Genomic DNA, 72089 nt, shown 5'->3' with positions numbered 1-72089 from the left:
TACCCGTAGATCAGGGCATGGCCCTATTGTTTGTATTTTAGGGAGCGACCCTATTATTTATGTTTAATATATGTGTAAGTTTCTGTGAATTTTATGTATGTTTACGAATGAACGATGAAGGCCGCGAACGACAAAGGCTAAGAATGGCGAAGGCCGAGAATGGCAAAGGGTTGAGATCAGCGTTGAGCATGCTGAGTGCAGGCTGCTAGGGTTAGACTCTCCAAGGGTGTTGTATCCACCCGCTCGGTGAAGACCGTGAACCCAGGGCCTGGGAAAGCACTTGGGTCGGCGTAGACCGTTACATGTTTAGTCTGTCGACTATTTTGTTGTATATTGTTGGATTGATATGTGATATGTTATATGTTGAGTTTTCTTGCTGGGATTTGGCTCATGGGTGCTCTATGGTGCAGGTAAGGGCAAAGGAAAGGTCAACCAACCATGAGTACAGATAACGTGGAGCGACGGGTACATGTTCGGCCTACCTCACTGCCATGGCCAGGGTTATTTTGAGAAATGTACTGTAATGAACTATTTTGTCGCCTAGGTCAACCGTAATTATAGTTTTGAGTTGTAATATAATATCTAAATAGTATTTTGGGATCCCAACTGTATAACTTTTTATGATTTCAATTAATGTCCAAATCTTTATAATTTACGTCACTAAACAAGTTTTATTTCAATTTAGTCACATTTTTAACCTAAAGTCTCAATTAGCGAGCAAATGGCACATTTCTAACTCTCCTTGTAATGACTCTAAGGCAGTAGGTCTTTACAACTTGGTATCAAAGCATGCCAAGGTTTATGATTCCTGAGATCTACCGAACATGTATACTCGCTGCTAGTGACAAGCTCGACTTAGGGTTGGTTGTTGTTTAATGAACTATATGCTTAATTGCTTGCTTAAGTTTCCCTATTTGCCTGAATGTGTTGTTATATGCATGATGCTAGGGCATGGCCCCTTGACTGTTATATGTTATGTGTGATATGTGAATTTATTGATTGTAGCCGGTTGATGAGATTGGGAGGTGGTTTTGGATGTTGTTATCATGCCTGATGTGCGGCGTCATTTATTGAAGGCATATTGTACTAATGCCTTAGCAATCAATCAGACTCTGCGGAAATATGATCGAGGATGCCAACCAGGGTCAGGACAATCCACCTGCCCCACCGAATTGGAAACAATTATTGCTGAAATGGAAGCTGGACTTCATCGAATAGAAGAAGAGCTTCAATAGTTGAGGCAACAAGCCCCTTCTCGGGGTACTGGGTATAGGTTCCACAGGCAGTGGCCCCAGCACCAGCCTAGCTTGCTATGGAGGTTAGGTGGGAACCTTTGTATGAGAGGTTCAGGAAGAACCATCCTACCACCTTTGAGGGTGGCCCAGACCCACTACAGATAGAGCGAGGGATGAATATGATTTCTTCCATCTGAAATTTCATGAGGGTGGAAGGGAATGAGTGAGTGGCCTGCGCTAGTTATACGTTGAGGGAAGATGCCCGCATCTAATGGGATGTAGTGTACCAGAGAAGGAATGTGGCAGTTATGACTTGGGAAGAATTCAAAAACATCTTCAATGAGAAATACTACAGTGTTGTAGTCCAAGTTACAAAGTTCGTGCCAGACTTGGAATCAGATGATAGTCATAGAATATGCCTTGAGATTTGAACAGATAGCAAAGTTCGCACAATACTTGGTGCCTACTGACATGGCACGGATGGATCGATTTTTGTGGGGATTGAACGTTATGATCGCTCGTGATGTTAAGATAACTTTGGATCTGGGAACTACCACTTATGCACAAGTAGTGGAGAAGGCCCTTATTGCTGAGGGGGCCGAGGAGCAGATAAGGAGAGAAGGGGCCGCTAGGCGCGATGCTCGAAGGACAGTGCCTCCTTTTACTAGATCTAGCCGGGGTAGTGGCCCTTGTGAGCAGAAGAGAAGGGCCCCATATTCATTTGTTCCTCCTAGCTCAGATAGGAGGGCACGTGGTGCTTTCAATGGCCGTGAGGGCGGGGGAGACAACTGGAGGAGTTTCCCAGGGTGTCCTCGGTGCAGACGACGACATCAAAGAGCATGCAGGATTAGGGCCTGCTTTACTTGTGGGAGCGTTAGTAACCTAAGAAAGGAATGCCCACAATCCAGGAAAGAAAAACCAAAATCTAGTGACAACCTCACTCTTGCCAGAGTATTTACCTTGACCCAGACTGAGGCTAAGGCTAATCCCTCAGTCGTGACAGGTCAGATTTCTAGTGCTGGTTATTCTTTTACTGCATTGATTGACTCAGGGGATACTCATTCATTTGTATCTTCTAGAGTGATAGATCAGTTGTGTAGACCTAGTGATTTGTATGCTAGAGGATTCAGGACTTTTTTGCTGACCGAGGAACTGGTAGTCTCTTAGAGATGGGTTAGAGCATTACCAGTAGAGATAGACAGTAGAGAGTTACCTGTAGACTTGATTGAGTTAGCGATGGATGACTTTGATATGATCCTGGGGATGGATTGGCTATCAAAGTACGGGGTGATGATTGACTACGAGCGCAGGATGGTGACCTTTGAACCGGAAGGGGAGGTACCCTTTGTATTTGTGGGGAAGTGAGTGGACCGCGAGTACCTATGATTTCGGCAGTAAAGGCTAGAGACCTAATGCAAGAAGGTTGCATAGGATTCATAGCAAACATTGTGCATACTTCTAGAGTTGTTTCGGTTAGACCGGATGAGACCAGATTAGTATGTGAATTTCCTAATGTGTTCCCAATAGATTTTCCATTGTGGCCACCACACTGAGAGATCAAGTTTGTCATAGAATTGGCTCTTGGGGCAGAGCCACTATCTAGCACACCTTATAGAATGTCTCTAGCAAAGTTGAAGGAACTGAAGATTCAGTTGCAGGAGTTATTGGATTTGGGATTCATCAAACTGAGTTTTTCGCCATGGGGTGCTCCAATGTTGTTCATCATGATGAAGGGTGGATCCTTAAGGATGTGTATTGATTATAGAGAGTTGAAGAAGTTGACCATCAAGAATAAGTACCCACTGCATAGGATCGACGACTTGTTTGATCAACTACAGGGGAAGATAGTGTTCTCCAAGATTGACCTCCGGTCAGGTGACCATTAGTTAAGGATTAAAGAGGAGGACATACCAAAGACCACTTTCTGCACAAGGTATGGACACTATGAATTTCTGGTCATGTCCTTCGGATTAAACAATGCCCCAGCAACCTTTATGGACTTGATGAATAGGGTCTTCAGGAATTCTCTAGACAAGTTTATGATCGTATTCATTGATGAGATATAGGTGTACTCTCAGTCAGAGTCAAAGCATGAGAAACATTTTCACTTGGTATTACAACGGTTGAGAGAGCACAAGTTATATGCTAAGTTCAACAAGTGTGAGTTCTGTCTACCACAAGTAACATTTCTAGGCCATATTTTCGGTAAGGAGGGGATCTTGGTGGACCCAAGTAAGATTGAGGTAGTGAGAGAATGGGCCAGCCCGAGCAGTGTACCAGAGGTTAGGAGTTTCTTGGGATTAGCAGGGTACTATCGACTGTTTGTTGAGGCATTCTCCAAGAAAGCCACACTGTTGACTGAATTGACACGTAAGAAGACTAAGTATGTGTGGACAGACATGTGTGAGAACAGTTTCAAGGAGTTGAAGCGGTAACCGATCACCGCTCTAGTATTGAGTGTTTTGTCAGACAATGAGAAGTTTGAAGTCTATTGCTATACTTCCAGATAAGGTTTGTGGTGTGTATTAATGCAAGCTGGAAAGGTGACAGCCTATGCGTAGAGACAACTGAAGTAGTATGAGAAGAGGTATCCCACACATGATTTGGAATTGGTGGCGATGGTATTTGCACTAAATATTTGGAGGCATTATTTGTATGGAGAGAAGTGCGAAATATACACCGACCATAAGAGTTTGAAGTACTTCTTTACTAAGAAGGATTTGAATATAAGCTAGAGGCATTGGCTGGAATTGGTAAAGGATTATGACTGTGATATTCTATAGCATCCTAGGAAGGCCAATGTGGTAGCCGACGCGTTGAGTTGGAAGGGCCTGGGATAATTACACAGTGCAAGGTAGATATCAGACAGGTTAGCTAAAGAGATGACTAGAGCAAGTATTGAGTTGGTAGTTAGTTAGCTAGTCAACATCCCTCTTCAGTCCACACTCCTTGAGAGGATTAAGGAGGCACAGGAGGAGGATCCCTAGTTGAGGGAGAACACAGAGGGTGTCTTAGCCAGAGCGGCTAAGGACTTTTCTATTTTAGAGATGGGTTTATTGAGGTACAAAGGTCGGATTTGCGTTCCGATGGATTCCGGTATCCGACGAGAGATTCTAGATGAGTCTCATACCACTCCCTATTCCTTACATCCAGGTACGACAAAGAAGATTTGAGAACCTTGTATTGGTGGACAGGAATGAAGAAGGGTGTTAAAGATTATGTGGCCAAGTGTTTGACTTGTCAGCAGGTAAAGGCTGAACATTAGAGGCCAGCAGAGTTGCTGCAGCCTTCACAGATTTCAAATTGGAAATTGGAGGATATCACCATAGACTTCATGGTTGGATTACTGAAGACCGTGGAACATCATGATTCAGTGTAGGTAATTGTGGATAGGTACACCAAACTAGCCCACCTTTTGCTTGTTAGGACAACTTTTACGGTAAAGCAGTATGCTGAATTATATGTGAAGGAAATTCTGCAACTTCATGGGGCTCCAAGGCCGATAGTATCCGATGGGGACACCCATCTTCTCCTCCAAGTTTTGGGAGAGCCTACAGAAGGCTATGCACACACAATTGCGGTTCAGTACCGTTTATAATCCTCAGACGGAAGGACACCCTAAGAGGATGATTCAGATACTGGAGGATATGTTGCGAGCCTTTGTGATGGATTTTGGGGGATCTTGGAGTGAGTATCACCCCTTGATTAAGTTTTCGTACAACAACAATTATCAGGCGAATTTCATAGTGGCACCGTATGAGATTCTTTATGGGAGGAAGTGCAGATCACCCATCCATTGGGATAAGATGGGTGAGATAAGGTATTTAGGTCCTGAGGTTGTTCAGAGGACCAATGAGGCGATTGAGAAGATTAGAGCTCGAATGCTCGCCTCTCGGAGTCGACAGAAGAGTTACTTAGACTTGAAACACACGGACGTAGTGTTTCAAGTCGGCGATCACATATTTCTCAAAGTTTCTCCCACGAGAGGGGTGAAACGATTTGGAGTGAGGGGCAAGTAAAGCCCTATGTTTGTTGGCCCCTTTAATATTCTAGAACGGGTTGGATAGGTAGCCTACATATTGGCAATGCCTCTAGCTATATCAGGGATTCACAACGTATTTCATGTATCCATGCTCCAGAAGTATGTATCAGATTCTACACATGTGATGAGTTACGAGATCTTGGAGTTGGATCATGTTTTATCGTATGAAGATAAGCCGATTCAGATTCTAGATTGAAAGGATAAATTCTTCCAGAACAAGACCATTGCCATGGTGAAAGTGTTGTGGAGGAGTATCAAAATGGAAGAGGCGACTTGGGAGCTTGTGAGGGATATGCAGTATCGGTATCCCGAGTTATTCATGTAAATTTTGAGGATGAAATTTCTGTAAGGAGGGGATAGTTGTAGCGTCCCATATTTTCTAGTAGGGCTTAGGGCCTTGATTAGTGTGTCGTGAGGGCAATAACTAATTTAATAAGGTTAATATGTGAATTAAATGATTATATGAATATAAATACATGTTTAGGTGAATTAAATATGCATGTGGGTCCCATTTGGTTATTAAGGGCATATTTGTAATTTTAGCCCGTTGAGGGCATACTTGTGACATATGTGTGCATTGTGATTGATACCACGAGTTTGTTGTGATATATTTATCATGTACGACCCGAGACGGTCCTGGGGAGTGGAATACCTAAATAGTCAAAACAGGGTCGAATACTCGGCTTGGGAGAAGCCTAGGAATATTTTGGGAATATAGTATGTGTTTGGAAATTACCAGGTAACGGGTAGTAATTTAATCATTATTTAGGCATGTCGGAATTAAATGGGGATTTATAGGAACACTCGAGGGTTTAGCGGGATGTGGCAATTAACGGGATTGCCTTTGGTGGCATTGAAGGATTTAGGATAGTCTTGGGGGAATTTTGGACTTTTAGCTAGAAGACAAGCATGGACTTATCTCAAAATCTAGAACCTAGTTAGAAGGAAAAGAAGAAAGGGAACATCAATCTCAGCTCTAAGTCTCTCTCCCTCTCTCTCTCTCTCTATCTCACTGTTCTCTCTTCCTCTCTTGGGGCTTGGAGGTTTTGATCAACTTTGAGGATTTTAAACTAAGATCTTTGAAGAATTGAAAGTTTTTCATGGGTGGGATTAGCTTAAGGGTGAAGATATCACAGAGGTGAGGAGTTTTAACCATAGTTTTCGTGTAACTCTGTGAAGTTCTGTTATTATAGGGAGTGCATGTGAAAGATTAGAAGATTTGGTTTTGGGTGTTTGATGGATCTATGGAATTGTTTAAGGGATTATTAAGATGTTTAGGCTATGTGAATAAGGAATCTAGGCTTAATTCTGGGTTTAATTGATGTTTGGGGGTGTGAATTAATGGTTTAGGCTCAGGGAAAAACCCTAGGAAAATGGTGGAATTTCTGGGTTTAGGGGCTCGGGTCGCGGTCCTATTCTTTAGGCGCTGCAACCCGTGTGTTCGAAGAGGCTGGAGAAGCCTTCGAGTTTCCCAGGCGTCGCAGTGCATGCATGGCGAGCCGCGACCCAAATGGAAAGAAATGGAAAATTGAGGTTTTAAGCTCGGGAACTCGAATGTTAAGGCTCCAAGAAGGATTCTACTACCCGATTTAGTAGAATTCAAGGTCCCAGAGGCTAGATTATTATCCCAAAGTTATTTATTGGTTTAAGGCCTGATGGATGGTTATTATGAATGCGTTGTGACTAGGTTTTCAACGAGGCTTGTGTTAGAGAACTGTGCTCGGGATCGCGGTACTCAGACAGCTCGGGACACATGTAAGAAAATTGTTGTACCCGTAGAGCAGGGCATGGCCCTATTGTTTGTTTTTTAGGGCGCAACCCTATTGTTTATGTTTAATATATGTGCAAATGTCTATGAATGTTATCTATGTTTATGAATGAATGAGGAAGGCCAAGAATGGAAAAGGACGGGAATGGCAAAGGCCGAGAACGGCAAGGGGCCGAGATCAACGTTGAGCACGCTAAGTGCAGGCTGCCAGGGCAAGACCCTTCAAGGATGCTGTATCCACCCACTTAGTGAAGACTACAAACCCAGGGCCTGGTAAAGCACCTGGGTCAGCATAGGCCATTGTATGTTTAGTGATTCGACTGTTTTGTTGTATATTGTTGGATTGATATGTGATATGTTATATGTTATATGCTGAGTTTTCTTGCTGGACTTTGGCTCAGGAGTGCTCTATGGTGTAGGTAAGGGAAAAGGAAAGGTCGACCAACCATGAGTACGGAGAGCGTGGAGCGACGGGTACATGTTTGGCCTACCTAGCTTCCACGGTCAGGGTTATTTTGGGAAATGTAGTGTAATGAACATTTTTGTCACCTAGGTCGACCGTAATTATATTTTTGAGTTGTAATATAATTTCCAAAGAGTATATTGGGATCTCAACTGTATAACCTTTTATGATTTCAATAAATGTACAAATCTTTATAATTTACGTCGTTAAACGAGTTTTATTTCAATTTAGTCACTGTTTTAATCTAAAACCCCGATTAGCTAGCGAATGGCATATTTATAACTCACCCAGTAATGACTCTAAGGTAGTAGGGTGTTATAACTTAGCATGCGAGTGAGGACAAAGCACGCTGGAAAGACTCGTGCTGGTTTGTAGGGCAAGTCATCATTCCAGGAAAGCAACCATAGTGACGTGGGGCATTACAAATGGTATCAAAGCCTTGACCCAGCTGGATGTGTGGCCGATGGGGACGTCGGACCCCTTAGGGTGGGTGATTGTGACAGTCAGAATCCTGTGATCCGCAGGGGGAAAGACCGGGTAAAAAAGTTGTGCAATCCCACATCGCCTGGGGAAGGTCATGTGTGATGATTCTAAGACTGTGTAGGTATAGGACTACACAGTTGAAGAAGTTTCAAATGGATTGATGGGTACTACCTATGCCAACATGATGAATCTTCTTGTCGGTAGCCCATCACTTGAGAACTCCAAAGTTAAGCATGCTTGACCTGGAGTAATCTCATGATGGGTGACCTCTTGAGAAGTTTTCCCAAGAAGCATGCGAGTGAGGATAAAACACGTTGGAAAGACTCGTGTTGGTTTGTAGGGCTAGTTGTCATTCCAAGAAAGTAGCCATAGTGACATGGGGCATTACAAGTACCATCAAAGGGCTATGCAGCAGAAACTTCTAAAATGTTGAAGCATAAACAACAACAATAACACATGTAGAGTTATAATGCTCGGGAACGTCCTGGGATAAGTGTAAACCTTGGAAATCCTCCACAGTTAGGTCTCAAGAACTCTCACTGGGCATCAAGTGAAGGAAACTTGGAGTGCTGAACAGAGTTGAATTCAGATGTTGCTTGAGAGCACTACAAGGGGTAGAGCATTCGACCAAAATGGAAAGACAGGGTTGGCAAGTAATCAAATTCTCAGCGGTGGCAATAGGAGTAGCAGACCCAGGAAGTTGAATAGTTGCAGTTTGTGGAGAAAGTGTCTAGGCAACAGTAGAACTAACATATGAATTGGATAGAGAGGATGCTGGGGGCAATTCAGATGGGAGAGGAATTGAAATGGTTGAGGCAGGTTTGGTGACAAGAGGTAAACATACTAGCTTAGTAGATGAAGTGCCAGTCTTGATGGATGATGTTGCAGATTGGGGAACGACTGTTGCGGAGAAAACAATAAAGTACAACACAGTAACTAAACTTGGACTAAGAAGTGAATTTGGAGCTGAGCTTGTCAGAAGTGGTTGAGGAAAACTCGAACTAGTATGAGAAACAATGATGCTTCTGGCTTTACCCAACTTGTTGAAGAACTTGGGATTGACCTGTCTTTCCTCATCGGAACTTGGAAAAAGGGAAGCTGGGAGCTGTAATTTAGGTGATGGGGAATTTAGAGGGCTGGGTGGCAAAGAACCTGTTGAAGACACGGAAGGAGAAGAGCCAAAAATAGTTTCTGGAATTGTGGAAAACTTTGAGCACTTGGGGGCAGGTGGAATCTTAGAAGCATTAGTTTTGTCTGATGATCTAGCTAGGTATTTACCTATGGTTGCACCTGAGCTCAAGGACCGAGGACATTTTTCCTTGTTTGTAGTCATTTTTCTCTTGGACCTATGAGTAGAAGGAGAAGGGGCAATAGTAAAGTCCTCAACTTTGGGGTGTGAAGTTGCACTGGAAACAATGACGAGATTAAGATCATTGGTTGAAGGAGTAATGACAACAATGTTAAGAGTGCCAGAGGCTTCTACAAGGCCAGCATTGCCACTCAAGGTGTGAGATTGAGAAGGGGAATGGAGGGTTTGAGCAAACCCATTATCAAAACCCTACTCAGAATCAAAAGTTTTTTCTAGAGCCTCGCTAGACTACGCAGAACTTTGGGAAATCATGTTTTGAAGCATACTTAAGTCTCTCAATGGTAAGGGAACATGATGGACACAGCATGGATTGGTTTTGTAAGACGACATGCACGCAAGATAATGATTGTAGAATTGTTGCTCACTTTTATTATCACGGCCAGCTAAGAGGAACGTTGTGTGGCGATCGATAGAGTGATGGAAAATTTTTTAGGAATGAATTTCCTAAAACGCAGCGGAATGGTGGTGGGGTTGGCCCAGTGTACAACAAAATTTTTGAAACATATTTAAACTACCTTTAAATATGCGGATCCATTAATATACATACATTAATCATTAGCAAGTTACAGATACAATTCATACCTCTTGAAGCCTATCAAGTGACCTTGCTATCTTTTCGTATTTAGAACGATCTTCCTATCCAAGCCGCTCCTAGGTACTCACACTAAGATCTTCCAAAGCATTCTCTACACCACAAGAAGTGTGTGGGAACTTAGAGAATGAATGATAGTTTATTTGTGATTCTACTTGATGTACTCAACACATGAGATCAAGAGAATAGGCCTGAGAATTGGTTCTTTATTTTTCAGGGAGAGAAAACTATCGTTCTATTTTTCACAGAGCGAATATTCTGAGTTGTCTCAGATGTCTTAATATTTTCTGATTAGTCATACTTAAAAGAAAATATTCAAATTTAAAAAATAAATCTGTAACCAACTTACAATTTACTTTTTAATTAATTAATTACTTTATTAATGAAAAAAATCAAAAACTAATTTTTTGAATTATCATTAATTAATTAATTAATTAAATAAAAATGAAAATGAAAATCCTATCCCTGAAAAATAGCCCTACACGCCACACACAGTCCATGGACTGTGTGTGCACGTGTAGCATCCCTATTTTTAGGGATGTTAGTTTTTTCAATTTTTATTTAATTATTTATTCAAACTATTTGTCAGATAAGATCTAACAACCTCATACCTAATTCAAATTTGAATTCAAATTTAAATTAATTATCCTTTTAACTAATTATCAAATATAATTAATTATTTAAATATATATTAATCTTTTAAATTCAAATCCAATTTGAACTTATCAGATTATTATCTCCCACTCAAATAAAGATATTTAATTAATTCTACCAATTAATTAAATACAATATTTTCGAAAATAAATATTTAATTTATTATAATTTGGAAAATTATAATTAATTAATTATTTAATTAAATTTCAAAATTAATTTAATTATTTAATATAATTTCAAAAATTATAAAATAATTAAATATTAATTAATTTTGTTAACTAAAACTAATTTGTAATTAATTAATTAATCACTATTATCATATAATTGCATATTTGGCCTGAAGAACAAATTTCTTCTTAAATAAGTCTTTAAACTACTTTTCCCTTCATATCAACTCTTACCTCGAATAATGTTGATAGAGCTGCTATGGGGACCTATGGACCTATACTTCCAATCTCCAATAAATTTGAGATTATTAATTAAGCTCTTAATTAAATAATCTTAATTTATTAATCTCATGATTTTTCCACTATAAATATGAGACTGCACTCTTGTAATTATAGACATTTCATTTACTGAGTACTTTATAATTATAAAGCGTCCATTGATATAATCATTACATACAACTTGACCCTCTAATAATGGTTCATAATTAATCGGGAATAAAATTACCATTTTACCCCTTCAATTATCTCTTGTTTCCTTAAGTACCATTGACTTTACTAGTGAAGGTTATTTCATAACTAAATTATGAATTTGAGCTCAATAACCTTTTAGTCCGAAAAGTCAACCCTTAAGAGAACCATCATTCAATCTCTTGCGAGAAGGCATAGATTCCATATCTGTATACTATGTCCCCAGCCATCTACATTAATGAGTTCCCAAAACAAAAGCTTCTAGCCTGATCATTCTGATAGACCCTAACAAGTGAATCAAAGAACTTATATAACATAAACTGGAGTTTATAGTAACTTCAGGATTAAGATCTATTTATATATGATCATCAGTTGATATATTTTATTAATACTTCGAAATGACATTTAACTAAGTATTAATAAACATATCTGGTCCAGTTCTATATATTCTCTAATATATAAAGCACGTCCACTAAAGTTTCCTACCACACTAGTGATCCAGATCTAGATCAAATGTATTCATAATACTAGTGGACCGTACTTGCAGTAATTAATCTAAAGATTCCATAACTTGATTTTACTGCGAACTATTCAAGTTCATTTATCTCAAACACAATCCTCCCGTACCAATACTTGTTTGAGATCACATATATGAACTTAGGAATTTTCCTGATATTTACATAATATTATCACAGAATAATATAGTCCATAAAATATATGCATAACAAATTCAATTCATTTATTTATTTCATAAAACAATGTCTACTACATATGCTTTCAGGGCACAATTTCCAACAATCTCCCACTTGCCCTAAAACAAATGAAGCATCTCTCTCATTCCCATGTTTCTTACATGCTCCTTAAAAGATTTTATGGATAAAGTCTTTGTGAAAGGATCTGCAAGAATATGCTCTGAAGCTATCTTCATAACTACAACATCTCCTCGATGAACTATCTCTCTTAGCAAGTGATATTTCCTCTCGATGTGCTTTCCCCTCTTGTGACTCCGTGGTTTCTTTGAGTTAGCTACTGCCCCACTGTTGTCACTACAGGACTAGTGGCTTATCCACATCTGGTACAATTTCCAGATCGGAATAGAACTTTTTGAGCCACACAGCCTCTTTAGCTGCTTCATAAGCCGCTATATACTCGGCTTCCATGGTGGAGTCTGCAATGCTGGTTTGTTTAATACTTCGCAGACTACCGCTCCTCCTCCAAGAGTAAACACTGATCCAGAAGTTGATTTCCGACTATCTCTGTCTGATTGAAAATCAGAATCTGTAACGCCCTGGATAGCCAAGACCGTTACACTGTGTGTTTATAAAGTGCCAGACTTGCTAATCAAGTCATTAAAGTAAAATCGTGTTACTGAAACTGTAGGGGAACTAGGGTTAAAAGCATTTTGGTCTCAAAAGTTACATTTTCATTACTAAACATTGCTTATACACACGGAATCCCAAAAATGACAGTTTAAAAGCCGTTTACAGAAGTTACGAAATTTAAATACATTGACTAGCCATACTAAGGCAAAATGAGCAGTTAGGTAATCCTTGTCCTGACACGCTCCTCGACCATGGTGATCGAACAGCTGGCTATGTACATTTCACCTCGGAGCTCTCCACCTCAGGCTTGGTCCAGCTTGCTCTTGCCTTTACCTGCACCACGAAGCACCCGTGAGCCAAGGCCTAGCAAGAAAACACAGCATTAACAGAGCATGAACAACTAGTGACAAGTCAACTACACATATAGCATCAAGTCAATTACACATATAGCATCTCATAAACTCAAGTATATCATCAATCAAGTATCTCACATACTAAGCATCTCAGCTCATAATACACAATGCACAGACGATAACCAGGGCTAGCGCTCACAGGCTGCTCCCTCTGTCATCTTATTGTTTCTGGCTCCCAGTGGCCAATTCGCGCCCCGTGCGCTAAAGTCATGAACGGTACTCTTAGACCGCTTATACATGTCCCTTGGCATAATACCAACGATGACACGATACAACACTCGGGAGCACTTAGTCCCACTCAAAACCATACACTCGGGTGCAGTTTTCTTACCTTTAGTCTGAACGGTTATTGAATTATGAGCAACGCCCCTCAAGCACGATTCGTTCCCGAGCCCAAGCTTTTATCACCTAACCACAATCAAAGTATAGGGTTTCATAATTATCCAAATATAGGTTTCCAATTTACAAAACTAACTCCCAGGACTCATAATTCCACCAAGCACGGTGGTGAAACCAAACCCGAGCACCCAAGACCACTCTCCATGCCTAAAACCCTCAAAATCCCAAGTGTGCAACCAAGGGCTGCGGCCCCCAAAGCCTAGCCGCGACCCTTCCTCAAACAGAAACTAACCCCAATTTGAACCACACACGCGCCGCGGCCCTTGCCTTGGGCGCCGCGGCGCGCCCCCTTGGCCGAACCTCCCTGCCTTCTTTGCATGCTAGGGCCGCGGTGCTCTAGAACAGAGCCGCGACCCTCCCCTTCGAACCCAGTTTTTCCACCATTCAAGAGCTTAGAACCTTACCTTAAACCATCCCAAAACTCCCCAACTCTTAACCACCTAATTCCCAACCTCTTAGCATGATCTAAATAGCATAATCTCCCAAGAAAACATAGCCTAACCTACTCAATCACTTCCCTTCAATTTCTGCAACCCAAATGCTTAAACACACATAAACCAACCACCAAACTCAATCTAAGACCTTCAAACCAGAAATTAAAACTCACCTCTGTTGTAGAACCTCTTCACCAAACTGTAGCCAAGCCAAGTCTCCAAAATCTCCTCCTTAATTCAGCCTTAAACACCATAACCAAACTTGTTTCAGCACCCAACTAAACCCAGCAAAAATTCATAATTCAACCACAGAAAACAGAGTTAAATACTCACCTTAATCCCTGTTCTAAAGCTTGATAATTCTCTGAGCTAGACCTTCAATTCCTCACCCCCAAATCTCAGAAATCCCAGCTTGTTTCCCCTTTGATTCACTTTATTTTTCCTTCAATGTTTTCCTTGAACGTGAGCAAGAGAGAGAGAAAGAGCCTAAGTGCTAAATTAAGGTCGGTTTATATTTCTTCTAAAGGCTTCCGTAAGTCTGACTCGCGTGTTAAGCTAACCCCGAGGCTCAGGGTATCGGAACCGTCCCCGAGGCCAAAATGGTAAAATCCCCCATTATTCCCGCCTAGACATCCTAACCTCGAATATATCTCCATAAATTTATTTTCATGTCCCGGTAACCCAATTCACTATCCGCTTTCTAATAACATTCCTGACTTCTCTAAAGTCATAACTTTAAACCCCATTATGACTTTCCCGCTATCTGACCCTAGAATCGTCTTGAGTCGTGATCAATGAACCTGTCCACATAATAATGTGGTTCTCACATTTATCACATATTCATATACCACATTTTATAATCATATAAACAATATTAAACACATAATTATTCATTAGATCACAATTATTCCAATAATGCCCTCCTGGCACACTAATCAAGGCCCTTAAGCCTTATTAGTGAATTTGGTTCGTTACAGAATCAGTGTAACCAGTAGGGTTTAGGTCTCCACCTGAATATACAAGCATATAATCTCTAGTATTTCTAAGATACTTGAGAATATTCTTTACTGCAGTCCAATGACTCAATCCAGGATTGGATTGATAACGACTGAGTATCCCTACTGCATAACGAATGCCAGGTCTTGTACACAACATGGCGTACATTAGACTGCCTACTGCTGAGGCATAGGGATATTGTCTCATATCTTCCTCTTTCTGAGGTGTTTTAGAACACTGCTCCTTGGAAAGGAATACTTCAGAACGGGTTGGCATATCACCCTTTTTGGAGTTTTGCATATTAAAGCGTTCTAGCACCTTATCAATATAAGTTGCTTGAGACAATGCCAAAGTTTTGTTCTGTCTATCTCTAAGAATCTTAATGCCCAGAACATACTTGGCTTCTGTCAAATCTTTCATTTGGAATTGTTCAGCTAACCAGCTCTTTACTTTTGATAATAATGTTACGTCATTTCTAATCAGTAATATATCATCAACATAAAGAATGAGGAATACTACTACACCATCTTTGATTTGTTTATAGACACAAGGTTCGTCAACGTTTTGTTCAAAACCAAACGTTTTAATTGTGTCATCAAATCTAAGATTCCAACATCTAGATGCTTGTTTGAGTCCATAAATGGACCTAAGAAGATTGCAAACTTTTTGCTCTTGATCTTTTAACACGAACCCTTCTGGTTGAGACATGTAAATGGTTTCGTCAAGGTAGCCATTTAGAAAAGTTGTTTTGACATCCATTTTCCAAATCTCATAATCCATGCACGCAACTATGGACAAGAGTATACGAATGGATTTTAGCATGGCTACAGGAGAAAAAATTTCTTCATAGTCAACCCCTTCTTTCTGTGTGTAACCTTTGGCTTCAAGCCTTGCTTTGAAAGTCTCTACAAACCTTTGGCTAGAAGACCGTCTCCTCTAGAATAACCTTACTACGAGGTTTGTGGTTATTGACATAGTCATGTTCAAGAAAAGTTGCATTTGTCGATACAAATGTTTTATTTTCTTTTGGACTATAGAAAATTCCACCTCTGGTCTCTTCGGAATATCCCACAAACATGCACACTTTAGAGTGTGATTCCAACTTTCCGGTCTTTCCTTTAAGCACGTGTGCAGGACACCCCCAAATTCGAAAATGGTGTAAACTGGGTTTACAACAATTCCATAATTCTATGGGTGTCTTTTGGATAGACTTAGATGGAACAACATTTAATATGTATAGAGACCATTGAATCGCATAGCCCCAGAATGACAGTGATAATGATGAGAAACTCATCATTGATCTAACCATATCTAATAACGTTATGTTCCGTCTTTCTAAAACACCATTTTGCTGTGGTGTACCAGGTGCTGTGAGTTGGGATTGAATGCCATACTCACGCAGATGGTCCTTGAATTCAAAATCCAAGTAGTCTCCTCCTCGATCAGATTGAAGAGCTTTTAGTGATTTACCTAATTGCTTTTCAGCTCCTGCTTGAAATTCTTTGAACTTTCCAAAAGTTTCAGATTTTCTTTGCATTAAGTATAAGTAACCATATCTTGAATAATCATAAATAAAAGTGACGAAGTATTCATAACCTCATCTTGCTTGTACATTAAGTGGACCGCAAGCATCCGTATGTACTAGCTGAAGTGGTTCTGTGGCTCTTGAAATTTTTGCAGAGAAAGGTCTCTCAGTCATTTTTCCTTCTAGACAGGATTCACAAACAGGGAGAGATCCAATAGATAGTTCTCTTAAAGGACCATCCTTTACAGACCTATTTATTCTGTCTAGACAATTATGGCCCAATCTCAAATGCCACTGATATATATCACTATCGGAATCAGTCTTTTGTCATTTAATAGATCTAGGATTAGTTGTTTTAAATAATTCAGAATTATTAACAGATTTCTCTTTAGCTTGCAGTTTATAAAGCCTATCGATAGATTTTGTAGAACATATCATAAAACCATATCTTGAAATAACAATCGAATTATTATTAAAAGAGATTTTAAAATTTTGTTCATGCAACATAGAAACAAAAATTAAGTTTCTAGAAAATCCAGGAATATAATAAACGTTCTCTAAAACACTGCCTACCCTCATAGTCACCTCTCCATCAGCAAGCCTCCTCGTTGAACTAAGAATGCGAAGAGAAAAGCAAACATGGTTAGTGGCTCCTGAATCAACTATCTAGGATGAGGAATTTTCTTCTACTAAACAAGCTTTAGCACAAGTAAATAAAATTTACTCCTTTTTCTCTTTGAGGTCAGCGAGATACTTTGGACAGTTTCTCTTCCAGTGACCATCTTCTCCACAATGAAAGCAAGTCCCTTTTGGGGTCTTCTTTTTGGAGGTTTTAGTGTTCTTGTTCTCTTTGCTTTTGGATAACTTTTTAGGCTTCTCACATATTATTGCAATGTTCAAGTTTGATTTCCATTTCATGTAGTTTTCACCAGTCAACTTTTCATTAGCAAGTAAAGAAGATACAGGACTTGAGCTATACATAATTGCTGAAAATAAATAAATAAACAAAATGAATTTATGCATATAATAAATATCAGTTATTTTTGGAATAGTAAATGTGATGCATGAATGCAACAATTAAAGAACACATAAAAAATAATTAGTAATTCCACGATTAATTAATTTGAGCACTAATGGACCAGCCTTTGGGTAGTTCAGACTAATTCCAAATTAATTTTGAGACAAGTTCTCAAATTTATAAGTGAAAACATAAATCAATATTTCTCTTTTGACTTATAAACAACCGCTTGTTTGGTCAAGAATACACTAGTCCGCTCGAAAGCCTAATGTACCTTGTGAGTGTAACCCATTATTTTAGATCAATGACTTAACTCAAGAGTGTGCCTTAGGGTCAGTCAAACTTGAAATACATCATTAAATCCTATTCTTGAAAAAGAAGTTTGCCTTGAGAATAACACAGTCAGAAGCCTTCCTTAGGGGGACACAAGCAATGGTGCCGCGAGGCCCTCTCCATGTTACCTCGGTGCTAACTAATAATGGAGACCATGAGACTTATTGTCATAACTCCCTCTCCCACTCACTATTTTAGAATATGTGTTTTCTCAAAACATCCTATGCTTTTTAATTGTTTGTAAGAATAAAGTGATCTATTTTTACCAAATGATATTATAATAATTACTAATCAAATTAAGCAAAATTAAAATTATAGAACTATGCCCTAATTAATTCAATTTTATTTTGCTATAATTACTAAGAATATCATTTATAATTTAATAAAACAATTTTATTAACTACTAGAAATTAAAGAACTTTTAAAATCTATTTCCGCTCTTGAACTAGTTAAAAAACTATATTTATTATTATATGGACCATCATATAATCACATAGGACAATCCTAAGGCATGTTTATACTCATATCAGATGCATGCACAATTTTAAATACTGTGTGGGATATATGTATGGCATGTCAAAAAATGCATGAAAAAGTATTAAACAATTTAATCACATTCAAACATTTAAATAAATAAATACTAACTAAATAAATAAATAAATAAATGCGAGCCGGGTGTCTTGGGTATTTCTAGAAAAATTACAACACTTGCAAAAATATACACAAAAAATGTAAGAAACTAAATAAAACCTAAATAAATCTTTATCTTTAACTTTGGGTCTTCACAAGTAGTCTTGATCCATTAAGCCACTTATCCATTTAATTTTGAATTAAAATAACTTTTAATTATCTTAAACAATTTTTAAGAATAATTAACTTGGGCTTCAATGCTCGATAAGTTATTAGGCCTAGTTTTGAATTTGGGCTCATACAATTAAATAAAAATAAAACAATTTTAATTATGGGTTAACTTAATTAAGCCCATAATTTAAATGGATAATTTTTGGATGCAAGCCCTAGGGTTTAAAACCATAGGGGCGGCTGCATAGGATGGCTTGGCATGGGGCACGGTTGGGGCACACGGTGGCTGGGTGCGGCACGCAGGGGCGTGCATGTGTGCAGCTGGGTGAGGCGTAGTGGCGTGCTGCCGAAGTGCACAGGGACGCGCAGGGGCGCGCAGGCGAGGTGCACAGGGGCGCGGCCACTCGTCTGGGCGTGGTGTGCATGGCGCGCTAGGCAGGCAGCACGCAGGGGCTGGGTGCACATGCGGCGGGGTGAGGCTCGGGCTTCGGGGCTCGGAACCCGGGGCTCGGGTCTTACAGAATTTTAAAAATGTTTTTAACGCAGAAAATTAAAATTACAAAAATTCCTATGCCCCAAAATGGCTTACATTTTTCATCTAGAATTTTAAGAACATTTCCTAAACCCAAAACACTATATAATTAACGACCCTTAAGAATAAACTATAATCATACATACATCCATCCATTCACATATATTACAATAACATAAGAATGCATATTATGCCCACACAGTAATTAATGTATGCATATATTAATGACTGCTCTGATACCAATTGTTAGGAACGAATTTTCTAAAACACAACGGAATGGTGGTGGGGTTGGCCCAGTGTACAACAAAAATTTTGTAACATATTTAAACTACCTTTAAATATGCGGATCAATTAATATACATACATTAATCATAAGCAAGTTAAGGATAGAATTCATACCTCTTGAAGCCTATCAAGTGTCCTTGCTATCTTTTCGTATTTAGAACGATCTTCCTATCCAAGCCACTCCCAAGTACTCACACCAAGATCTTCCAAAGCGTTCTCTACACCTCAAGAAGTATGTGGGAACTTAGAGAATGAAGGATAGTTTATTTGTGATTCTACTTGATGTACTCAACACATGAGATCAAGAGAATAGGCTTGAGAATTGGTTATTTATTTTTTAGGGAGAGAAAACTATCGTTCTATTTTTCACAGAGCGAATCTTCTGAGTTGTCTCATATGTTTTAATATTTTCTGATTAGTCATACTTAAAAGAAAATATTCAAATTTAAAAAATAAATCTGTCACCAACTTACAATTTACTTTTTAATTAATTAATTATTATATTAATGAAAAAATCCAAAAATTAATTTTTTAAATTATCATTAATTAATTAATTAATTAAATAAAAATGAAAATCCTAACCCTAAAAAATAGCTCTACATGGACTGTGTGTGCACGTGTAGCATCCCTATTTTTAGGGATGTTGGTTTCTTCAATTTTTATTTAATTATTTATTCAAACTACTTTGTTAGATAAGATCTTACAACCTCATAACTAATTCAAATTTGAATTAATTATCTTTTTAACTAATTATCAAATATAATTAATTATTTGAATAAATATTAATCTTTTTAAATTCAAATCCAATTTGAACTTATCATATTATTATCTCCCACTCAAATAAAGATATTTAATTAATTCTACCAATTCATTAAATCCAATATTTTTAAAAATAAATATTTAATTTTGTACGCCCTGAAAATCAGCACGTACCTTGTTGAGGCAGCTCGGGTACAACGAACTAACAAAAAGCCATAATCGATGCACCACATTTTCACCTTTCATCTGAGGAAATTTGGTACGATCCGCTAGAAAAATAACACGAGCTGATGAGTCATTTAGCAACTTACCACCTGGAACCATTTTGTGTAATATGGCATCAAAAGGCACGAGCTAACATTATGTTAAGCTCGTGGCACACCAGAGGTCTGATGTACCCAGGGTCTTTATAAAGTTGACCGTGCAATATAAACGTGCATAAAACAGACATCACATGTCTGTTTTATTCCCGAATTCTCGGATACGCAATATTAACGTGCGTGATCAGACATCACACGCCTGATTTAGGCCATACGGCCCATTATCCATTTTACCTATTGATTAGACCACACTTCAATATAAAATTTAGATATTAATCATCAATGTCACAGAGATGATGTGAAGGATCAAGAGATCACGGGATGACCCCAACACCTACCCAGATGTAATAACCCACTAATCTAGACTTTTTGGACCATTAACGAAACTATACATAAACTTACATTTTTTACGAAAATACCATAATTTTATTGAGTAACTTGTAAAATAAAAGTTACTTACAAATAAATACTAAGAAGGATATGGGATCCCATTGTCTTTAAAAAAACAAAACATGATTTAAATGAAAAGAATTACATAAGAAATGCGGAAAATACATATAAAACCATAAAAAGATAAAATGAGACTACATCCTCGAATCGAGTAACGCTCGGCCCCTTGACTCCATTCACCATCGATACACATCCTCTAAGCGTCACGAATCTTACCACCTCTAAAGCTATTTTCCTGCACATAAAACAAAAAGGAATGAGCCTAATGCCCAGCAAGGAAAATCTAACACATAGTCATAAACATAAATTTCATAATAAACGTAAAGATATATCATAACACTTAATACATACACTTATTATAATGGCCATTATTACTTGGGGTCCCATAGACTAAACAAGTTTATGCCCATGAGATTAGTGGGGTCCTACTAGCTAAGTAGGCATATGCCCATAATCTTTTTGGGGTCTTGTTAGTCAAATAGGGCATAAGCCCAAGCCTACAAACATACACATTCATAACATATTCATAACGTATCATATTTCATAACATAACACATAAGATAACATAAGCAATAAACATATAGATTCTATCCTATTTTCCTTACCAAAGTTATCGGGATATGATGGACTGAGTTGGGACTTTTGGAACACTCCTAAAACCATATGAGAAAGAGTGAGTCTTATGAAGAAGAAGAAATGAAAATGAATAGGAAGACTAAACCATTGAGAAATATGCTTACCGAAACTTATGTGCTTAAGAACTTGGATTCCCTAACCAAAATAAGAATGAGGTTAGGGGACTGAGTAGAAGGCTTTGAGAAAGAAAATAACATGAAACAAATGAAATAGAGTTTCGGGTTTACCTCAAAGACTTGTAAGACCAATCTAACCACAACCGAAATACTAAAGAACCTTACTTCCCAAAGTGTTTGATAAGCTAAAGATGATTAAGCTTATGACTTTCCCACCCAAGTGTTTAACTCTCACACTCTCCTAGCACTTGCAGCTTCTGAACTTAGAGCAAAAGGTGAATAATGGCTGGGTACTAGGTCCTATTTATAGAGTTTGGGAATGAAAGTATCTTGATTTTACTTGAATAAAAATAATGGCTTTTTAGGTGAAAATAATTTGAATAATCGTTCAGCAGAGGCTGAAGACTCGTTCAAAAGATGCTGGACTTATGAAGGAGTTTGAATGGCTGAAAGGAAAAGAATTCAAAAATGTTTGAATTTATGCTGGAGGAGGCGATATATCGCCCCCTGTAGGCGATATATCGCCTAGGCCAGTATGCCCGAGGCGACCGTGCATCGTCTCGTGTTTTCCGTATCTACATGCTACGATATATTGCCCCCTATAGCTGCGATATATCGGCACACGCTGAATATTAAAACACGAAATTACACATTTTTAGCTAAGTTTGAATGGAGTAAACAGCCTTGACTAAGCCTTCAACGTATTCAATGCTGCTGACTGACCCTATAACATTCAAACTTTACCCTTATTTAATTTAATCCTCAAAAATACTTAATCCTTAATTACCCATTCATAACATGTGCTTAAAATCCTATTGGTTGATATCTAAACCTTATAATATAACAAATATTATCCTTAATATCAGTCATATAATCAAACCTTAGGTTATACTTAATATTCTTAAACTATAGGTTAAACTTAGAAAATCTATAAGTACTACTATGAGTGTCCAAATAATTCCCGGTCTGAACCAAAAATCCACAGTAACAAAGATAATACTATACATACTACAATACTACTATCTATCTTAGCTAAGTAAAGTTCTTGGACTCTACACCAGAGATCCTTCTACTATAAATACCAAGACCCCGGGTAGTGCAAGGGGTTGGATTCTTCCTGTAATGCAAATACTCTGTAAAAATAGAAAGAAATATACAACAATAATATTGAGTCATGGACTAGGGGGATTTTAACCTCCGAACCACGTAAAAAGGAACGAGTATTCTTACTATATCATTCTGAGTACCTTAAAGAGTGATTATTCTCATTACAGTTTATCCTTAAGCACTAGTTCATTCCAGCTAATTTTCGTAATGGACTGTTGGCGAAAAACCGTGTCAACAGTTTAGTGCTTTCATTGAGAGCTGCGAATTAGTGACGTTGAAAAAGATTCAAGAAAAAGTTCATCATGGTGGTCACTCGTTCGAGGCACGGTAACGAAACGGATCAGCATGATGGGCAGGAGGCTCACCATACTGCTGATTCTGACGAGCAAGGCCCAGAGATATAGTAGCGACTGGGAAAACAACCGATTGGCCACGGCGACACCGGAAGTTCAGCACCTCTACCACCGAATCCGAACCCGGATTACTTGACTGAGGTAGAGATGGAGAACATGAAGTTGACGAGTCATCTAGCCAAGGCCAACTAGCAAATCGAGGAAGTGTTGGCTCGGCTACCCCCTCTTGCAACCGACGTTAATGTCAGAAAGAGGCAAGGCAGGACTCGTAAGTCTTGCTGGGACAGTCGACCTAGGCGAAGTTGATCGGTTAGAACCTCAACTCCAAATTCTACTCCTGTGTCGCCCAATCATCAAGAAACCCCGTTTGGTGGCTTTCCCTAGGATCACCAACGAGTTAGCCGGTCGGTCAGATTCTTGACTCCGAGTTCAGCGCCACTGTCGAATGTTCATGGCAACCCACACAGACGGTCAAGGACAAACTCGCAAAGATGGCATGTCTCGACGAACTTCCCTGTACCGTGATTAGATCGCCATGCACAGGGAACCAGAAATGGTGGAGCAGATCAACCTCGGGATAGTTTGATCCGACCTGATGGGACAAGAATTGCTTCACCAATTAGACACCCTCCATCCCTGATCAGGCATCCATCCCCACCTCGTTCTGCTCGAGACATCCCTGCCTACAGAAGCAGCAGGAGGAATCCTCCTCCTGCTGCCCCTGCTCTTGCCCCACGAGCACGCAAGAACACTCCAGATCCTCGTCCTCGACCACAAGCTCTGAGCTTCTCTAATGGAAGTTATTGGACGAAGGATCATCGAAGTGGTAGAACCAGCACAGATTTGAGGAATCAGCTAAGCTCAGCTCAAAACCCTCGGGTTGCTCCATATACCGATCTGCGAGATCCCCTAAACTCACAAAGGACCAATCTGACTTGCGATGGAGTCAGCGACACTCACCACGAGGGAAGTCCTTCCGAGGTGCGTGACAACGGGAATGCCCCACCAAACCAAGCTCAAGCTTGGAGGATAATAACCCGTCGAATGCATACGGTCAAATGGGTGCTATTGAATAGCCCTAGGGAACCAAGGACCCGACCCTCGAGAGGCTGGCCTAGATGGAGGAACTGGTGAAAAGACTCCTATCTGAAAAGGGAAAAGATGAGTATGACTCAGGGAACGAGCTTGAGCTCTTCGTCCCCAACATCGCAGCAACACCATACCCACCAGGTTTTAGGATGCCCCATTTGTCAAAGTTTGACAGGGATGGAGACTCGTCCAACCACTTGGGGATGTTCAATACCCTAATGATGGCCCATAATATCGGACGCGAGTTAAGATTCTTAGTATTCCCTTCGACTCTGGTCGGACCAGCCAGGCAATGGTTCGAGCAATACAAGAAGCACTCTATCAGCTCGTGGAAGAGTTTCTCTACTGAATTCAAGAGGGCATTCCGAGCTTCTCAAGCAGCTCGAATAAAGGCAGGCTCCCTGGCAAACGTAAAGCAGCACCCCGGAGAGCCATTGAAAGCTTACTTGAGTAGGTTTGCCAACATCGATGTGCGAGCTAGAGATGTAGATGAAAGCTCCAGGCTTATGGCGATGAGAACAGGAATCCTTGTTGGAGGCGAGCTGTGGAAAAAGATCCAGAGAAAAGGTGTCAACACAGTGGATGAGTTCCTGAACAAGGCTCAAAGATGGATCAACCTAGAAGAGGCACGAGCTTCGGTCGCAGGAACCAGCCAAGTCCCTGCCCAGCCCGTTGGAGAGGTAGCAGACATGGCAGCTGCGGCTCAAACCGTTACCCAGAATAACCACGGGGGAAAAGCAAGAGGAAGGGAAGTGGCGATGGCGACCAGAATGGTTCAAAGAAAAATAAGCCCGTGGAGAAATTCAAGCTGGTCTATGCGACTTACGCCGATCTCATGGATACCAGGGAGCATATCTTCTTAGTGAACTCTACCCGCCTCCCCTGGAAGAAGCCCAAGCCTTTAAAATATCAAAGGGCAAAGAGAGACCCTTCAAAATTTTGTCGATTCCACAACGAAATCAGTCACAGCATTGATGACTGCAGGCATTTGAAAGATGAGATCGACACGCTCATCAGGGCCGGGCCCTTAGCCCAGTTTTCCCTGAACTGAGTCTTTCCTATCAGCCCGCTGGGCAAAACGTTCAATCAGCTTCGGAAGCCCCCACAAATCAGACCGGAGCCCAGGTGAGTCAGGACACCCCTCCTCCGATAGTAGGAGGAGAAATAACCACCATCTCTGGAGGACCTCATCTGGCAGGTATGAGTAGAAATGCCCAGAAGAGATATGTCAATGAGCTGAGGTCTCACAATGGAGTAGAGTTCATCCCGGAGTAGCGTTTTTCTAAACAACAACAATTGGGGAAACAACCGATCAGTTTTACTGAAGAAGACGCTAGCCATGTCTAGTTCCCGCATAACGACCCTCTAGTCATAACCGTCCAGCTCGCCAATCGGAGAGTTAGGTGGACCTTGGTCGACAACAGGAGAGCTGTGAACCTGTTATTTAGGTCCACGTTGGAGAAAATGGAATTGTCTGTGACCGAACTAAATGCCACCTCCATGATGTTGTACGGGTTTTCCGAAAAAGGTTCAACAGCTATCGGAACGATCGAGTTGGTTATAACCCTAGATGAAGGACCTTGAATTGTTTCTAAGCTGCTCGAATTTGTGGTCGTGGACTGTCCGACTGCGTACAACGCAATCTTGGGTAGGCCCACGGTGATAACATTCGAAGCTATAACTTTTGTCCACCACCTCGTGATGAAATTCCCTTCGTAAACGGGAATATGTACTGTTCGAGGCGATCAGCTTGCTGCTAAGGAATGCTATAACATTTCCATGAAGGGAAAATCATAACCCGGGCAGCAGACTATGGCCGTGCAGGATCAGGGAGAGGAATCCCAGGACGTCAAAGATAATCCTGGGATGGAAGAACCTCAGCAGGTCAGTTGCAGGGGAATCATCCTGAGTGAGGATATTGATCCCCAGATGGGTGAAGATAGATCCGAGCTCTAGGCTATCGAAGACCGTGAAGAAGTAAACATTGATCCCTAAGATTCTTCGAGGGTCGTTAAGCTTGGGAAAAATCTCGACGCTAACAGAAAGGCAGAACTGATTACTTTTTTTACAAGAAAATCTAGACGTTTTCGCGTGGTCCCATGAAGACATGATAGGAATCAGCCCGAGTGTCATCATGCATACGCTAAATTTGGAAAAAATCATGCCTGTGAGATCCCAGAAATAGAGGCGTCTGGGCACTGGAGGAACAAGTAGCTAGAATTTTGAAGTGCGGCTTCATCCACGAAGCTAAGTATCCGACCTGGGTCGCCAATCCTGTCCTGGTCCCAAAAACAAATGGAAAATGGCGGACCTGCATCGATTTCTCCGATCTAAATAAAGCCTATCCCAAGGATTGCTTCCCCTTACCAAGTATTGACCAGTTGGTGGACGCCACCGCAGGGCACAAGCTCTGTAACGCCCTACTTCCTTAGAGCCGTTACTAAGTGAGTTTTAAGACAAAATAGTGTGTAAAGATCTCGCTAACCGAGGTTTTTAAACGAAAGTGTGACTAATTAAAAGTTAAGGCTGTAACCTTTGAAAATGCGTTGTTTCAATAAAAACTTCTAGTAATAGACATTTGGGATCCCAAAATAAGGTTTGAAAACTATTTACATCTTGAAATAAGTTTACAGTTGATCAGTACTAAAATCATAGATTATTACAGCCATTTTCGAATAAACCCCCAACCAAAGCAGTCGGGCAGGCCAAACATGTACGCGTCGCTTCACGCTCTCCGTACTCATGGTTGGTTGACTCAGTCTTTGCCCTTACCTGCAACACGAAGCACCCGTGAGCCGAAGCCCAGCAAGAAAACTCATGCAGAACATAACATATGCAAATATACAGTTAATCATATCAGATAGTCCACAGATAAACAAGTCAACCATTAGACTAAGCTAACACGACCATGCCGCCCCAAAAGCCTGGGGTCTCGGTCCTCACCATAGGGATATCACACGTATCCCCTGGTTCCTACCCTGACCATAAGCATCCCATGTGCTAAGTGTTACTTCTGGCCCCGCTGCCGTTCTCGGCCTTGCCGCCCTCGGCCATAGCCGTTCATTTCACTATAATCATATATAGTCTAACTCAAACAACATTCAAACAAATATCAATTCATTTAAATATGCACCCTAACATGTAAGGCAATATAGGGTCGTGCCCGGCAATCATCTCATCATGCAACATAGGGTCGTGCCCCGCAATCACACTATGGGCCCATGCCCTATCCTACGGGTGTTATATTTTTCTTACCTTTAGCTTTCAAATGAGTTAGTTACGGGCGATACACCTTGAGCGCGGTCCGATCCTCGAGCCCTAGCTTAACACCTAGTCACAACCATGAAGAAAGACACCGTTAACAACCTTAAATGAGCTTCCAAGCCAAGCTCTAGTACTCGGAACGTTGAACTTCACCAAATATGGTAAAAGACTCAACCCCAAGCACCCTAGGTTAAATTCCCAAGCCTAAAATCTCAAAATCTCAAAATCCCTTAAGCGCCGCGGCATAGGCCACCCATGCCGCGGCATGGCCCCAAAACAGAACCCCCAAAGGCCCAAAAACAGGTAAGGGCCGCGGCATTGTTTGGGCCATGCCGCGGCCCACCCTTCTTCTTCAGCATGTAACTTCTTCGAAGGGCCGCGGCTCACCAAGAACCATGCCGCGGCCCGACCCTTCGAACCCAGAAAAACCCACCATTTTACTCTCTAAACCTCACCTTAAACCATCCCAAACACATATCTCAACCCCAAAACATCATAACCCAACTCAATAACACAATCATAGTCAAAATCCACCCATTTGATCTCAACTTAAGAAATCTAAACCCATAAACCAAAAACATAAACCAAAGCTTGAAAAGCTTAAACCATGCTTCAAATTTCACAAATCAAAACATAAATCAAACTTAATTATGCATAAATTCCTTACCTTAAGTAAAGAATCCAACCCTAAGCTTCCTTCATCCCCTAAGTCTCCAATTTCAGCTCCTCCACTCATCTTCTTCTTCTTCATGCCCTAGCCTTTTCCTTCTCCTTTTTCTTCTCTTCAATTTATCAAAGCATCAAATGACCAAGCCCCAAACCGTGTACCCCTTAATACCCAGCTGCCATATATCAAACTCCCAGCCAAATGACCATTTTACCCCTCCTTGCCTATCCTTTCCTAACTAAACCTCAAGGGCACTTAAGTCTTTACACTTCTATTTCAATTCTATCACTTTCTATCTTAAAACTTGTTACCCTCAGCAGTTACAAATGGTTACCCAGGTTACTCAATCTCCAATAACCATTACCCGCTAAATCTCAACTTAACCATAAAATTCCTAAGGTACCCCTAGGCTCCTCCCGAGCCGGGTACAACTTCTCGTTGTGACTCTTAAGTTAATTTGCTCTCTCTCTCGGACCGTCTCGGCACGTGTATCACAATAATAACACCACACTCACGTGGTACAATTCACAGAATACATTTATCACATATCAATACAGCTGTGCCCAATCATGGCCAAAATTACAATTATGCCCTTCAAACACAATCAGGGCCTACATGCATACTAATACACATAGTCATGCATCTCAGATAAATAAATAGTCAAATAACATGCTTTAAATCATAACAATGAATTTAACTAATAAAATCACACATAAATCCTGACATGCCCTCCTGGCACACCAATCAAGGCCCTTCAAGCTCGTGGTAAACCAAGTATCGGGGGAATATCAAGCTCGAGGGGCCCAAATGGCAGCTTACCTGACCAAGGTCAAGGAGGAGCTATTCGAGTTTAAGTATAGCTTAGTCGAGTAGATTCCTCGCGAGCAGAATGCCAATGCCGACGCCCTGGCTATACTCGCTACCTCCAGAGAAGCCGAGACTCTGAGCATAGTACCAGTGGAATTCTTAGAAAGTCCGAGCATGGTAGAAAGCTCGGTGGAGGTCGAGATGATCGATATCAGATCAACCTGGATGACTCCCATAATAGAGTATCTTAGGATAAGAAAATTTCCTAACGAGCAAAAATACACGAGGAGAGTACTCTATCAAGCTCCAAGGTACACAATCATAGAGGGGAGGTTGTACTGACGTGTCCACTCCTTGCCTCTACTACGGTGTGTTCTGCCAGAGGAAGCCAAAACTATTTTGCAGGAGGTGCATGAAGTCTTCTGTGGGGATCACGCTGAGGGGCAAAGCCTGGCCTTGAAAATATTATGGCAGGGGTATTTTTCGCCCACGTTATCGAAGGAATCCATCTCCTATGTCAAGAAATGTGATAAGTGCTAGCAGTTTGCCACTGTTGCCCGAGCTCCTCCGGTCAAGCTAAAAATGATTCCATCCCCTTGGCCATTCGCAGTATTATGAATCGATTTAATTGGAGCCCTTCCCACAGGAAAGGGAAGAGTTCTCTATGCAGTAGTGGCTATCGATTATTTTACAAAATGGGCGGAGGTGGAGCCCCTGGCTACAATCACCGCAAAGAGGGTCCTCGACTTCGTGGTGAAGAATATTGTTTGCTGATTCGAACTGCGAAGAAAGATTATGTCAGACAATGGGACGCAGTTCGATAGCGACCTCTTCACTGATTTTTGTGAAAGGCACAACATAATCAAAAGCTTCTCCTCGGTGGCCTACCCGCAGGCCAACAGACAGGTCGAGGCTGTAAACAAAACCCTCAAATCAAGCCTTAAAAAGAGGTTGGACGAGGCTAAGGGAGTCTGGCCCGAGCAGCTCCCCTAGGTGCTGTGGACTTACCGGACCTCCCACCGAACTTCCACAGGGCATACCCCTTTCTCCTTAACTTTTGGAAGTGAGGTCGTCCTCCTTGTCGAAGCAAAGGTAGCCACACATAGGCTCCTGACCATTAGCCCGGAGCAGAACAAAGAAATACTCAGCCCATCCCTCGATCTAATCGATGAGAAACAGGAAGATTCACAGCTACGGCTCGCGCATTATCAACAAAAAATCACTAGTTACTTTAATTCAAAGGTCAAGAAGCGTGTCTTTGGATTAGGAGACCTGGTACTCCGAAGGGTGTTTTTAGCAGGCAAGGACCCCAAAGATGGTGCCTTAGGCCCGAGCTAGGAAGAGCCCTATCAGATAATCAAAATCATAAAGGAAGGAACTGTCAAATTGGCCCGAATTAGTGGAGAAATGGTACCACGGACCTGGAATTTTATACATTTGAAAAACTATTATCAATGATCAAACCACCTTTTTATGTAAGGTTTGAATATGAAAGCCATTTAATTTTAGAAATATATAAAAAAAAGGGACAGTTTATGGTATATTTGTATCTTTGCATGGTTTCATATGCATGTTAGTTCAAAGTAACCCAGAAAGTCCACTTCCTGATTACTTGGGGGGCAGACAACCTGAGGACCAGGTTCCGAAACATAGAAGTTGGTTAAATTGATTAACAGTGATATTTAAAAAAAAAAAAAAAAAAACACGAGGTGTCAATAAAACTAACGCGAACTAAGTTTTTAATTAAATATCCTGGACACGTCCAGGTTCCGAAACTTAGAAGTTGGTTAAATTAATTAACAGTGTTTTTTCTTAATAGAAAAACACGAGGTGTCAATAAAATAGATGCAAACTAAGTTTTTACCGAGCACATTATAAAACTTGAGATAGAGGTCGAAGAATAATTAAAACTTAACTAAAATTAATATATAAACAAGATTTGTCTCAAGGTGAATAACCTCGTGCTTAGCGTTTACAAAGGAAAAATACACAACAAAAAAAATCTAAGACCCCCCAGGCCGCTCTGAGGACGTCCCCTCCTCGGTCTCCTACTCGCCAGCAACAGAGGCCTCCTCGATCTCAGACGGCAGCTCCTGTTGTAGCCGAGCCTTGAACTTCTCGAGGTAGTGCCCCCACATGTCGGAGGCCATGGAGGAGAAGTTGCAGTCCTGTTGTAGCCTTCGCCGCTTGTTCACCCGCTTGGGCCGCCGCCAAAGCAGCCTTGGCACCCTATTTGCTTTGTTGAGAGGCGGCGATAGTAGCTTGGGCCGCAATCAACTCAGTTTTGAGTTCCTCATTTCTGGACCTGGCTCGAGATATGTTTCCATGTTGAGCCAAGACGGCTTGGGAAAAGCAAAGAAACAGTTAGGCACATGCCAGGGAAATATAATAAAAGTCAGGTTAGGGAAAATGCTTACTGTGAGGTTCATCCCCAAGGCAGACTCCATGACATTCTCCGGGCTCCTCTCCTCGATCGCCCTCAGGTCGTTGGGCTTGGCCTTGTATAAATGCTCCATCGAGGAGCTCGTTATCTCATAGACGGTCCCCCGAAAAGTGTCTGGATAACGCTTTAGATCCTGGGGGTTGACGGGGATGCGAACAGTGGCGGCAGGGACAACTAGAGTTGGGGGACCAATCGGTGCTACCGGATCACGAGCAAGAGGTGGGGTAAAGCGAGGAGGAGGTGCAACTGGACCTCTCTTCTCCAGGGCTGCAGCGGGCTGAGCTCCCGAGCTCGAGCCTTTCCCCTTAGCCGGGAATTTGGAAGCAGTCACGGCCGAGGGGGGCGTTTTCTTCGACGTGGGCTGAAGTTTCTTGACTAGGGGACCCTCATTGGATCTCCCCTCCTGGAACATCAAGCAGATGTCAGGTTCCCCTCGTTTTTCCATCTCCTCATCTGAAAAATAATGTGAAATGTGCTAGGCATGCATATACGATCAGTTTACCAAGAAAATGCGTATAAAGTAACAAAAATCCTACCCTCCGAGCTAGAGGAGTCTATTTCCACGACCTCTGGCCTCAGAACTGCTATAGGGGAAGGAGAGTCTAAGTTAACCACTTCTTGGATTAAGGAAGGTTCCAAATCAGGTTCTACCTCAGGACTGGACTCCTCTACGTATTGCCTAAGTCCAAGAGCTACAACACCCTGGAGGAGGGATGGCCACGACCTAAGATTGGTTCCATACTCCTCAAAGAAGGCCGACCTAAAAGACAAGGTGTTATCTACTACTACGGTACCCCTAGGGTGGTCGATGTCGTGACGTAGTACTAATTGATCGACGCACTGGAGTAAGGATATATTACGGTCAGGGTCAGTTTGGTGACGATGCACGAGCTGGTTTGGGTTAAACCTGACTGGCCTAAGGTCTGCTGCTGCCCTATCTAGGTCCCAAAAAGGGTATGGGTTACCTTGGCTGGAGGGGCAAGCTGCTGCCCCCGATTGAGTTTGGGCCACATCAGTTTCCCGAGCGATCTCAGGAGCTCGCCTCTTTCGTACAAGTGGCACCTTGGGCTCCTCTTGCTACTCGTCGCCGTCGACGACCGCGGCGCCTCCCTCAGGGATGGATGCTAGCTCGCGAGCTACTGTGTAAGAAACCTTCATCCTCCTCAGGGCCAAAGTCTGGCCTTCGAAAATTAATTTACACGCCAACATCGTGTCATCAGACACGAGCTGGCGGTAGTCCTTCTCACTAGGCGGAAGCCCCGCTAGGGTATCATATTGACCACGAAGGGTCACTGATTTCGCCATAGGAAATAAATCTAATCAGTATACACACAAAAAATCTAAGAATAAAAAAATAATAATAATTTTGCGAGCTGAGAATAGGAAATAAACTTATGAGGACATTTGAAGTAATGGTATTCGCAATTGTGAAACCCATTCGACAAGAGAAATTGGTCTTTGAAATCGTTGGGATGACTGGGCAGCTCGATGACCAAAGGCAAGTTCAGGAATCAGGTCAAGTAGTAGAACCCGTCACCTCGCCCCCTTTGGTCTGGGTTGGCTTTGAGGCAGAAGAAATAAAGGATATCTGCCGGAGTGGGGACCTCCCACATCTGCTTCAGGAAGAGATATCTCAGCACGACCAGTAGACGATAAGAGTTCGGTGGAAGTTGAAATGGTGCCAACCTCACATAGTTGAGGAAGTCCGTGAAGTATTGGTCAAGGAGGAGGAAGGGCCTAACCTTTAAGTGTTCATCACTCCAGGTCGTGAAATTATGCTGGAGTGGTGCATAGCTCCGCTCCCACTCATAGGGAGGTCGGGCAATGAGAGCCCTTGTCCCAGCCTCAATGTTACGGGACAATAGGATCTTGTTGACCCTTCCCTGGGTCGTTATCTTCGAGACAATCCTTTCGGCCTCAAAAAAAGCGTCAGGAGCGACCGCGACCTCCTTCTCCATCACAGGCCCGAACTCAGGCAGGGGGAAATCAGGGATGACCTCCTTTCCCTTGTGAGATTGCTGGGACGATGATCCAGCTGCATTCTTCTTGGATGCACCTTTCTTGGGTGCCATCAGCTTGCCTATCGAATAAAAACGACAGAGTTTTTAGTGGGCGACGTAGAATCTTTTTGAACAGGAGAAATAACAAAGGCCCTAACACGCGAGCTAATGCAATATTAGCCCGTGTGATGGCCCGCGTTGCTGTGCCATGCGCCTAGGTTTTCCAACAGACCCCTGATATTCAGGGATCCGCGTGTCATGCGAGTCAGGCCACTACTTGCCTTGGGAAGAGGGTTTTAAAGAAAAACCGCCCAAGAAACGTGACCCCTAAGCTATCCAGTTTTATACCCTAAAAACCTCTCGTCTTCCATATCCCGAATGGGTATTTCCTAAATTTACCCAGAGATCACCCATAAATTACCTAGTTATGAACATCACAATCCTATACATGTTTTAGGATCTACTCAATACGCCTAAAATCGAAACATATGCACCAAAGTTATTCAGGAACAACCTACTGTTTGTGACTATGAAATGTAGATTCACATGACAAAGAAAAAGGAAGTAAATCGAAACACACGAAAAATAAGAAACTTACAGTACGTTCTCCACGCGAAGTTGCAAGCAGCGCAGATGTAGGAGTCCTAGAGGAATCCTTAAGACTGGGCTTCTTAAGGGTTTTTGTTGCGAGAATATGGGGACTTCTGGGATTTTAATCAAATGAAAAAGAATAGTTTTTGAAACTCGAAAGAGAGAAAATGAAGAAAATTTTCGAATGAAAGGAGATGAGTGCTGAAAATTGCCAGCCCTATTTATATGTACAAGGCATAAGGAAACGAGGACCATCTGATCAAGGTAATGCGAGAAACGAGGGTCACGATTCGAAAGATGAAACGCCGGCAAAAAGGTGGCCAGGACATTTAATACAATCCTCAAAAATAGAACAGACGCCAATCACGGCGTTCCACGTGTTCAGTACTCAAATGGTGGGCACGGTCTGGATAATCGCAAAGGAAGTTTAAAAGTCCCTACCATGAAAGTCAGAAGTGACATCATAGAACACGAGCAAGGACTTGGGGGGCAAATGTACGCCCTGAAAATTAGCACGTACCTTGTTGAGGCAGCACGGGTACAACGAACTATCAAAAAGCCATAATCGATGCACCATGTGTTCACCTTTCACCCGAGGAAATTCGGTATGATCCCCTAAACAAATAGCATGAGCTGATGAGTCATTTAGCAACTTACCACCTGGAACCATTTTGTGTAATATGGCATCGAAAGACACGAGCAAACATTACGTTAAGCATGTGGTACGCCAGAGGTCTGACGTACCCCATGGTCTTTATAAAGTTGACCACGCAATATAAACGTGCATAAAACAGACATCACGTGTCTATTTTATTCCCGAATTCCCAGATACGCAATATAAACATGCGTGATAAGACATCACACGCCTGATTTAGGCCTTGCGGTCCATTATCCATTTGACCTATTGATTAGACCACACTTCAATACAAAATTTAGATATTAATCATCAATGTCACAGAGATGATGTGAAGAATCAAGAGATCACAGGATGACCCCAACACCTACCCAGAGATCACTCTCCTATAAATACCAAGACCCTGGGTAGTGCAAGGGGTTGGATTCTTCCTGTAATGCAAATACTCTGTAAAAAAAGAAAGAGATATACAACAATAATATTGACTCGTGGACTAGAGGGATTTTAACATCCGAACCACGTAAAAAGGAGTGAGTATTCTTACTATATCATTCTAAGTACCTTAAAGAGTGATTATCCTTATTACAGTTTATCCTTAAGCAATAGTTCATTCCAGCTAATTTTCGTAATACATTGTTGGCGAAAAACCGTGTCAACAAATTTATTATTATTTCGAAAATTATAATTAATTAATTATTTAATTAAATTTAGAAATTAATTTAATTATTTAATATAATTTAAAAAATTATACAATAATTAAATATTAATTCATTTTGTTAACTACAACTAATTTATAATTAATTAATTACTCACTATTATCATATAATTTCATATTTGGCCTGAAGAACAAATTTCTTCTTAAATATGTCTTTAAACTATTTTTCCCTTCATATCAACTCTTACCTCGAATAGTGTTGATAGAGCCACTATGAGGACCTATGGACCTATAATTCTAAGCTCCAATAAATTTGAGATTATTAATTAAAATCTTTAATTAAATAATCTTAATTTATTAATCTCATAATTATTCCACTATAAATATGAGACTGCACTCTTGTAATTATAGACATTTCATTTCCCGAGTACTTTATAATTATAAAGTGTCCATTGATAAAATCATTGCATACAACTTGACCCTCTAATAATGGTTCATAATTAATTGGGAATAAAATTACTATTTTACCCTTTTAATTATCTCTTGTTTCCTTAAGTACCATTGACTTTACTAGTGAAGGTTAATTCATAACTAAATTATGAATTTGAGCTCAATAACCTTTCAGTCCCAAAAGTCAACCCTTAAGAGAACCATCATTCAATCTCATGCAAGAAGGCATAGATTCCATATCTGTATACTATGTCCCTAGCCATCTACATTAATGAGTGCCCAAAACAAAAGTTTCTAGAGTGATCATTTTGACAGACCCTAACAAGTGAATCAAATAACTCATATAACATAAACAGGAGTTCATAGTAACTTCAGGATTAAGATCTATTTGTATATGATCATCAGTTGATATATTTAATTAATACTTCAAAACGACATTTCACTAAGTATTAATAAACATATATGGTCAAGTTATATATATTCTCTAATATATAAAGCACCTCCACTATTGTGTCCTGCCACACTAGTGACTCAGATCTAGATCACATGTATTCATAATACTAGTGGACCGTACTTGCAGTAACTAATCTAAAGATTCCATAACTTTATTTTACTGTGAACTATTCAAGTTCATTTATATCAAACACAATCCTTCTGTACCAATACGTTTTTGAGATTACATATATGAACTTAGGAATTTTCCTGATATTTACATAATATTGTCACAGAATAATATAGTCCATAAAATATATGCATAACAAATTCAATTAATTTATTTATTTCATAAAACAATGTCTACTACATATGCTTTTAGGGCACAATTTCCAACAAACAGAGCGTAGACATGTATCTCCTAATTGGCTCTTTCAATAGAATCCCAATGTCGATGGGATCATCCTTGTGCTCATGAATGATTTTGTATGATCAAAGATGTGATTCGTTGTTTTTAGACCATTTGATCTCTAAAAAGAGGACTTATACATAAGCCTTTGAAGCAAAAAAGAGGCCATAAGCCTTTGAAACACGTGGGATAGAACAAAAATGTCTTTGGGAACATAAGTGGGATACTAGTCACTCCCAATTACAAAGGGAAGCTCATCCCAATTCTTATTTATCATGGGGCGAGTTTTGAACATGAAGCGTCTTTTCTTGGGGGTGTGGTAGAAGGTGTTGAATGGTTGATTTCAAGCGTGCGATTGTGTAGATTCTGTGAAAAAAAGAAGAAGATGTCTTGAAGAGAAATCAACATTTTATGTAACAGGGCAATCATGGAAGCTTCACAAATAGCTTAAACAACATTAGGGACTAACTGCATCATGTGAATCTCAGTAATTGATAGGAGATGCATGAGAAGAGGAAGGATTGGAAATTGAAGTAATTCAAAATGTTTGGGCCCAATAACAATTTCGTTTGGGGCACAAATGTCTTCGTAGCATCATTTTTAAAGTTCTTCACCACTTAATTTCCTGATAGTAATTCCAAGAGGGAGTGTGCATTTACGTTTTAGATCGCTAAATGCCTCCACATACGTCTCTTCAATAGTTTTCAAACTTTTGGTAGAATTGATTGAAGAAGTTGAGGATGAAGCTTTGGTAGAATTCTTGGAAGAGCATTTAGAAGCCATTAATGATCAATTTTTGAAGGAAAATTAGATCTGGTAGTGAACTAAGATGGCAGCATAAACACTAGGGAGGATTAGTAGAGGAATGGGGAGAAAGAAATTAGAGAGAGAAGGAAATAAGATTTTGACGAATGAGAAATAATCGAAAAAGGGAAGAAAGACAAAGAGTTGAGGCGGTTAGAGGAAATAGAAACATTTTCTCGCTTTATTGACTCAGAATTTGAAAGATGTAATTGATAATAAATACTTGGTAGGAAACCAGGCACGTGTGTAGATGTTGGCTGAATTTCTGAGCAGAGCGAATGAGTCGAATCAGAAATTGACTTTATCCATTAGGTTAGGAAGTAAATGGAAAAAGGCGAGGGACAAACGTACTACGTAATTTCCCGAAGTGACGTGGCATTGTATCAGGAAAGGAAAATGCCCATTTTTGAGAGAGACCTTATTGGAGAAATTAAAGTGTGCATACTAAGCTCTGAGCTCAAGGTAACTGAATAGATTGATGAGTTCTGAGCTCAAAATGATTGTTCAGATCGATGAGCTCCGAGCTCAAAATTATTGAATAGATCGATGATCTCTGAGCTCAAAACATATAGATTGGTGGAAAAGCCCAGAGTTTAGATTGAGCAAGAATATCAGTGAGCATTTGAGCTCATAGTGTGAAGGAAGGAAAAGGCAGGAAGAAGGTTAACAAAGCCAGGCACGTGGACCAATCATGATAAGTCTTCTTAACCTTATTATTTGTCATTTTTCTATAAATAGGAGATCAGGGAAATATTTTAGGGACCAATGACTTTAGATTGAAAAAAGTTTGTATAGATTGTGGATTGTGAGTTAGAGCAACATATTGACTTACGAATCAGAGTATCTTCTTGCAGGTATTCCCTATTTGTTCTTTCTCCATTAAAGAACACATTTATATTTTTGGTTTAGCCAACATAATGTGTATCAATTAACAGGACTACATCAACAAAAGTCAAACATCTAATTCATGTTCAAATGAAAATAATAAAATATTTGGAGGAAGATTTTGACACAAACAATAATATAATGAAAGTGTAGCCTAAGACGCTAACCATTCTTTTTGTTTTGTGATATGAGATAATATGTTATATGTTTTTTTATTCTTACAAAAGAATATGTTGTGTGTTTAGAAAAGAGTAATGGTATATGTACATGAGTTGTGCATTTTTTTTTTATAGTTACCAAATACTCATTAATTTAAATCTTTGAGTATATAGGTTATAATACATGGTGAAATCTTTCCAATCAAGTGGCATCGTTTTCTCTCTGTACTGTCAATCTGACTAATCCATAAGCACCAATATGACAAATACATAACACATGGGTTAGAAACACATCTAGAAAGACAGATAACAATGATCTAATGTTGCTAAGGAGACAACCTCATTGAGATATAACCTCTTGAGAAAATAGGACAAATTTTACAACAACTTCTAAATCAGTCTCTACAAAAGATATTGTAAAGGCAAGCTCTGAGCATCACTGTAAAGCATAAGTAAGAACCAAAGCCTCTACCTCGTTTGGATATAAGTAACCAGTTAATTGCTTAGAAAACTAGCCTTGTGGAAAACCTTCTAAATCACGAACAATCAAACCAATTCCAACTAGGCCATCTTTTATATTGAGAGTCGCATCCACATTCAACTCAAGAGCACCTGAATAGGGAGCTTGCCACAAAACAAGTTTTGTTAAATCTTATCGTAGAGCTTGACAAGGTTGTGGAAGTTTCACCCTCAACCTACCTTCATAATATTGATCCGCCCAAGCAAGGAGAACAAAGGTAGGTCTGAAAGTTGAATTATGTTTGGCCTTATTACACTTATCCCATATACTCCAAGCATAAATCGACATCAAACAAACCTGGTGAGGAGATACAACTAAAAGTAGAGGTTGCATCATGTCAACAATGTTCCAAGAGAGAGGGAGGGTTTTACTAAGCTCGAAAATTTTGATAACTTACAAACTTGAATGGAGAGATGGCAGAGGAACAACAACAGAATGTAGAACATCATTATGATGACATCTACAATAAAAACAAGACCTAGAACAAGGAACATGACGTGAATGGAGGGTTGTAGCAATTGATATGATCTCATGAAAAACAAGTCAAGAAAATAGTTTAACTTTCCTAGGCAGGTTCAAAGACCATAGAGCGCACCACTACCTTGAAAAAGGAATAGTATTGGAGGAAGGTGTAGCTTCAGTAAAAAATGCTAGGTGATATCCACACTTAACGAAGTACGTTATATATTCTTCTAAATACCGACATACATGTACAAAAATATTTTAAATTAGTGTGAGAAAAAATATAGAAACATATATATATATATATATATAAGTGTTAGTTACAAATATAAATACAGATTTTTATTTAGAAAATGCTAGCGAAGCATTAGATGATGACAGAAAATTCTAGAAAATTGAAACTCTAACAAACATCTGTTAAGAAAATGTAGATTAAATAATATCATAGAATAATACGTTCATTCAAGCATACACCTACACAAATAGTATAAAAGTAAAAATGGCAATATATAGTGAGTAATATATGTTTATAAAAAATAGAGTGTTAAAGAAGAATGTGCATAATACAATATGTAAATAATATGTTAATATATCAGTACTACCAATTAGTTGTATCCTATTCGTAAAATCTATGCTTGTCAAGAAATTTAATCCTGTTGTTTTAAAATTTTTAGAAATATAGGGAAATATATAATTATGCATCTAAGATTGGGATGTAAATTATAACGTGCAAAGTACACATTATAATGGTTATACTTGGAATAAACAAAAACATCAATTAGATATATTTAAAGTTGAAAGGGACAAAATGGGACACACGTAAAAGATAGGAATTACATAAAACACTATTTTTGTCTCAAAACTTTTATTTTTCCTGTTGCACGGTATTTGTTTTTTTCAAATTTACGTTCTCAATTATATATTCACATTTATACGGTTGGCTCTCCATTTTTTCTGTGCATTACGTCCATATCGACCTCACCTTCAAAGTCACCTTGGCCTCTGCCTATGGGCAACCCAGTCCGACGACCAACCCGGTGAAGAGGACAACTTTGAGATCAGGAGACCGGACTGCGCATCACCCACAAGAACCTCTGCCCGCTCCTCTCCAACCCAGTGGCCATTTCTCTCAATTGATCTATAGTAAATGAACCCAGACTTCAGAAATAAAGAAAGACAACACTTCGACTTAGTTATGAGTCGAGCCACCTCAGTGACTCAGACCATACTTTTCCATTTCCTTCCTTGGTATGGATCAACGATCCAATGCAATGGATGGGAGGAGAACGACCCTCAGGGATGCATAAGCCATCTGTTATGGCTTTGATGGCTCCTGGCTCAAGTGAGTCAAACGTGTTCACAATCATTCTGCATGAAAATTATCACAGGCCTTGTCACGACGGCCGAAAATCGGCCTTTCCATGTAGGAAGACGGGATCGGTGGGACTCCAGGAATATCTTGAAGGGTATTTCGGTCTTTAAAGCTCTTCTGGAAATTTTGGTGAAGGGTCGGCAAATAAAAAGAGGCGGCTAAGTCAGATGTCGATCAAGTGTAGAAGAAGAAACAGGGGATGTTGAACTGGGTAGAGACAGTGAGTGTTTGGGCACAGAAGAAGTCGATGATGAATGCGTGAATGACATCATTTTTGGAGATGGAGCTGAGAGCATGAAGAACGGTAGGCTTGTTGAAGTGGATGAATTCTAAGAGGAGGTTCTCGTGGTGGGGCCAAGAGGCTGCGATGGAGGGAGGGAGGTCGATGGGTGGGAGATGGTGGAAGGTGACGAAAGGAGTGGTGGCAGATTTGTATGGAGCAGTGGTTATGAGGATGTGAATGTAGATTGATGGTTTTAAGGTGAGTATGAGCTTGCCGAGCTTCACCATGGAGATTAGATGGCCTATGGCTGGTGCTTGGTATAAGACTATGGTTGACTTCATCTTCTACCCAATGACTCCAATTGTAATAACACCAATGAGAATGGTAGTATATTAGGTTCGTTTCAGTTTGTTTAGACTAAATAGAATTTTATCCATCACGTTACCCAGAATTGTACAATACTTAATGTGTTTAATTATTTTCCTATATATTTTGAATTTTTTTATAAAAAAAAATGTGTTAGTATGTAATGGGTTGACTTCTAGTTGTTCTATTGTTGTTTTTTAGTTATTTTTTAATGCAGTGAGTTGATGTTTAGTTGTTGTCGAATTGTTATTTTCTAGTTGCTTTTTCGATATTGTATTGCTGTGTGTTGTTTTTTAAAAATGTAATGGGTTGCACTGTGTTTGTTGTGGGTTGTTGTTTAGATTATATGTATAGTTTTTTTCATTTTGATTTTTAGTTATTTAAGTTTATTTATACTTGTTCTGTTGTTTTGTTGTTGTGTTAATGCCTATTTGTTGTTTAGTTGTTTGCAGATATATTTTGATTTTTTTTTAAAAAAAACATGTTAATTAGTATGCAGTGGGTTAATGTTTAGTTGTTGTCTTATTGTTGTTTTTTAATTGTTTCATTGATACTACATTTTTGTAAATATACAACTTTAAAAAACGTATTTTTGAAAACTTAAGTTAGTATTTTTTTTAAAAAAAATCAGGGACTGTAAAAATGTATAAAAATACAAAAAAAAATTATTTTTGAAAAAAGCACTATGTATTGTATAACCATCAACACACCAACGACAATATATGTTGCATAACAAACAAAAAATAAAAGCCAATAAATAAACTAAAGGAAACTAAATGAGCAAAAATGACAAATATATATATATATAATATGATGAAGATATAATAAGCAATAACATAAGAATTTATATCAATTAAAAGGTGTGAAAGTAAATCTTTTATGTAAATAACAATCCAATGGAAAAAAATCAATAGTGACAATAAAAGGAAATACAACCTATTTTACCTCTAAATTAGCAAAATTCTGGCACTGGTACTTCAAAAGTACATTTTACATTGTTAAAGATAGGTGTTGTTGGGGGTAGTGGTATAACTCAACAATGGAATTCAGCAAATATTTGGACAATAACACAAAACAATGAATGACAATAACACAAACTCAAAAATAGTTTGCACAAGAAATTGATCTTTGTCCAAAACCTTTCTTTTAAACCACTAAAAAGTTGCTTGAGATTTCCACTCTGAAGGAATAAGGAGTGGGATACAACATGCCTACGAAATTCTCACGAGAACTTATTGTTAATTTATTCTATAAATAATCTCACGAGAACTTATGGTGGCTTGTATTCATGAATCCATGGTTCCCACATTGTTTTTTATAAAATCAAGTCTAAATGTCTCAAATAATTGATTTAATTATCAATTTAGAATATCCAATTGACTAGGACAATTTTGTGATATTTACTTGAATTATGAATCAGAGAAAAGAAAAGAGTTATTATAAAATATTAGGCATATTTATTAATAATGACAAATTGGTGTTAATATTAACAAATACTATTAAATCAATGTTCAAATTATAAATATTTGATTTGAATAAGGATTTAATATTAATTTAATTAAATAATTAATTATAAAATGTATTAATAAATGAGTCTTGAATTTGAGTCCAATGAGCCTTAAATTTAAGACACACATCATGAGCCCAATTTATATTGTGTGGCATTTTTTAATTAATTTATTTAAGAAAATAGGTTGTGTCTATAAATCGAATATTATAGCTAGGATTTTAAAAAGACAGATTTTGGTAAGTGTTCATTCAAAGAAAACCCTAGAGATTACACTATTCTAGACTCTATCTTTTTCTCCTCTAAATCTCTATCTTATTTATTGAGAAAATTTCCCATAATAGTTAGGATTGATCAATGATTGGCGACGAAGGTTGTGGTGGCGTTCGTGTTTAAGTTTTTGGAAAATCTTAACAACCAAAAAATGACAAAATGATAGATAATTGAAAGGGTAGAATCTCATTAATTCTGTTGCATATAAGTAAGTAATTTACTTTATCTCTGTGCTGTATTTTTTATTTAAATAGACACATATTCTAGGATTTCTATTTATGGTTTGATTAAATGAGAAATCACATGATAATAAACAAGATCTTGTATGTTTATTTTTTCAACATCTGGTATCAAAGCCATGTTGCTAGTTTATTATTATGTTCTTGAATATGCATGGATTGAATTTTGACACGTGTTGTTAAAAAATTGGATGGTTGCATATTGTAGAAGCATGTTTAAATTATATGTTATTTTGCCTAAAATTGATTATTGTTTTATGTTTTTAATGTGTTTGTTTAAATGTATAAAACTTCTAAAAATTATTAGAAACATGTTTAGGATTGAGTTTGAAAAGAAAAGAAAAATTAGGGCTTGGCGCATTGTGTGTGTGCATGTATGCAACCAACTTAAAAAAAATCTCTAAAAAAAATTGTGACCATAAATTTTGAATTTTTTAATTTTTACAGTTATTATTATTATTATTATATGGTTACCTTATTTTGTGGGATTTTTTCAAAACTGTAACAATCAAATTTATTTTTATTAATTAATTGAATTTTGTTTGATAAATTCTTGTATTTAATTAATTATATTAAATTTATTAATGCCTAATTATTTTGGTTAATTAGAATTTATTTTATTTTGGAATATTTATTTATTTTTGAGATAAATGTCATAATTGAGTAACATGCCATGTAGAATAATATGCTAGGTCCATCCAATTTTTAACATGTAATGTATCATTATATTTGACATTTTTGCAATTGGACTTGGATCTATGTTATATTGATTTTCCATATTTTTGTAATATGTGGAAAATACAAATACAACTTTCAAAAAAATGTTAGGGTTTATTTGGGTCCAATAGAAAATGTGAAGTTTAAATTCATCTCTTATTGATGGTTTCACTTGTGAATGCACATTTGTTTTGCATGATTAAAATGAGGCAAATAAATTTATAACAATTAATAAGACGAATGATGAAATTCATGTCTTTTGGACCCAACCCCCCTCCATGCAGGTCTGATTGTTAAGGACCATTTATTTATTTGGACATAATTGTATTAGGTTAATTATTTTAGTTTGACCTAATAATTAATTAGAAACATATTAATTCTAATTTTTGAATTGTTTTTAATGGGTAATTTTCGAATTAATAGGAAAATTATAAACTGTGGTTTATTGATTATTTTAATAATTTGGCAAACAAAAGTTAATAATTTTCAACGAATAAAATACAGAAAGAAGAAAATAAAATACTAAGCTTATTTATATTTGAAATTCGATCTCCACCGTTAATTTAACATTGTTAGAGTTTAGTGTGGCCTCATGACGCTTTGATTTCGTCTCCTTACGGATGATATTCATTGGACTCATAATGTAACGACCTAAATTTCCTAATAAGGCTTAGAGCCTTGATTAGGGGGTCAGGATGGCAAATTATGGAAGTATGTGAATATATGACTAGATATGCATGTTTAGGTATATTAAATATTCATGTGGGCCCAATTCTGTTTAATTGGGAAATTTTCATATTTTGGCCATTATTATTTGGTTATGCTTGGATTACTCAGCACGAGACGATCCTAGGAAGCAAGCTAGTGGGAAAGTCACAATGGGATTCATACTTGACATGGAGTGAGTCAAGGGGTATTTTGGGTAGTTAGCGCATTACCGAGATATTGGGTGATGAGAATAAATATTTGGTGATAAATTGGGAGTTAGTGAAATCATGGGGAAATTCTAGGAATTTTGACTATTCTACCCCCGGTGGCGTTTTTGGGACCCCGAGCATTAGGATTTGCTTGAGGTTACTTAAGCTTGAAGTAACCTGTTAGAATCATAAAAAGAACGTCAGAACGTTCTCTCTTCCTCTCATTCGCTTTTTGACATCCGATCACATTTTTCAGGAAACTTGAGTTTCAGGACTCAGATTCAAGCAAGAATTGAGGCATAACAATTCTAGGGAAGATTAGAAGCTTATTATCCGGAGGATTTAGTTGGGAAAGGACTCAATCAGAGGTAATCCAAGTTTTAAGTTTTAAGTTTCCATGTTTTTAAGCTTGAATTGGATTTTATGTTTTGATGAGTTTTTTATTTGATTGAGACTTGGGTTTTGTTGGTTTTGGATCATGGGGATGTTTGGGAACTTTGTTTTGGGGATTTGGAGATGTTTGGATAGGTTTATGGAGAATTTGAAATAAGAAAATGGAGGTTTTCTGGCTGGGTTCGAGGTCGTGCCGCGATTCTGTTCTTGGTAGCCGCGGCTCAACCTTGAAGAACCAGGTGCATGGGCTGCTATGCTAGTTGAGCTGCGGCTCCATCGGGGAGCGCCGCTGGACTAGTGCAGTCAGAGAAGGGCTTTGGGCCCTGACTAGAGTGGAGCTTCAACTCTAATGTTTGGGGCTGCAACTCAAAAGGGAAAAAGTGTCCAAAGTGAGTTTTTAGTCATGGGAACTTAAACCTAAGGGCTAGGGATCGATCTTACTACCCAGTTTGGTAGGATTCGACGTCTCTAAGGTTAGGACATGGTCCGCAAGTATTTATTTACTGATTTTGATGGGGTTTTATATTATGGTTGTGACTAGGTTATCGCTAGAGGCTTGTAAATAGGATCGTGCTTCTGGCTCGTTTATTGGTAACCTGTGCTTGGACCAAAGGTAAGAAAACTACACCCAGTATGTGACGCATGTGATGCATAAGATACATGTGATTAGGGCATGACATGAATGTTGAATATGAGATTGATCAGAGCTTGAGTCTCTGTAAATGTGCATGATCATAATTATGCTAGTGAATGTTGAGTAAGCATGCTGAATGCCTTATATTTGGGTATTTGACATATGATATATGTGGGTGCATTGCTTACTTGTGAGTGCTACTCACTCATTAGTCAGAAACGGCACTGGTCGTATGGAATTGACCTATGACTCAAGAGCAGCATAAGTGTATTGAACGCAGAGCCGAAATGATTAGATCTAATCAACATGAGCATTGGATGAATCAACATGAGCGTTAAATGCTTAACCGACCCAAAACTTGATGAAAATAAAAGCGCTTGTCTATTCTAAAGGCTAGTTACATAGAGCCAGGTCGAAAAGGCTCAGGTGAGTGTAATGTCACATGGCTTGGGGTGCAGAGCCCATGTTCGTGACTCAATAGTCACTTATCTGGTTCAGGTTCGTGACTCATTAGTCACTTATCTGGTTCAAGTTCGCGACTCATTAGTCACTTATCTAGTTCAAGTTCGTGTCATGTTATTTCTTGTTCATGAGCATATTGAGTTTTCTTCCTGAGCCTTGGCTCACGGGTGCTATGTGGTGCAGGTAAAGGCAAAAGAAAGTTGGACCATCCTCGAGTTGGAGAGCTTAGGTGACGATGTGCACATATGCGGCTGCTCGACCGCCACGGGCGAGGGTTTAAAGAGGAACTAGGGTTAAACCCTATTTTGCTGCTTAGGTCGACTGGTTGTAAATATTTTATTTTAATTAACCTTGAAAATGTATTTTGGGATCCCAATGTATACAGTAAACGTTTTAGTGAAACATTGTATCTTTAACCAAAATTCTTAACCCTAAACCGTTATTCACATTTAGTTACACGATTATGGCCAAATGACTCGGTTATCGAGTTTAGCACTGTTTAAAATGCACAACTTAACGGTCCCTGGGTAGTAGGGCGTTACAACTTGGTATCGGAGCGAGCCAAGGTTAAGGGTTCCTGTAAACAAACTGGGCATGTACACTCATTATTAAAGACAAGCTTCACTCATGGTATGGTTACTATTTATGTGGTTATGTGCTTAACTGCTTAAATAGAATGTAAATGTTTTACCTACATATTGTATTAGGGAGTATGAGATTCTGATAGAGCCTGGCTCTTGATTATAGATATGATTATATGTTTACCTGTTTAGTGAATATAAAAATGTGTTATTTGCATGCTGGAGTTGGAGGCATGGTATCTATGTTTGAAGAGCATGGATTATGAATTGATGTACGAATGATATGGGCATATTTTTAGCACTGCAGTGGGTTGTGAATGTATTGTAGTATGATTGTTCCCATGGGGAAGGATTTTGAATATGCTTCTCATGTTTAATGGGTCAAGTTATTGATTGAAGACCTAATCAGCGGGTATGTACTGAGAGCAGATAATGAGACTTGGAGGTGGTTATATCAAGGCTGGAGATTACAGCCAGGGTTTGAGTTCTTCACCTGCCCCTTAGAATTTTCAGCAGGTGTTTATAGATCTGCAATTAAGGTTGCAGAGGCAAGAGGAAGAGATTAGGTGTTTGAAACAGCAGCAGGTACTGTCAGGGAACACCTCTTCCATTGATATGCCAGGAGTGGCACCAGTATTGGCTCAGCCTAGGGTTGAGAACAGATGGGAGTTTCTATGTGGAAGATTCCAGGAATATTTCCCTCCAGTCTTTGAGGGAGGCCTAGATCCATTCAGAGATGAGCAATGGCTGGGCATGATCAGTTCCATCCTCGACAGTATGGGGGTGGTGGGTCATGATAGGGTGATTTGTGCTACATTTGTATTGCGGGATGATGCCTGGACATTGTGGGAAGTAATATCCCAAACACGAGATACAACTATGATGGATTGGAAAGAAGGCAGCTGTTTAATGAAAGATATTACTGTGATGCAGTCAAGACTGCTAAGATGAATGAGTTTTTGAACCTCGTTCAGGGAAATGCAACAGTAACCAAGTATGTTAACAGATTTGATGAGTTGGCCAAGTTTTCTTTTGATGTGGTACCCACGGATGTAGCTCGGAAGGAAATGTTTATCCAGGGATTGAATCCCAGGATAGCTCAGGGCATTAGAATTGCCCCAGTGCATGAAATCTCTACCTATGCTCAGGTGGTAGGGAAGGCTCTTATGGTTGAGAGCATAGGAAATTAGATTATGAAGGAGAGTTCCGGAGAGCGTGGAGCTCAAGTAGTGATACCTCCATTTATTGGATCGAGCAAGAATAAGAATTGGAAACTTCTCCCAATATGCGCTCGGTGCAAGAGGCATCATTAGAAGGAATGCCGACCAAAGGTAAGTTTCTTTTGTTGGATAGCTGGGCACCTCAAGAAGGATTGCCCAAGGTGAAGGGAGGATGAGAAAACAGGGGGTGGAAAACTCAACTCCAGCTCGAGTGTTCGCTCTGATGCATTTAGAGATTGAGACTGAGGAGGGTTCCTCAGAGGTGGCAGTTCAGCATTTTAGTTCTGATTTTTGTATTGTGCTGACTGGTTTTGGTGCCATGTTGTTCTTTGCTTGTTGCATCTAGAGAGTCATAGACTTGTTATGCCGTTTACCTGGTTATGTTGTGATAAGAATATGATACTCTCTATTGGTAATTTTAAGATATGCGTTGGATTATTGTGGAAAAGACTCATTAGTTGGTTTGACAGGATTGGTTATGACTGACTTCAGTATGATCTTGGATATGGATTGGTTAGCCAAGTAAGGGGCAATGATGGATTGCAAGGAAAGGATAATAACTTTTGGGTTGGGAGTGAGAAACCCTTGCAGTAGTTAGCACTATGCATATGGCATCTATATTTAGAGCTGGAGACCTATTGCAGGAGGATGCATGGGACTCCTAGCTAGTGTGGTGGATACCACTTAGGTCGTGCCAGTGAGACCAGGACAGTCTAGATTAGTCTGTGATTTTTTGGATGTATATCCAGGGGATTTGTTAGGATTACTTTTACGCAAAGAGATAGAATTGTAATTAGATTGGTGCTAGAGATGGAATCAGATCTAGGGTACGATGTTGTACGGTTTCATGAGAGCTGTAAGAACTAAAGGTTCAATTATTGAGTAAGATGGTATTCTCCAAGGTGAATCTTTGATCTGGTTAGTACCAGCTAAAGATTAGGGAGAAGGATATGCAAAAGATTGCTTTTTATATCAGATAAGGGCACTAGGTGTAACGCCCTGGGTAGCCAAGACCGTTACACTTTGTGTTTATAAAGGTGCAAGACTTGCTAATCAAGTCATTTAGTTAGAAACGTGCTACTAAAACTATAATTGAACTAGGGTTAAAAGATTTTGGTCATAAAAGATACATTTCATTTAAAGAAACATTTCATATATGTGATCCCAAAAGAAATAAAGTTTAAGGACAATTTACAAAATTCCAAGAAATATACAACTACTGGCCACTCTAAGGGAAAAATAGACATTTTAGGTCCTCCTGTCTCTGTTCCAATCCTCGGCCGTGGCGGCCGATCAATTGACTATGTACATTCAGCCCCAGAGCTCTCCAACTCAGGATTGGTCCACTTTTCCATTGCCTTTACATGCACCATGTAGCACCCGTGAGCCAAGGCCCAGCAAGAAAAATATAATGCATAGCATAAGCAACAACCAAAAGACAAATAATTCACAAATCATCACTTAGACATACAATAGGTCATATTGCTCACATAAACAATGATACCAACCTACAAGCCAATAATCAGTCAAACTCGTCACAATCATCAGTTTAAACAACAATAAACATATCACACCAAAATCCAGGGTCGACGCGCTTAGGAATCACCCCCTGATTGTCCCGCTGACTCCGGCTCGGTTAGGTCGAGCTCAATGATTATCTACTTAACCTCAGCTACCAGTGGCCGAGCCGCGCCCTGTGTGCAAATATTGATTCCGACACTCTTAGGTTGTTTATCACATGGCCCCATGGAATAATACCATCTCATGGCATCATAAACAAATATAGGAATTCATAGTCCCAACATAATCAAATATCCAGGTGTAGTTTCTTACCTTTGATTCAGAGTGCTTTACTTAATTGAAATGATCCTCAAGCACGATCCCATCTGAGCCCTAGTGTACACCTAGTCACAAACGTAACATAGAACACTCATTAGCATTCAATCCTGTAGCCTAACCTCAGGACCAATCTCGAGCCCTCGGGAAGCCCTAATTCCACCAAGCAGGGTGGTGGAATCAAACCCCGAGCCCCCGAGCGAAAACCCTAAGAAAATACTGAAAAATTTATTTCTGAAGGCAGGGTAGCGCTACAGTGCCACAAGGTGGGCGCTACAGCGCTACAGACAGAAACAAAAACCCCCCAGGAAATGAGGCCTAGCGTTGTAGCACTCCAATGCTAGCGCTACAACCAGCATGCAACATTTTTCTGGGTTGTTCCTTCAAATTTTCCCGAGCCAAAACTCCCTAAAACCCCTCCAAACCTCAACCACACTTAAAATTAAGCCTACCATCAACTACATCTCATCCCACATGGCCCAACAACATCAAACTTGGCCACATGCACCATCAAACACAGAAAAACAAGAGTTGAGCTTGAAGCTCAAGAACTTCATCAGAAAAACCAGAAACTACCCAGAAATTCAAATGATCGAACCCATAAATCCTTACCTTTAATGGAGAATCCAATCCTAGGTTTCCCTTAGAAACCCTTCCAGCCTTTAGCTCCTCAATTCCCCAAGCTTAAATCCTTGAATTCCAATCCAAAAACTCAAATTCAGAAAAATAACTCATCAAAGTCATAAAATTCAGACCAAACTCTTTAAGCGTTACCTTAATTGAACTTTAATTCCAGCATAACTTCCTGGCTTCACCAAGGACCCAAGTTCCAAGCTCTAGCCTAAGCCTCCTCTGAGTTTACAACTTCAAATTCCAGAAGAAATGGTGAAGGGAGAGGAAATCGTATGGGAGAGCAAAGACTCCCTATTTTTCTTCTTTCTTTCCTTCAATTTCTACTATTTTCTACAACTTCCACTAAGGATAAATGGCAGAATAACACTTATCCTCTTTCAACCATCCAAAAGACCATTTTCCCTTCCCATTAAAACCTAAGCCTTTAAACATTCCAAGGGAATTTTGGTCATTTGTTCCCAATTCACGTTAATTCCTCGAATGTCCCTAATAATTATCGCTTAAACCCCATCACTAATTAATCACCAATTATTTTCCTCAATGTCAAATAGTCGTCAAAAAAATTTCCCAAGTTCCCAGAAATACCCCAGGCTCCCCTGAGCTAGGTATAAGTCCCCGCTGTGACTATTTCGCTAAACTGATCACTAGGATCGTCTCGAGTCACCAGATGCAAATATATACACATAGTAATGTGGTCTCAACAATTTATCACAAGTAATTACATTTATTCCCTCAACGGGCAAAAATTACAAATATGCCCCTATAAGCTAAGCAGGGGCTACATACATACTAATACTCATAATCATGCATCTTATATATCCATATAATAATATAAGCATGCTCATCATATAATCATGCATTTAATCATTTAAATCACACATAAACTAATTATGCCCTCCTGGCACACTAATCAAAGCCCTTAAGCCTTAATAGTAATTTTGGGTCGTTACACTAGGAGTGTCAAGTTGTGTTTGATGGATTAGATGAATAGAGTATTCAAAGAATATCTGAATTGGATTTATGATTGTCTTGATCGACGATATTGTGGTATACTCTCAGTCAGAGATTTGCCAAGGTCAAGGAATGCCTCAGAGATCAGGAGTTTCCTTGGACGAGCAGGATATTACATGTGCTTTGTGGAAGAGTTTTGAGTCTTCTTACAAATCAGAACAAGTTTGTAGGGTATCATGGTATCTCATTGATTGTAAAATATGACTGCCTATGCATCATGTTATTTGAAGGTTGTGACCAGAGCTAGAGTAGAGTTACTGGTGGGCTAGGTTGCCAACATTATGTTCGAGTTACTCTTGTAGAGAGGATCAAAGGAAAAACAATTGAGTGAACCACATATGGAAAAATTGAGGGGAATGCCTTAGTTGGATTAGCTAAGGACTATGCAATGTTGGGTATGAGTTTATTTTTTTTATAAGGATTGGATTTGGAATCCGATAGACACTAGGAATAAACGGGGGATTCTGGATGAATCTCATATTACCCTCTTATTCTCTTCATCCAGACATCATGAAGATATATCAAGATCTAAAAGCCTTATATTGGTGACCTGGGATGTGACAGAATATGTGGCAAAGTTCTTAACTTGTTAGCAGGCCAAGATAGAGTATTAGGAATCAGTAGGGCCAATACGACCTTTGTGTATTCCATAGTGGAAGGACATCACAATGGGTTTCGCAGTGGGGCTGCCAAGGGTGGTGGGCCAGCGTGATTGGATTGGGTCATTATGGATCAATATTTAAGTCAACTCATTTCTATCAGTAAGGACAAATCATACAATTGGTAAGTGTACAGACCTCTATGTGAGAGAGGTAGTACACCTTCATGGAATTCGAGATCTATCTTATTAGATGAGGACCTTGTAATTACTTCCAAGTATTGAGGAAGATTGCAGAAGGTGATGAGTATATAGTTGGAGTTTAGTACAGTTCATTATCCTCAGACTGATTGTAAATCAGAGAGAGAGTTATCCAGTTATTGGAGAGGCACCTTATGAGATGTTGAATGATAGGGAATGAGATGAGTAAGAGGTTATGTTTGGATCCTGAGGTAGTTTAGAGAATCATCGAGGCTATTGGAAAAGTTAGACCTCGGATGCTCGCTTCTCAGAGTAAATTGAAAAGTTATGTTAATCTGAAATGTAGGAACATGGAGTTCCAGGTGGAAAACTGTATCTTCCTTAAAGTATCTCCATGGAAAGGGGTGAGGGGATAAGGACAAGTTGAGCTCTAGATTAGCAAGGATTGTTTGAAATCCTGAATAGGATCAGTCAGATTGCCTTTGGATTGGCCTTATCTTTGGCACTGTTGGCTGTATATAGTTAGTATAGACTCATGTGCTGAGTTATGAGGATTTGGAATTAGAGGCTAAGTTACCTACAAAGGATAGCCAGTACAGACATTAACACAAAGAACAAAGTTCAGAGAAACAAAGCTATACCTTGGATTAAGGTATGATACAGAAATAGTGAGTTCGACGGAGTGACCTGGAAACTAGAATCAGATATGCCGAATTTATATTCTAGGATATTTAGATAAATTTTGAGGATGAAATTTCTGTTAGGAGGGGATAGTTGTAACAACCCCAATTTCCTAATAAGGCTTCGGGCCTTAATTAGGGGGCTAGGCTGGCAAATTATGGATGTATGTCAATATCTGATATATATATATATGTGTGTATCATTATGTGAATATGTGAATAACATTGTAATATGACTAGATATGCATGTTTAGGTATATTAAATATGCATGTGGGCCCAATTTGTTTAATTGGGCAATTTTCATATTTTGGCCATTTTGGGTATATTTGGCATATATGTGGTATGGGTATGGTACTTCATTATTATTTGGTTATGCTTGGATTACTTAGCACGAGGCGATCCTAGGGAGCAAGATAGTGGGAAAGTCACAATGGGATTCATACTTTACTTGGAGTGAGTCAAGGGGTATTTTGGGTATTTAGCACATTACCGGGATATTGGGTAATGGGAATAAATATTTGGTGATAAATTGGGAGTTAGTGAGATCAGGGGTAAATTCTGGGAATTTTGACTATTTTACCCCGGGGGTGTTTTTGGGACCCCGAGCATTAGGATTTTCTTGAGGCAACTTAAGATTGAAGTAACTTGTTAGTTACATAAAAATAACTTTCATAACGTTCTCTCTTCCTCTCATTCCCTTTTTGACATTCAATCACATTTTCGAAGGAAACTTGAGTTTTAGGACTCGGATTCAAGCAAGGAACGAGGCATAGCGATTCTAGGGAAGATTAGAAGCTTATTAGCCAGGGGATTTAGTTGGGAAATGACTCAATCAGAGGTAATCCAAGTTTTAAGTTTTAAGTTTCCAAGTTTTTAATCTTGAATTGGATTTTATGTTTTGATGAGTTTTTTATTTGATTGAGACTTGGGTTTTGTTGGTTTTGGATCATGGGGATGTTTGGGAACTTTGTTTTTGGGATTTGGAGATGTTTGGATAGGTCTATGGAGGATTTAAAATAAGAAAATGGAGGTTTTCTGGCTGGGTTCGAGGTCGAGTGGCAACTTTGTTTTTGGGCGACGTGGCTCAAGCTTGAAGAAGCAGGTTAAGGGGCTGCAGGGCTATTTGAGTTGCGGCTCCATTGGGGAGCACCTTGGTACTAGTGCAGTCAGACAAGGGATTTGGGCCCTGACTTGAGTGGAGCTCTGGCTCTAATGTTTGGGGTCGCGGCTCAAAAAAGGAAAAATGTCCAAAGTGATTTTTTACTCATGGGAACTTAAACCTAAGGGCTCGGGATTGACCTTACTACCCGGTTTGGTAGGATTCGACGTCCCAAAGGCTAGGTTTTGGTCTGAAAGTATTTATTTACTCATTTTTATGGAGTTTTATACTATGGTTGTGAATAGGTTATCGCTAGGGGCTTGGAAACAAGATTGTGCTTGTGGATCATTTATTGGTAACCCATGCTTGGACCAAAGGTAAGAAAATTGAACCTAGTATGTGATACATGTGATGCATAAGATAAACATGTTATTAGGGAATGTCATGAATGTTGAATATGAGATTGATCAGAGCTTGAGTCTCTGTAAATGTACATGATCATAATTATGATAGTGAATGTTGAGTAAGCATGCAGAATGTCTTATATTTGGATATTTGACATATGATATATGCCTGGGTGAACTGCTTACGTGTGAGTGTTACTGACTCATTAGTCAGAAATGACACTGGTCGTATGGAATTGACCTATGAGTCAAGAGCGGCATAAGCATATTGAACGCAGAGCTGAAATTATTAGATCTAATCAACATGATCATTGGATGAATCAACATGAGCATTAAATGCTTGATTGACCCCAAGTTCGAACAAAATAAAAACGCTTGTCTAGTCTAAAGGCTAGTTGCATAGAGTCAGAGTCAAAAGGCTCAGGTGACTGTAATGTCACATGGCTTAGGGTGTGGAGCCCAAATTTGTGACTCAATATTCACTTATCTAGTTCAAGTTCATGACTTATCATTCACTTATCTGGTTTAAGTTCGTGAGCCATTAGTCACTTATCTGATTCAAGTTCGTGACTCATTAGTCACTTATCTGGTTCAAGTTCGTGACTCAATAGTCACTTATCTGGTTCAAGTTCGTAACTCATTAGTCACTTATCTGGTTAGAATATGGAACCCAAGTTCGTGACTCATTAGTCACTTATCTGGTTAGAATATGGAACCCAATTGTGTGACTCATTAGTCCCCTATTTAGAGATAGACTCATTAGTCATCTATTCAGGAAACATTTCCGCGGATTTACTTGATAGTCATCCATACAGGAGGGCAGGGCCCATAATAATTTATTTGGACTTGCTGGCATGCATGAGTAGGGCTATTATTGTTAGGCATTCCTATTACGATTTAGTGACATGTTATTACCTGTTCATGAGCATATTGGGTTTTCTTGCTGAGCCTCGGCTCACGGGTGCTATGTGGTGCAGGTAGAGGCAAAAGAAAGTCGGACCATCCTTGAGTTGGAGAGCTTAGGTGACGACGTGTACATATACGACTGCTAACGTTTAAAAAGGAACTAGGGTTAAACCCTATTTTGCCGCTTAGGTCGGCTGGTTGTAAATATTTTATTTTAATTATCCTTTAAAATGTATTTTGGGATCCCAATGTATACGGTAAACGTTTTAGCGAAACGTTGTATCCTTAACCAAAATTTTTAACCCTAAGCAGTTAATCACATTTAGTTACACGATTATGGCCAAATGACTTGGTTAGCGAGTTTACCACTATTTAAAATGCACAACGTAACGGTCCCTAGGTAGTAGAGCGTTACACATAACATGTGTAAATTTTGTAGGATAAATGGTAATAGGTAAAACTCTTATAGATTCATCCCTACAGTGACTATTAAGATCTAAGTATGCGATAATAAAAACCGTCGGTCAAGCTCCTAAAGTAAGAAATAATTGGATTTTGTTACTTTGATCAAATAGGAAGGTTGTTAATTAAAAGTTATAGAATTTTCATTAATTGATATTTAACTAAGTGATTTTATGATTTTCGGCGACCCAGACACATGTTTCGTGGCTAGGTAAAATACCTTAGAATAGTGATAAGTGTTTTCAATATTTTGTATATTTGTGCATATTTCTATATGTCGTGCTAGTTTTGAATTTTATTTGATTAGATGTTTGTTGAGCAAGCATTTGTTGACTGTCTTTTTCGCTATCAACCTTAAAACAAGAGCTTAAAGAAACAAGCAATATGAACACAAGAAGTTTTATGTGGTTTAGGTTATAAAAGAACCCTAGTCCACGAGTCTCTGGTATTAAGAGGATTTGAATCTTGTGATGGCAAATTCCAATTGTACCGTTTAGATTGCATTGAGTATAAGGTGTTTTCTCTCTAAAAAAACTGAACCATTTGCAATGAGACCCCTAACTCAATTTATAGAGGCTAGGCTAAATAATATTATTCATTTGTCATTAACATACATTATTCTCATTATTGGGGGATTAATACCAATTCAATGCATTGGGCTGCATTGAATAGAGACCACGACCCAAGCGAGATTCGCGGGGCCCGCTGTAGAAAGGTACTCACTTTATGGGGAACATGCCACTGGTGCTGTCAGGGCATGTTGTACGTATTTCTTTGTTAGACGGTGGGGATTGCAAATTGTCGAGTTGTACTATTGACAACATAGTAGGCAGATCGCCCAGAAAGGTTGTCAAGCATTCCTCTGATGTTGTTAACCCGCATTGGCTGACACCTGACTTATCCTTTAGATCCTGAGGATAAGGTCCTTGCCCTGAAATATAATTGATGGTAAGAAACTTGTGGACTGCCAATCAGCTCTTGGGACATCGCCTTAGGAAGACGTTCGTAGCTCTCGGGACATGGCCCTGGGGAGATGTCTGCATCCTTACTTTATCCGAGGGGAGTAATCTCCGACTACAGGACCAACCTCGGAGGACTAATCCTTAGGGTGTGGCCTCATCAAAAGAAGTACATTTCCGACCACATGTCCTACTCGGACTGCCATGTGCCCTACTCGAATGATCATGTGTCCTTGGGTGAAAACACGGACAACATTTGCCCCAAGTCTCTACTCGTCCTCGGACAGTGGAGACTTAAGACTGGGGAAAACTCAAAAAGTCCTCGGACAGAAACATTTGGAATTCTGCTGATGTAAGTACGAGATTTCCTGCCATGTACTGAAATCCCATTATTGGGCCCATCAATCCGTGCAATTAATAAAGGGTCAGATCCGCAGCCCGAAACATCTTTTCTGTACCTTAGGTGTCCTTTCAGCTTATACTCGAGATTTCCCTTTTCCAATGCCAATGATCACGATCCATACCTCTTTGATTTCTGTCCCTTGGATCATTCTCGAGTTCCCATGTCCTAGATAAAATGACGGTTGGGGTGAACTTACTTCGCCCCCAAGCACCGGACCTATAAAAGGTTGATAATCAAATTTTCAACGTTATTTTAGCCCATTTCAAATTTCTCGTGCCTTTGGCTCTTCAAACTCTCTCAACTTCTCAACTCATTTTTCAGCACTACATCCTCTCCAACCCCCTTGCCATTCTGGACGACTGGCGCGAAGCTTCGTATTTCTGGGTGAACGGAAAATAATTATTCAGAGTTTGAACTCGGCTCAACACAATCCAACGCTACATTTTGAGTAAGTATCCTTGAACTGTGATATCTTTTTCATGCGTATTTGATAATTTAGGATGCATGCTTAGGAGTTCTTTTTTGAGCCTTTCAGAGGCTATTTTTGCCTTATTTGTTGTCATAAATGGCCTCAATGGCTCATTTAAGCGTTCTGAGGTGTTCTAGGGTGTTTTTTCTCATTCTGTATCTTTGGAAAAAATCTGGAAAATTTCAAGATTCCGGCGATGTTCATCATTTTTTATGGTGTTCATCTTTTCTGGTGGTGTCTCTAGTGCCAAGGGTCTGGCTCCGAGGACACCCCAATGCCATAGTTCTTCGGGTCAATGCGCTAACTACTTGGTATTTGTTTCAAATTTCCAAGGAGCTTCATCAGCTCCATCAACAAGGGTTCTACGCCGTCGACAATGAAATCCTTCAAATGGCCCAAGAAGCGGGACGACACCCCAAGAAGGGGAAACAACTGACTGGTAGCAGCCAAACTCTCATAATATAGGAGAACTGAGAACTAGCGACGATGAGACCTCTCATAGCTAGTCTCTCGAAAGAAGAAGCCAATATGGGTCTGACACCCTCGGACTCCCCTTACCCTGCCATAGGGTTCAAAGTGGTAGACATCTCGAGTAAGCTTTGGCATAAAGGTGCCTTCCAGCGAATACTCGAGAACTACGGGATGGATGATAGTGAAATACTGGTGCGTGTAGCTCGGGAGGACAAAGGGCACATGAGAGCATTCACGAACTCGAGCCCTGGAGCGTCTCTCATCTCCAAGTGGGTGCAGCCCTGCTGCTGTACTAGTACTATGTCGACTTTCTTAAGTTTGTTGGCATAGCTCCTTGTTAGGATTAATGTCCTAAAAGCATGTAAAGACATATTATTGGTTTTAAATAAAAGTACAATTATATTATATTTGAATGTTATAATTATAGTTTGAATTAATTATATAATCATATCAAGAAAATTCCCTATTCATTCATGAGAATATGGTCTTGTATTAGCACGAGAGAATTAAGATCATATATAATGAATAAATAGACAGTAACTTATTAAAGTAAGGAATCTTTAATGAATGGTTACTAGTATGATTGGCTAAGCATGCGAGAAGCGAGTAATCTAGATTTAGATTACTGATGTGGATAGACATCTTAGTAAGAGTGTTGTATATAATAGATATTATATATGACAAGATCGATAAGAATTAATTATCTTAATAAACTTGCTGTTTGATGTAAAGATTTAATTCTTGTCATAATAGATGATCATTTGTAGATCAGTCTAAATCTTGAGTAGTCATGAACTCCTGTTTATGTTTATTTGATCTTTTGATTTAGTTGTTAAGGTCTCTTAGAATAATGAGGCTAATGACTTTTGTTTTAGAGATTCAATATCATGGATGGCAGCGAACATGATTTACAATATTCGAATCCATGCTTTCCTAACGGATCGAATATTGGTTCCATTAAGGGTTGATTCTGGAACTGAATAGTTATTGAGCTAAAATCTATAATTAGATTATAGATTAATTATTCGCTAGTGAATTAATGGTACTTAAGGAACAAGAGGTAATTAGAAGAGGAAAACGGTAATTTTGACTAGCTCTAATTAACGAACCAATGATGGAGGTCAGAACTACATATATTAATTATATCAATGGACTACTAGAGAAAAATCTGAAAATATAATTCTATAAATACTTAGAAAGCAATTCTATATTTATAGTGGAATAATCATGGAATTAATAAATAAGATTATTAGATTAAAGAGTTTAATTAATATTATAGTTTATTGGAGCTTCGTATTGTAGGTCCATGGTCCCCAGATCACCTCTGTCCTACACTGTCAAGGGTAAGAATGTTAAAAGAAAGATTTGTTAAGAGAAATGACTAAATTGCAAAGGACTTAATTTTTCAGGGCAAGGAAATAATTATTTGATAATTATGGGTAATTGATTAATTGTGAAATAATTAATTATTTAACTATATAGTTTTTATTTTGAAAAACTATAGGTTAAAATTAATATTAATCTTGTTTAGATTAATATAAAGAGAGAAAATAATAAATATCTTATTTATAATATGATATTTACTTATTTAATTTAAAAATGATATTTTAAGATAAAGTTAATTTTGAATATACTAATATTTATATTGGAATAAATATCTTGTCTTAAAAGTTGATTAAATAAACAAATAAGAAAATTAGGGCGACCCTAATAGGGCTGGGTGACACACACTGTACATTACAGTGTGTGGTGCCTAGCATCAGGGATTTTTATCCCTCGGATTTGAATTTTAAATTTCAAATAAATTTTTGTAATCTGTTATTTAATTATTCTTTTCAAATATGATCTAAATAGATAACTAAATGACAATATCTAATCAGTATTAATTTGAAATATATTTTAATTAAATAAATATTATTTAATTAGATTAAATATCTTTATAAATCTGATGTATGTGATATTTCAGAATAGAAGAATGATCAGACTCTCTCTCAAAAGTGATAGTTTTCTCTAAACCTAAACAATATTCTGAACCTTCTCTCTGTCAAAATTCTCTAGATCTCATGTGTTGAGTAAATCTAGAGAGTCACATAAATCAACCTCTTGAATCCTACGTGCTCACACACGTCCTTGTGTGTTTGAGGATTGGTCTGGAAGATCACGGTGTGAGATCTCAGAACATTGGATAGGAAGATCATTGATTTATACAAAAAGACTCAAGGACACTTGACAGGCTACAAGAGATAATCCCTACTCTATTTGTATGTGATTTAATATTTATATATGTGTATGATCCTGGTTGGTATTAATATTTATTAAAATGGGTCCATATATTCCGCTGCGTAACTTTGATTTGAACATTTAATACCAACTGTCCCCAAATGGATATTGGGTATTGGTAGGGCTGTATGTACTATACAAAAGGAAGAATTGGCCTACTTCGTCCCCAGCCGAAATATTGTACATCAACAATATTCGCCAATGTGCAAAGACGGGGGAGAAAGGGGGATATTACACCCTGATGAAGGACACAGTTCCTAAGAGAGGCTACAAAGCTCCGAGCTACAATGAGAATCACGGTCGGGCATATAAGGACCAGTTCTTTTTGGCACACAACTTCCCGAAAATGACCAACCCCACATTACTCCTAGACTTTGCAATAGTTGGTAAGTACCTCTGTCCTCGCGTAAGTTAGTATGATAGTATTTAGTTCATGACTTAGCCTTGTCCGTGTCGTCTTAGTCAGTTCCATTTCACCGCACTCCCTTCGTCGACTCTTTCGATGAAAGGCTTCAGGCGATGGAGTCCATTTGCAATGAGGAGCTAGAGCTCAGCTTCCTTGTCACCGACGCCACCTCCGATAATACGGGCTTCTGCAGGCGAGACAGAGCATAATGTGGCAATCTCAGAATGTGGCAAGGCTACTCACGGAGTACATGGCGGCTAAGGCAGAATATCAGTACATACAACGCCTTCGCAAGGAGCATACAGAGAGCGTCCTTCCCATAAAGGCAGCTGCAGTGGTGGAAGAAGACGAGGAACTTGAGGAGGAGCTTGAGGCGAGAATAAAATCATCTTCCATGGCTCAAGATAAATCTCTGATAACCCTTTACTACTCTAGGCGTGTAGGGGAGGGAACTAGTCCCAACCATATATTATTTTTTCCCTCCCTTCTCAAATGTGGCCAAGTTTATGAGTGTTGCTGGTCGACAGAGGAGTACCAAGATTACTAGGTTCTTATTGACATGTTCCTCCGCAACTCAAAGAGGAAGAGGTTCCCTAAAGGCTTCATGCCTCTTGACGAGTCGACGACCATGCACGCCTCTTGGTTTTGTTAGTATGAAACCAACTTAACGTAGGAGATGCGTCATCTTGTACGCGAATTTTCTAATACTTTCCTCCATTCCAAGGAGCATGATCATTGTGGGGCTCCCGAGGAGTTTTATCTTTCTTTCCTGTATTTGTTTTATTCTGTTGTGGTTTTCCTTTCATTTATCAGGGTTAACTACGGTGTTTCCTTTATGCAGACAGTATGCGCCTTTCAGACTTGCTGCATTCGAAATGTCAAAGGGTGTCAGACCCTTCTGAGATCGACACCCTGATGGCTCCAATAGCGGTGCCCACGCCCTCTTCGATTGTTCCAGCACCCTCAGTCGCTGCTCTAACGGCCCTTACCATAAGCACAATAGTCGTTGGAGAGGTCATAGACCTTGAGACCTCCTCTCCCCGAGATGAGGGATTCTTCAGGAAAGGAAAAGGGATCCCTTTCAACGCCCTCAAGCCAAGGACCCCCGGTTGGTCATCTTTCTGGAGTATTATGATGACGATGGCTCGGATCTGCATAGGGAGGTCACTGAGTACTACAATGCACGTATTGGTGAGGGAAATGAGAGTGTCCAACTGTTGACCGAATATCTGTGCGAGGACTGGCCGAAGGAACTCATCGTTGCCCCTCGTCGTGAAGAGCTTGAACCACTCGTCGCAGTGAGAATAGGAGACAGGGCCTTACCACTCAGCACGAAACTCATGTAGGGAATAGTGACATCCTTGTGCGAGATGTCCAATGGAAGCTTCGCCCATTGCGGCGGTGAAAATGAGGTGGTGCTGGTGGTAACTGGCCGCCACACATCCACTAGGGTAAATCTTGATTTCTGTTCAAGTTTGATAAATATTTTTTGTCTTTTATGTTGACTAGTCATTCTGAATTGATAGGTTGCAAGCCTAAATCAACGGCTTGGGGAACTGGTGCTGACGCAGTCCCTCGAGCTGAAGAAGACTCAGGAGGAGATGGCTCGTGTCCAGGTGGAGCTTGCTTAAATCCAGGAGACTGCAGTCCCCTTGGAGGTACATTCGCGGCTCTAGAAAGAGGTGGAGGACACCAGGGCCCATGTCCGAGAAGTGGAGAACCAACTGGTCATGAAGAGGTCGAAGCTGTCTGTCTTGGAGGAAACACCTTCAAGTTACTGAAAGATGCCATGGGCCACACACGACCCATGGAGGAGGAACTGGCCCGAGTCCGCAAGGATTTTTGGTTGAGCTGAGTGGAGCTTGAAGCCCGTGTCGGTGAGATGGAAAAATCCAAAGGGGAAGAGGCCAAAGACCTCTACGTGATGGCCAAGGACATGCTCTTCATTGCGTGGCAGAGAAACAAAGACATGGATCTCTCGTTCACAGAGAATCCTGACATGAGTACTAAACTAGAGGCACGAGACAGACATTGCGTGCGCTGCTCAAGAGAAAGAGGCCTCGACGGTGGGTCGGGCTTCCAAGGACAACCCTGTGATCGAGTTGGTCATAGAGGTGCCACTAGATGAATGCCCCCAGTGATTTTGCTTTGTTCAACCTTTTTCTTTTTAAACTGAATGGGCCTGCATGCAATAGTTTTTAGGGGTATAGACAATCAACGCTCGAGCCCCCGAGCACATTTGTAATTATTTTCCTATATAACTATGCATCTTGCCTTACGTTTTCATATGATTTGGTTCTCTAAATTAAACATAACTAAATCATCACAAGAACAAGAACTCACACCACTTTAAACATCTGGTTCTATAAATTCAACATAATATGATCGCCACGAGAACAAGAACTCACATCACTTTAAACGTCTGGTTCTATAAATTCAATGTAACATGATCGTCACGTGAACAATAACTCACATCATTTTAAACGTCTGGTTCTATAAATTCAACGTAACATGGTCATCACAAGAACTAGAACTCACATCACTTTAAGCATATGGTTCTATAAATTCAACATAAGATGGTTGTCACGAGAACAAGAACTCACACCATTTTAAAGGTGAATCCAACGTTTAGTCTCTTGTAGGCTCATAGTCCTAGAAGTAACTTTTACGCGAAATTTACTATTGGTCCTAACTCGACGTTCTATGTCCTCACAATCCAAATAATCAGGCTTTCAGGGGTCCTTGCATGTGAAACTGCCTGCCCCCCGAGTACGCACTACTCGGGAGGTCGGCCAGGTGTTTAAACACTGCTCTCCGAGTGCATATGTCGTCGCTTCCATATCGTCTCACACCTCCTTGGGAGGTGATGTTAACGAGATGGCCAAGCATAAATGGCTTGGGCATCGGTCCGTATCTCACCGATTAGGACTTGGTTATTACTCCTCGAGTGCGCACTTTCCTTGGGAGGTAAGCTGAATTCCTACATCTGCGTTATATTGGGTTTTCTAGCTATGAGATATAGTGACACTAGGGGTGCTTCGCTCGTCGACTAGCCAAGCTCCCCATGTCACAGATTTACAGGGGCCAAGTACGGGGTATTCGGCCTTCCGTTCACATCTCAAGATCAAGAGACTTGGTCAAAGCTCCTCGGACTCAATGTCCACGAGAGGTGACAAAAGTCTATTCTCGTGCTACTTAGGTTATCTAGCTCCTAGGTGCTAAGCTCTGTTCTACCTGGAACAAGTTTCCTTCTAGGCCAGACTTGACTAGTTTCCTAGGATTTTCTATTCTTGGGTTGGTGACGCTAGGCTTACTCCTTGACAAGCTTAACTTCCTAGGTCATTCCTTGTGAGGCGTAATGCTGCCCTAACTCCATGCCCCCCAAGTGATCGAAGACTAGTCTGTGATCACTTGTCCAGGCGAGCGGGTGCTTTTACATGGCATTAATAGAATAAAGGAAACCAAAACATACAAGTAGACAATAAATTTATGTGTTTTACATACATGGTTTTCATTAAATACGCTTGAAGGCCACAAGGGGTGCTACAGAAATAAACAATGTTTGCTGCTCATATTACTGGTAATACCGACGAAGATTCTCAACATTCCAGGCGTGAGGAATCAACTCCCCACTGAGTCAGGCTAATTTATATGTTCCTAGACACACAACACTCTCGACTTGGTATGGGCCTTCACAGTTAGGTCCCAACACTCCTGCACCGGGGTCTCGGGTGGCTAAGAAGACTCTTCGCAACACTAGATCTCCAACCCCAAACATTGTATCTTTCACTTTAGAGTTAAAATATCTGGCTACCTTCTGTTGGTAGGACGCTACTCGAAGCTGAGAAGCTTCGCGCAGTTCCTCCACGAGGTCCAGGGATTCTCGAAGTAAATCATGGTTCGTGGTCGGGTCATAGGTGTCCCGTCGGTGTGTGGAAATTGCTGCTTGGAGCATAGCCTCATACGCGTAGTCCATTGAGAAAAGAGAATGGTCAATGGAGGTCCTCGCAGTGGTGTGGTAGCTCCACAATGCCCTAGGCAGCTCCTCGGGCCAAGCTCATTTTGCCTGCTCCAGCCTTTTATTCAAACTGAACTTGAGTGTCTTGTTAAATGCTTCCACTTGGCCATTGGCTTACAGATGGGCCACGGAGGAGAAACTCTTGATGAATCCATGTCATTGATAGAAGTCCGTGAATACTTCGCTGTCGAACTACAATCCATTGTTGTAGACTATCTTCCATAGGAGCCCGTTCCGGCAAACGATGTTCTTGATGACAAAGTCCAAGGCCTTTTTAGAGGTGATCATAGCAAGTGGTTCGGCCTCGACCCGCTTCGTGAAGTATTCGATGACCACCTTATCATATTTCACTCCTCCCTTCCCTATGCGCAGGGAACCGATAAGGTCGATACCCCAGACAACAAAAGGCCATGGGATGGTCATCTATTTAAGTTCATTTGGAGGCCCTCAAGGAATGTTCGCAAAACGCTGACATTTGTCGCATTTCTTGACATACTCCATCACATCCCCATTCATGGTGGGCCAAAAGTATCCTTGCCTTAAGATTATTTTGGAAAGGCTCCACCCCCTATCATGATCTCTGCAAAAAGCCCTCGTGTACTTCTTGAAGTATTGGACTGGCTTCTTACTTGGACACCCACCGAAGCAAAGGCATGGAGTAAACTTGCCTATAAAGCCTACTATCCATGATTATGTACCTCAGTACTTGATACAACAACTTCCAAGTTGCCTTCATGTCTTGGGTAGATCCCCGGAGATGAGATATTTGACTAATGGCTCAATCCACCCATCTTGGGGTTGTATAGATTCCACCTCTTCTAGAGCCTCCAAGTAATCAATGGGGAACACATTGATGAACTCAGCATCTTTGGTCATGGTCAGCTTAGCCAAGGCGTCAACATTGGAATTCTGCTCTCATTTCACTTGCTGAATAGTGAATCTTCAGATGTTATGCAACATTTCTTGAGCCTTTTCTAGATACACTGCCATCATTGTTCCCCGAGCTTGGTACTCTCTGAGAACCTAGTTCACAATGAGTTGGGAATCGCTAAAGATCTCGTGGCCCTCAACCTTGAGCTCTAATGCCACACGAAGCCCAGCGATTAAGGCTTCGTATTCTGCTTCATTGTTAGAGGCGCTAAACCCAAAGCGATGGGCGCTGTGCACTCTGTGACCCTTGGGGGAAACCAGAATAAGTCTAACCCCATTACCATTTTTGTTCAAAGACCCATCAATGAATAACTTCTAGCTGGTCCGACCACTGGGATGCCCTAAGTCTTCTCCTGATTCCCTGTGCACTTAGTGATGAAATCAGCGAGTGCCCGACCTTTTATGGTAGTCCTCGGATGGTAGGTGATGTCGAATTGACTCAACTCCCTCGACCACTTCAAGAGTCTTCCCGATGACTCATGTTTCTAAAGGACTTGTCTGAGGGGATGGTTTGTGAGGACCTTAATCAGATGTGCCTGGAAGTAGGGTCTTAGCTTCTGAGAGGCCATTGTTAAGCAAAAATTTAGCTTCTCCATCAGTGGGTACCTATACTCTGCCCCCATGAGTCTTTTGCAAACATAATAGATGGGGTGCTGAACACGACTTTCTCCCCTTACTAATGTAGCAGGAGAGGCTCTTTATCTACTAGCTTGGACAAAAGCAAAGGATTTTCCATGTGCGCCTTGAGCTGTTGGAACGCATGTTCACATTCTTCCGTCCATTCAAACCTCTGACTTCCTCAGAGAACATTGAAGAAAATGATGCACTTCTCTGTTGCCTTGGAGACAAAGCGACTCAAAGATATGATTCTCCATGACAGGCTTTGAACATCTTTATGTTTTCAAGGAGATGGCATCTCGATTAGGGCCTTGATCTTCTCGGGGTTCATCTCAATTCTCTGAGCACTGACAATGAAGCCTGGGAACTTACTGGAGGCAACCTCAAATTTGACTTTTGGGGGTGTAATTTCATTCTGAACCGGTGGAGCACCTTGAAAACCTTAGTCAAGTCGCCCACATGGTCAGGGGCAATCCTGGACTTGACCAACATGTTTTCCATATAAACCTCCATGTTCCGCCCCAACTGGTTCTTGAACATCTTATTAACCAGCCTCTGGTAGGTGGCGCCAACATTTTCAGGCATCACGATGTAACAATAGACACCCTTATCGGTTCAAAAGTGAGTGTGGTTCTGATCTATGACGTGCCTGGATATCTGGTTATATCCCAAGTATGTATCCATGAATGATAACAACTTGTAGCCAGATGTGGCGTCAACCATCTAGCCTATCCTTGTGAGTGGGAAGCAGTCCTTCAGATAAGCCTTGTTAAGGTCTGAGAAATCAATGCATGTCCACCAGGTGTCATTTGGATTTGGCACGAGAATAGAATTGTACACCCACATGGGGTACTGGGCTTCTCTGATAAATCTGTTGGAAAGGAGCTTGTCCACCTCTGCCTTGAGGACCTCTTTCTGAGTTTGATCAAACGTCTGTTACTTCTGCTTGACGGGAGCAAAGCTGGGATTGATCTTCAAGGCGTGGCATATAATTTTGGATCAGTACTAGTCATGTCAGAATGTGACCATGCGGAAATGTCTTGGTTCTCTCGAAGGAAGCCTACCAATGCCTCTTGGACTTCCATTTTCAAGCTTCCCCTAACTTTTATTTTTCTATTGAGGGTGGAGGAATCAAGAACTACCTCATAAATTTCCTTTATTGGTTCAATGGACCTCTCCTTTTGAACCCTCGGGTCCAACTCATTGGGCCCGATCTCCTAGAAAACTTGTACTTCCAATGCCTCAGGCTTCTCAGGGTCTTCCTCCTTCTCGGGGCCTTCCTCCACCGGCATCATGGGAATTTTGAGGCAGACATTGTAACACTGTCTCGCCTCTTTATGATCTCCACAGACCATACCAATTCCTGCCTCCATGGGAAACTTCATGCACAGATGGCAGATGAAGGTGATGGCTCCGAACTCCACCAGCACGGGTCGTCCCAAGATGGCGTTGTACGATGAGGAACAGTCCATTACCACAAAGGTGCAGTATTTGAAGGCCTAGCGTGGCACCTCTCCATCCATCATAGGGAGCATTATTTGTCCCATTGGGATGAGGGCCTCTCTCGAGAATCCATAGTGTGTTGAGATGCATGGGGACAAGTCTCCTGTGGTTATCCATATCTTCTTGAAGGCTGACTTAAACAAGATGCTTGCCAACTCTCGTTGTCTACTAGAATTCGCGCCACCATTTTGTTGGAGATTTGGCTCTCAATCACAAACGGGTCGTGATGTGGGAAATTCCCTCTCTAAGCATTGTCCTTGAAGAATGTTATGACTTGGCCAATCATTCGCGGCATTTGGGCAGGCAACTGGTCCAAAACCGTTACCACATCATCCTGATTCAAAGCTTGCGAATACCTGTTCTACGAGCTTTGTGAAGTGCGCCCAAAGTGGGGCCCTCCTAAGATGGTTCCTACCCGCCCATTCACTGGAGGAGGTCCTTGGGCCACTAGATGTTGGGGAACTACAAGAGCTACTGGTCGGACCTATGGTGCAACTGGTGGTACCACTGGTCCTCCCACAAGAGGTTATGCTTGACGTGCTCCATCCTTAGCATATTGATGGAGGTGTCCCAGCTTGATGGGATTCTCAATCTTATCCTTGAGTTGGCAGCACTCATTGGTGTGGTTCCCTATGTCGTTGTGGATACGAAAAAATTCGCCAGGGTCCTGCCTTTCCTTATCTCTCTGGGTGGGTTGCAGCTTCCTGTAGTGAATGTGTTGTGTCGTGGCTACGACAATATTGTCTCCGGAGTCTACCAAGTTGGTGTACTCGGAATATTGCAAGACATACTTCTCACCATATGTGACTCCATGTTCAGCCTGCGCGGCTCCACTTCCCTTGGGTTTCCGGCCCTTGCCTTCCCCCCCCCCCCCCCCCATTCCCCGCGCTACTACTGCTAGGAGTTCGAGTGGATTTGACAGGCTTGGAGGGGTGAGCAACTCTAGCACTAAATGCTGGTTGAAAAGCACTGCAATGGGCACTGCCCCATACCCTGTTGGAGCCATAATAAATCTAGGAAAGGGTACGACATTATAATCGGAAGGTGGAGAACTTTGGCTGGGGTGGACTCCCCCTAAGCCCAGTTGAACGGGAGTAAAAGAGGAATATTGGATTCTCGAAGCCACGGGGCCAGGTGCGATCGACATAGGGAAAACAACAGGTGCTCTGAATGCTCCAATCTGGGCATCCTCCAAGGTGAAATATTCCTATGCTCAACGAATTAAATCATCGAGTTGTCAGCATACACTGTGCTGGAGGTCGTCCTATAGCAGGGACCCTACATGGCCAGCTTGTAATGCCATCAATTCCTGGCAATCATCCAACCTTTTGGTTTTTCCGCTTCCTCCTTGAAGCATTTGATGTATGCTTTGAGAGTCTCAAAGGGCCTTTGCTTTTATATTGGCCATGACGTTGACCTCAAAGCTTACCTTTCGAACTTCTATGAATTGTATTTGGAAGGCATATGATAACTGATGCCACGATTGAATGGATCCTGGTCAGAGCTATTTGAACCATTCATTTGTCGGTCCTTTCAGGGTGATAGGGAATACATGATACTTAGCATCATCGAAGACACAATGCACTTACATTAACCCATTGAACTTAGACAGGAGGTCCATGGGATATCAGCCATCATCATAGGGCAGTATGGATGACATTTTGAAGCCTGGTGGTAGAGGGGCCTCAAAAATATGAGGCGTGCATGGCTCCATTTCTTCATCTTCCGAGTCAAACTCGTGGCGTTATCGCCTGGCCATCCTGAACATTATCTGCTTCAGACTTTCTAATTCCACATGGAGCAGGTCACGATCTCGTTGATGCTCTGAGTGTTGATATTATCTCAGAGGTTTGATAGACCTCTACCCGTGGGCTCGTTTCCTCTTGCCTTATTGCATCTACGGGAAATGAGGTTGTTTCGTAGGTCAGCCTGTCCTCGAAACGCACCATTACCCTCGGGATGAGCAACCTCGGTGTCTTCGTCTGACTCGTCATTTTTTCTTACTGAGATACTGATACCACGTTCTCAATTTTGTGGGGCATTCCTTGGGTGGATCCCTGGACCATTAGTCCTATGGGGCTGGTTAGGTCTTGAGGAGACATCAGCTCCAGATCTCGCACGGTCAGTATGTGCATTTCGGGAAGGAACGCCCCGAGCTCCACGGGCGTTGACTGCCTGATGATGCCCTCAGGGCAATGGGCCATTACCTTTGCCAGCCTACTGAGTATCCTGGCAGTCTTCGGGTTCTTGATGAGCCCTCTTCTTCTTTGGAGCAGGATTATCGTCAGCGTTTCCCTTACCACGATCCTACGGTGGCATCGGGGTTCCAACTCCTACTGGGTGCCTGGTGGGCACCTCAGCTGGCGGTTCTCGCACTTCTGCAGCTGGGTGCTCAGGAGGCACTCAAACTGCATTAATAGGCGGCACTCCAATGGGGTGCATAGGTGGCACACCTGTTAGGTGCGCAGATGGTACACTGCCATTATGGTCCACTCCTAACCCCTTGGATGCAAGAGTGGCATTCATTGCAAGCACCGTCTTCTGTAGGGCGGCGCTGTTACCATATTACACATCAATCTTTTGCTCTTGGGTGGCCACTTGCTCACAGAGCATCACCACCTCCAGTGCCTTCTCCACATCCATGGGTTGAGGGTATTCTTCCTCATAATACCCTTGGTCGACGTCGTCATATTCATCGTCGTATTCGGCATCTTTTTCGTAATCCTCTCCCATCTCAGATACGTCTTAGGAGGCTGTCGACTAGGTTCCCTACTTAGACTCCAGTGGGAGGGAGTACATCATCTGTTACGTTTCTTCATGTAGTTACCATGACTGTGAGTGTTCCAAATGCTTTCTTCAAGTTCTCAATGAATGCACCAAAATGTTGAGTGCCATTTTTGCTATCAACCTTACAATGAGAGATTAAAGAAACAAGCAATACGACCACAATGATTTTTACGTGGTTCAGGTTATAAAAGAACTCTAGCCCAAAACTCTCTTGTATTAAGAGGATTGAAAGTTTGTGATGGCAAGTTCCAATTGTGTATTCTCAGGTAGCGTTTAGATTGCTCTGAGTACAATGTGTTTTTTCTCTAAAAAAACCAAACTCTTTACAATGAGACCCCTAATTCTATTTATAGAGGTTGGGGTAATTAATACTAATCATTTGTCATTAATATACATTCTTCCCGTTATTGGGGGATTAATACAAATTCAATGCATTGGGCAACATTGAATAGAGACCACGACCCAAGAGAGATCTGCGGGGCCTACTGTAGAAAGGTACCTACTTTATGGCGAATATGACCCTGGTACTGTCAGGGTATTTTGTACATATTTCCGTGTGAGACAACGTAGTGGGATTGCGAATTTTCGAGTCGTACCATTGACAACACTATGGGCGGATCGCCCAAAAAGGTTGTCAGGTATTCCTCTGATGCTGTTAACTCGCATTGGCTGATACCTGGCTTATCCTTTAGATCCCGAGGACAAGGTCCTCGGCCTAAAATATAAATGATTGTAAGAAACTCATGGACTGCCAAGCAGCTCTTCGGACATGGCCCTGAAGAGATGTCTACGTCCTTCCTCTATCAGAGGGGAGTAATCACCGACTATAGGACCAGCTCCTCAGGGCAAGGCCTCATCAAAAGAAGTACATGTCTGATAACATGTCCTACACGGACTGCCACGTGCCCTACTCGGACGATCACGTGTCCTTGGGTGAAAAGATAGACAACAACATTGTTTTCTATTTTATTGATAATTCTAGATATCTAGGTCTCCAACCTCATTCTCTCTCTTCTATCATAAAAATTGTTGATCGGGAAGAACTTCGTGAAATGCAAGTCCAACATCAACATTGTGCTAATGAAGAAATACCAATACATGATGACTTAAGAAATCCATCAACAAGGCACTGGCTGCTGAAGAGCCTGCTAGAGCAAAGCCAGTTGCAAAGAAGGCTTAAGGGGAATGTTTCCACTGGAA

At 40.3% G+C, this 72089-nt stretch overlaps 1 pseudogene; it reads right to left on the bottom strand.

The window, feature by feature from the left end:
* Positions 1 to 40368: 40368 nt before the first annotated feature.
* Positions 40369 to 41246, bottom strand: LOC133819815 (UDP-glycosyltransferase 88A1-like; annotated as a pseudogene).
* Positions 41247 to 72089: the final 30843 nt, after the last annotated feature.

Source organism: Humulus lupulus, chromosome 1, assembly GCF_963169125.1.
Source record: "Humulus lupulus chromosome 1, drHumLupu1.1, whole genome shotgun sequence".
Classification (NCBI taxonomy): domain Eukaryota; kingdom Viridiplantae; phylum Streptophyta; class Magnoliopsida; order Rosales; family Cannabaceae; genus Humulus; species Humulus lupulus.
The sequence above is the reverse complement of the archived record's forward strand: the minus strand, read 5'-3'. Positions and strand labels throughout refer to the sequence as shown.